This window comes from Onychomys torridus, chromosome 4 (assembly GCF_903995425.1).
Source record: "Onychomys torridus chromosome 4, mOncTor1.1, whole genome shotgun sequence".
In the NCBI taxonomy this organism is placed as follows: domain Eukaryota; kingdom Metazoa; phylum Chordata; class Mammalia; order Rodentia; family Cricetidae; genus Onychomys; species Onychomys torridus.
Window position 1 is genome coordinate 112,956,762 of NC_050446.1, and position 72,089 is coordinate 113,028,850.

Consider the following 72,089-nt stretch of genomic DNA (forward strand, 5'->3'; position numbering starts at 1 on the left):
TTTTGGTAAATTCATACAAGTTTAAAGTTATTTTTTTTGTTTTACTAAATGCATGTTTCTAGTCTTGTTTGGAGTGTTGTGCTTATGCAGCTCATTTAAAAATGCAATGTATAATTAAGAATTGAGATTAGTAGTTAATCTATAATAATCAAACTTGTCATATTATATATGTTTTCAAGGTTAAACAGGTATATTTTAGACAGGTGATTTTCAAACATTTCAAAGAATAAGACATTTAAGATGATTAATAACCTAAGGTTTTTCATGACAGAGAGACTTGTCTGCTCATGGCAGCACTGATTGATTTTATAAAAGGATGATGAGCATTGAAGAAATTCCATATGAAGTTTGCTTTCAATGTGTCAAGGCTAGCCATTTGAGCAGGAAACTGCTCTTGCCTTGACTGCTGATAGTATGCTGTATAGACTGGACAAGTGAGACAGAGGAAAAAGACTGTTGAACTTTGCCAAGACAAGGCAGGACAGTCCTTTGAGATTTCTGTTTCACAGAAGAGGAATATTCTGCAGGACACAGAGGAAAGTGACTGATGAACATTGCCAATAAAAGACAGGAAAGTCCTTCAACTTTTTTACTTCACTGAAAAGTCTGCTATTTATTCTAGACCTGTAGGCTGAAGATGGATGCCCCAACATGTCAGAGGAACTTTGGGTGACTGTCCAGACAGCCGGATGTCTCTGTTGTTACATAATATTACATCCTTCTGGGGTCTTCTGAGGTCTTTCATGGAGTTAAAGACTAAATAGAGTTATAGTTTTGCTTAGTTATGAAAGTAACTTAGGTATAAAACTTTAGAATCACCAAGGTAAGATAGATAATGGAGCAGTTTTCTCTGAATTTTTTATATAAATTGGACTGAATATTGTAAATATAACTTTGTTGTATATAATTTTACTATATTAAGTTAAAACCTTTTACTTTTATTTTGTAAAAAAGGGGTAAACCTTTAAATGTAGTTTGTTTTTTTTTTTTCTTTTCCACTTTGCTCTTTGGTGGCCCACCACCCAGCTCCCAAATAAATACATAGAGAATTAGTCTTACTTATAAATGCATGGCCTTAGCTTCATTTGTTTCTAGCCAGCTTTTCTAATTTAACTTAAATTATCCCATTTCTCTTTTTTCTAAATTTTGCCTCTGGGATTTTTCATCTTTAGTCTATATATCTTATTTTTCTTCTTACTCTGTGGCTGGCCATGTGGCTGAGTGGCTGGCCCCTGGCATTCTCTTCTCTTTCTCTTTTGTATGTTCCTCGTTCCTCTCTTCTTCTGAGCCTAGATTTCTCCTCCTATTTATTTTCTCTCCCTGCCAGCTCTCCCTTCTTGATAGCTATTGGCCATTCAGCTCTTTATTAGACCAGTCAGGTATTTGAGACAGGCAAAGTAACACAGCTGTACAGAGTTAAACAAATGCAGCACATCTTTGCATCATTAAACAAATATTCCACAGCATAAGTGAATGTAGTACATCTTAAACTAATATTCCATAACAGAACTGGAAGAAAGAGGGTATCAAGAGAAGGAATATAGAGAGAGACAGCTAAAATTAAGGGGCATTTGAGGGGTAGTATGAAAACCTAATAGAGTAGAAGCTTCCTTGTAGCTGAATGTTTTTCTGTGTCTGCCTGGTCCGCAGCCTCTCAGACCCAAGTAAACACACAAAGGCTTATATTAATTAAAACGAATTGGCCCTTAGCTCACGCTAAGTATTGACTAGCTCTTACACTTAAACTCAGCCTGTTTCTGTTCATCTATATTCACCTTGTGTTCTGTGGCTTTACCTGTGTGCTACTACATGCTGCTTCCTGGAAAGCTGGTATCTCCTCACTTAGCTTTTCTCTTCCCAGCATTCTCCTTGTCTGCTTATCCCAGCTATACTTCTTGCCTGGCTACTGGCCAATCAGCATTTTACTAAACCAGTGTACAAAAGTATTATCCCACAACACTTCCTAAAATATGTACATCAAGGGGATCTAAATGAATTTGCAGAATAATGGGGGAGATGGTGACCCAACTGGCTATCTCTTATTGCCAAATGAAGCTTATAGTACTGGGGTGAGTTACATATAATTGAGTTGTTAGCCAAAGGGGTCCCACTGAAATCCCCAAACAACCCAGTATGTTGAAAAGATAATAGGTTGCTCTCTACAAACTGATAGCAAGGCCCCATTGTCACAGACAACACATACACAACTCATTGAAGATGGGGAAGTAAACCTGGTACCTACATAGAGCCTTCACCCCTACATTCTATTGTGTTTAGTATAGGAAGGTATTCTGTGTGCTACCAAAGGAAAAATGTAAACACCAACCTGGGCACAAAACCTTTGATCTACAATGGTGTCTTGCCTGCAAGATGTATTATTGCAATGGTGTCACAAAGCTTATGTAAATAACCAATCAAGATCTGATTTGACTTAAGGCCCATTCCACAAGATGAAACTCATATACAACACTACTTGGGTGACCAAAAACCTGAGACTAGATAGCTCAGATACCTAGGATAAAACCAAATATGACTGTTCTACTAAAAGAACATAGCAATAAAATGACTCCTAATGACATTCTACTGTACTCATAAATCAGTGTCTTGTTCAGCCATCATCAAAAAATCCTCCCTTTTGAAGCAGATAGGAATAAATATGGAGACTTAGAACCAGACAATATGCAGAGAGTGAGAGCCTTTGGAACACTCAATCCTAAATTAGTTGCCTCCATCAAATCTCTCCTCTCAGGGCTTGGGGACCCCTGAGAAAAGGAGGTGAAAAAAGAGCTTGAGGGGATGGAGTTCACCAAGGAAACTAGGTCCTCTAAATCAACATTATTGACAGGCATATGAACATAAAGAAAGAGGCAGCATGTACAGGGTCTGCATGGGTCTGTATCTGATGGCATCCTAGACCTGAAAGGAGAAGTAGAACATGCCCCTCTCTCTAATCCAGGAGCTATAGCCAATAGCTAACCATTTGCAAATGAAAATTCATTTTTTCCAAGGGAGCATCACTGAGGAAACAAACTACTTTAGACCCCATGGCTGGTATCTCCTTGTTTCCTAATGTCAGATTAGGGCTTTTTTTTAAAACTTATTTTAAATTTTCATTATATACATATATCCTTTTACCCTACAAGGTTTGCAGGTTATTACAGCTCCCAGTTTCCAGGTTAGTGCTTTTATGGGACTCCTGAATGTGCAAATCAGTGAGTCTCTGCATCTATATCTCTTTATTGTGCCTTTTCTTTGGCTTTTTTTCTTTCTCTTTGTTTTCTTCTATTCCAATATCCTAGTTTTTGTTTTAATATATTATATTAGGTATATTACATTATTATCGCTTAGAAGCCCATTTGTTTCCTAATGAGAGACAGAAAGAGGGAGGACTGGATGAGAAGGGAGGTCGGGAGGAACTGGGAGGAGTAGAGGAAGATGAAACAATAATCAGAATATATTATGTGAAAAAAATCTGTTTTCAATAAAATATATTTTAAAGAAAGAAATATCCCCTGAGTTGCACAAGCAAGCTGTAGTTTGGGTTTGATGGACTACTTGGGGCATGAATACCAGGAGCCAAAAAATCCAAAATGCACCAGGGACAAATCTTGATCCCATTGCCAAGGGGCCCCTTAAGCATGTCAAGCTAAATAACTGTCTTGCCTATGCAGAGGGCCTAGTCCAGTCCTATGGAGGCTCCACAACCATTGGTCCACAGTTCATGAGTTCCCACTAGTTTGGTTTGGTTGTCTCTATACATTTCCCCATTATGATCTTGATTCCTCTTGTTCATAGAATCCCTCTTCCCTTTCTTTGACTGGACTCCTGTAGCTCAACCTGGTGCTTGGCTGTGGATCTCTGCATCTGCTTCTATCAGTTACTGGATGCTCTATGATGACAGTTAGGGTATTCACCAATCTGATTACTGGAATAGGCCAGTTGAGGCACCTTCTCATCTATTGCTAGTAGTCTAAGGTGGGGTCTTCCTTGTGAGTTCCTGAGAACTTCCCTAGCACCCTGCTTCTTCCTATTACTATGATGTCTCCCTCTATTCCCTTGCTCTCCCACTCTGTCACTGTTCCAGTGCCTATGGTGGGACACCTTGCACAGCCTTGGTGCAGGGGGAGGGGCTTGCACCTACCTCAACTGGGTGTACCAGGCTCTGCAGACTCCCTATGGGAAGCCTTGCCTTGGATGAGGTAGGAATGGGGGCTGATTTGTACGGAAGGGCTGGGAGTGGGTGGGAGAGGGGAGGGGCAGAAGGGGAATCTATGGTTGGTATGTAAAATGAATAGAAAATTCCTTAATAATAATAAAAAAAATCCAAAATGCCCCAGTTATTCCCAGTTAGTCTGACTTATTATCATCCATAGTTTACCTAATACCAGGTGAGGGAGCAAGCCCTAGAGACCAACAGTTGCCCAAGTTACCTTCACAGCTTATTCCTGGTACTTCAGTTTGAATTATTAGGAGTATAGACTATCTCAATTTTGTAGAATTTGAGAAGATAGAGTTTGAGATTACAGGCAACTGTCTTCCTTATAAGGCCATACCCTAGAATGAATGGAAACTGTGTTTGTTATGTTTAAGGACTGTAGTTTCTCCATTCTTCTGAGTTGTGCTGGGAGAAAATGAGCTTCTCTCCCTTGGTTGTGTCCATTTGTGTAAATGGGAACCCAATTTCTACAACTGTTCGACACTGTGAAGGCCAGAGAAGGTGACTGTGCCTCCGTTTAGGAGCATTTGTTGTTTGTCTGGCAGCATTTTTTCTGAGTCACAATAATATGCTGATACAGCATGTTAGAGTGATACCAGAAGAAATTTAGAGGGTTATACATTAAAATTGTCCCAAGAATTCTTAACTTAACTTTCTCAATCAGCTAATACTAACATTGATGTAGACATAGAATGCCTTTGGGACTTGGTTGCAATAATCTATACTTATTTAAGTACGTGAGCTATAGAGATTGACATTTTTCAAGGATATTGGCACTAGTGTGCTGCAAATACAAGGATGACTCCATTGTCCTGGGTTTTACTGCTAAACACTATGCTGTGAAGTTATTTCTTGCTGTTGCATGTAGTTGGAGTTGGTGGTTTTCCTTGTTGCGTCATAGTCCATTCTACAAGTGAACACACTGTAATTTATTCTATCCTTGATGACCATTTGGTGGCTTTATAATAAGTGGCTTACAATTAGGGATTATTATGAGTAGATTATGCTTCTTTTAATGGCTTTTGGAGTTTTAGAAGACAGTAGACATAAAAAGGAATAAAAAATGTGCATTCATCTTGGTCCAACTTGCTATTTTCATCACTTGCCAAAACCCAAAATCTGTTTCAGAGCTTTTCCCTAATAGAAGGCTAGGCACCAGGTTTGTATTTGCTCTGTTATGCGAAAGAGGAAAAAATACAGAGAAAAAAATTGAAATTTGTGAGGCAGGTTAATAATAAAATATTCACACTGTTCTTTAGATCTTGGGATTCCTATTCAAGTCTACCTTCTCTCTCTTCCTTTTCCTTTTTCTGCCTTCCTTCCAATCATTTAGAGATAGATGTGAATTTCTACAGTTAAGCAGGGCTCAGATGGGGATATTTTTCATGAAAGTAAAGATAAAGTCAAGTGATTTTCAATTTTCTCCAAATGACTTCTTTTCTGGGAAATAGTTTCAGACTTTCATAAATACGGACACATTTGTTTGTTCTTATTACAGCCTGCTCCATAAGTCTCTCTAAGCCATAATGAAGGCCACCAAGACTGCCAGAAGCCATATCTTCCCTATCCTTAAGATTCTGTGGCCTTCCCATTAGAGGCAACATAACATTTCATCTGCCAATGGTGATGGGAAAGTTTCAATTTGTGCTGGCCAGGTACACAAAATGATCTACAAATGGCAGGTTGTGTGCTGTTATTTTATAGACTATAGGCTATTGAAATCATTTTTGTACAAGGACTAGTAGAGGACAATCTCCCTATACCCTGCAGGCCATAGGTATTTTCAAGAAAAAACAAAACAAACAAATAAACAACAACAAAAAAACCACCTGAAAGCTAACTGCTTCAAATTATTTTCTTGGATAAGCAACCAGTCAATCTAGTTTTGAAAGGACATGACTAAAGTCACTTCCTCAGTGACTACTCCTCAGTGCCTTCCAAAGGCCCATTCTCAGTCCCTTAATGTCTCAGGGAGGTAGATTCCACCTACTGCTTCCAAGAGAGTCCTAGCTGATTAAGTCAACTGAAGCTTTAGCCTCTGAGATCGGGTCATCATTGTCTACACACAATAAATCATATTAGCACAGCTTATTCCTGGTACTTCAGTTTGAATTATTAGGAATATAGACTATCTCAATTTTGTAGAATTTGAGAAGATAGAGTTTGAGATTACAGGCAACTGTCTTCCTTATAAGGCCATACCCTAGAATGAATGGAAACTGTGTTTGTTATGTTTAAGGACTATAGTTTCTCCATTCTTCTGAGTTGTGCTGGGAGAAAATGAGCTTCTCTCCCTTGGTTGTGTCCATTTGTGTAAATGGGAACCCAATTTCTACAACTGTTCGACACTGGGAAGGCCAGAGGTGACTGTGCCTCCATTTAGGATGACTTGCAAAAGAAATCAATTATTAGCCCTGAGTTGGGGGTTTGTGTTTTTCCCTCTCAAGGCAAGTTAGACTCTGAGACACACACAGAGCTTGGTGTTTTAGTCTCATTCTCTTTGAGGCAGAAAACTCACTCAATAGGAGTCCTTTGCATTTCTATTTGAGCAGCCTGGAGACAAATATAGGGAAATGAATAGCTTTTTAATTTAATTGGCTTCCCAGTGTGAATCCAAAAATAGAAAGCACAATCCATCTTGGAATTACTGTAGGACTCACTGGAGTCCAAATCGCAGCAAAGGCATCCCACCTCCCTCAGAGTCCAAACATCTTCCTCCCCAGTGCCAGACCTCCTACTGGAACTTGGGCAATTTAGTTCCAAATGGACATTAGAGAACAGTCATTCATTCATTATTCATTATGATTGGCCTGTCTTCTTAAACTATTAACTGCATAACATTTATAAGAAGGAAATAGTATTTGTATATTTGTGTGTAGTATGTTTCAAAATCAAAATATAAGCACTGAAGAAAAGAAACTAATTAAGCATGTTTTTTGCTTTGTTTTACTTTTAATTTTATGTGTATGAGTATTTTGCCTGCATGTATGTCTATGTTCCCTGTGTAGGCCTGGTGCTAGTTAGTGGAGGCCAGAAGAGGGCATAATGTTCCTTAGAACTGGAGTTACAGCTGTTGTGAATGTGGGTGTTGAGAATTGAACCCAGTCCTGTGGAAGAATAGCCAGTGCTCCTAACTGCTGAGCCACCTCTCATGGTGGATTTTTAAAGTGAAAATGGAAGAGGGTGTTATAGTATAGCTATATAGCCAAGCTGTCAGAATGATCTTTCATCTGTATCTTCTACCTGTGAAGGCTAAGATTCTGTTGGGAAGCCTTTGACTGAGAAGTGAAGAAAAGAAGGATGGGGAGAGAGAGAGAGAGAGAGAGAGAGAGAGAGAGAGAGAGAGAGAGAGAGAGAATGCTGTCTTCATCTTCACTCTTGGCCAGTGTTGAGATTCCTTGTACAAAGAACAGCCTCTTCTATGGACCCTAGAACAAGACTGCAGTGGAAAGACTCCATGTGGATTTGCCTGGTGTTGCTGTGATTGGAGATGGACAGTCACCCAGGGAAGGCAGATGTTTCCCCCAGAGGACTTTCCCTTGTTTGCTGACTGAAAGAGCCATGCCATCGGTTTCTCTGTAATTTCTATTTTTTCCCTCTCTCAAATAAAGACAAATCCTGACATTGAATATATTTCTCTCTAGAGCTCTGGTGGAATTCCAATGCTGAGGAGGAAAAAAAAAAAAACAAAACAGCATACTGAAAAAAAGTCCTTGTGTTTAAAATAAGAGAGTACAGTGCATAAGTTTGTCTGAGCTGGAAAGTTCCAGAGAAGAGAACAGCTAGTGCTTTCCTCACAGCTGGGAACTTCTTGTTTGGTTTTACTTGTGTCTTTCCAGCTATGCAGGCCATCTCAGACCTTCCTGCCCTGTGTGTGTATGCGTGTGTGTGTGTGTGTGTGTGTGTGTGTGTGTGTGTGTGTTAGTTCTTTTTATGAAAGGATTGTCTTTGAAGTAGATTCTCTCTATTTTTATTAATTTCCTGAGATCATGAGCCTAGACAAAATTATTTAGAAGGCTATAGCAAGTTTGGGCTGATAATTCACTTTTCCTACCTCATTTAAGTTCCTTGCTAGTCTTTCCTCTAGTTCTGATCCTCCCCAATTAATTTCTGCCTGTGTGCATCACCTCGGTTCTCAGAACAAGCCATTTGTCCTGACCGAGCCTCAGAGAAGAGTCCCTAGTATTCTAGTTGGAGATTTCTGAAAGTTGGCATTACCTTCTGCTTTCTTTTCTTTTTATTTCTTTTTATTTTATTTTCTGGTGCCCATGGAGGCCAGAAAAGGGCATTGGATACACTGAAATTGGAGTTACTGATGGTTGTGCGCCACTGTCTGAGTGCTGGGAATCAAATCCGGGCCTTCTGCAAGAGCAACAAAGCTCTACACTACTGAACTGAAGGCTCTCTCCAGCCCTTTTCTGTATCATCATCAGTATGTCCTTCCAAGTCATTTTCATTGCATTTAATTTTATTTTTTGCTTGTTAGTTTGTTTTAACTTTACTTAGTTTGTTTTTGTTTTTTACTTTAGTCCAGAGTTATCTCAACTTTGCTCTGTAGCCCAGGCTGGCCTTGAACCCCTCATCCTCCTGCCTTCGTCTCCCAAGTAGTTTCAGCTCCTTATATATTTTGAGTATCAATTCACATGTATCATTTTAAAATATTTTCTCCTAATCTATGGATTATAACATCTTAGTTTATTGTTGTTTTGTGTGGGGTTTGTTGGCTTTTTTTGTTCGTTTGCTTGTTTGGTTTTTTTTTTTTTTTTTTTTTTTTTGGCTTTGACTTTACAAAAGCCTTTCATTTTGGGATCATATCCAAGACATTACTTCTAGTCCATTGTCATGGAGCTGTCCCTGACATTTTCTTCTAGCAGTTTTATAGTTTTAGGTTTAAAGACAGGCAAATGCACACTTCTCTATCAGACTATTTTAAAAATAATGTCAAAGAATTAAAACATTTCCCTAGGAATATCATACTAGAGGAAGGGAAAGGCTGAAGCTCAGATGCCAGCCAGAAGAGGAACTGTCTCTCAGGAAAAAAATTCACAAAGCTCTGACAATTTAGGGGACTTCCTTGAAGGACAGACATGAACCAAGACAATAAAGGCCAGTGATGTTCAGGACTACACACTGACCAAGATGGTTTAATTATACATACCACTTGTCTTCTGTTTAAATGCAAATCCCATGTCAATACCTGGAGATGAACTTATGGGCCACTGGAGCCCTTTGTTTCTCTTCTTAATGTGGCTTCACTGATTAAGTCTCCTTTCTTTATTCTTCACAATTGCTTATTTCTTTGTATTGGATGTTGGGGGTAGGCAGCTAAGTTGTGCTTGTTGGAATTGCTAGAGTCCAGGCTTTGAACCTACATTAATACAAACTCATGGGCTCTTCTGGAATCTAAATATGGTGGGCCTTTGATTAGGGATATAGTTCATTGGTGAGCACTTGCCTGCAAAATCCTGGACTTACAGAAATTGTCAATAAAGCATTCATTACTAGAAAGAGACCAGAGGCTCAGAAACAGATTGGACAAGGAAAGGGGAGAGATTGGGCAATACATTTACAGTATCAGTTAGTGGGGCAAACTCCAGCTCTCTATGGTGTAGCACTGGAGATAATAATTAGTGATAATAATTTATAATATATTTCAAAATCACCCAAAGAAAAGATTTTCAGTGTTCTCTCTACAACAAAATGATACATACTTGAGGTCATGGGTACACTAAGTAGCCTGACTTGGTCATTATATGACATTTACATTTAAAGAAATATCAAACCTCACCTGTAAGCATTATGACTATCATCTATCAACTAAAAACAAACTTAGGAAGAGAAGTTCTGCTTTTTAGAAGACAGGACTGACTCTATGCCTATCTGTCTGTGGACCCAGAGCAGCCCTCCTTGCCTTGGACTTCAGCTTTCTCATCTGTGGCAAGAAGGTCTTTCATGATGAGGTGACTGTAGACATAGTTTTAGCTAGATTACTGTTTCTTTAGGAGAGGAATACAATTCTGCTTAACATGAGTGATAACTGGAAACTTTTTGTACAAAGGATTTCAATCAATTCTCTCTCTCTCTCTCTCTCTCTCTCCCCCCCCCCCCCCTCTCTCATGTGTGTGTGTGTGAGTGTGTGTGTGTGTGTGCACATTTGCTCATGCCCATGCATATGTGTCCACTGGCTTTTTATCTCTCACCTTTGGGATTGCTTCTGCCTTCCTTTAGGAGTTGTTAATAATTAATAGTAGCGCCAGCATTTGTAAGCCAGTAGTAATATGTTTTGATTTTATCATTTCTTTTCATGAATTATGGATAGCATTAAAATGTGATTTTTTTTTAAGTCCAAGAAGGAAAGAGAAGTTGATGAGAGGTCAGAGAAGATGAGAGTGCAGGCGACCTTGCTCTGCCATCATCTGCCAGGTTTAATAAACAGCGTTCAGCTTGAAAGAATTTAAGACTGCCATCCTGTTCCTCACCACATCTTCCTTCGTGGGTGGGAAGAGGAAGCTGCAGCTGGAATACAGATTTATAAGTAGAGCCTTGAAACCTTCCATCTGCCAGAGCATGTATCACCACACAAAGCAGGTCTTTTCTAGATGTCACTCAAAAGAGTAAACCCCCAAATCATGCCTGAATTGGTAACTCAGGTTCTAAACAGACCTAGACTCATAAAAACGAATTTTTATGCTGACATTGTCACTGGCTATGGCTTCGAATGAGACAGGGAAATGATAGTCTCCTGATCTCTAAAATGCTGGAACAATACCAGATTCTTCTAGCAAATACAACTGTCCTGAGAGTAAAATTAAATCGGGACTATTAAGAAACAAAATCAAAACATGTATCCTTTGAAAGAAGCCTTCAAGAGAAGGAACACACAAGCCACAAACAGGGACAGAACACTTGCCTAATATATTTCATGTTGGACATCTTGCTTAAGTGTAGAAAGAATACATAGAGCTGAATGGAAGAAAAAAAAACATGTTGAATTTAAAGATATTCACATAGAGACTCTATAGAAAGTATTCATGAATGGCCAATAGCTACAGACAAGGATTCTCAATGTTATCCGTCATGAGGGAAATGCAAAGTGAACCCACACTGAGGGACTACTGTATATTGATGTGGAGTAATTGTGCTGGTTTATGAGAATGTGAAAAGGAATATTTTATAAATGTTTGGCAGGGTTTTTTATGGTAAATATAGACTTACCATATGACCCATACTTTCATTCTGAGGTACTTAGCCAAGATAAATGAAAATTTGTCCTCACAAATATGTGTATATGAATATTCCAAACATCTTTACTCATAACCACTGCAATTTTCTCATACTGGTAAATAAATGAATAATGAACACTACTCCACCATAAAAAAGGAGTACACACTAGTAATCATTGATTCATGTATTTTATACAGTTTGTTTTTAGGCAATTCAGGTGAGAGAGAAAATTTCATCCTTGTTACTCTGCAAGGGTTGGAAGCAGAAGTTTCAAATACACACAGTTTATTGCACATGAATAACTGTCACAGTACATCCTCACCCTGGAGTATGAACAATAAACTGGACACAGGGCTTTATAAAACTCTCCTTCTAGTTTCAGGGATGAAAGATAACTGAAGGAGACTAGCTAGACGGTACAGGGCCCTATGTAACTAATCCACTTTGCTCCATTTTAGTCTGTCACAGCTTACTGCAGCTCTCCCTCCCATACTATTTCAGAGTGTGCTGGCTCGGCATCACTTTGCAGTGCTCTGCCCACAGCAGGCAGGAAGTGCTTGAGATTCAATTCCTCTCAGAGCATCCCCTAAACAATGACTGATGGGGTTAATTATTAAAAAGTAGGAAGTAACTGAGGAGTTATCTATCTGTCCTCATGCTCACCAGCAAAATCAACCAGGAGTACACACAGTGATTACTCAGTGACATGTCTTCTTTTCACTGCCTTCCAAAGCTATAACTCATATTCCCTACTCCATGTCATAATTACTATTTCCTAAGATCATCATAACCCCTTACCCTGTAAGCCACTTATAGTTGAATATTTGTCGTATAGTGTGACTGGGAAAGTTTTAACTATAATAGTAACTGATAGTACATTTACAATAATCTGGCTGCTTAGTAGTCATATACTTCTTTCTGACGAAGAAGAGACCAGTCGTCACATGCCCAGTGTATTACCATGGCCCTACCTATTTCTATCTGTGATATCAGATGCGTGAGTGATTAGAGCTATGACAGCAAAGCAGCTACCAATTCTGGCTCAGAACTGCATTTCCAGAAATATGAAAAAGAAATGAGTGTTGGTATGAGATCTGGCTGAGACTTTGCATTGCAATTCTGTATCTGTACAGAGGAGATATGGAAATGATAGTTGAGCATTCCTAATTTGGAAATCTGAAATCCCAAATGCTCCAAAATGCAGAACAGAAAATTCCACATCTAATCTCATGGGACAGGTCACCATCAAATCATAAGCATACTAAAAATATTATATAAAAGTATTATCTAACTTTATGACTAGTATGTGAAACATGACATCTTATATTTTTTTACATTGGGTTCCATCCTCATTCTGTCTCATTATGCATATTCAAATATTCCAAAATAAATTTTTTCTGGTTCCAAGGAATTCACATAAGGGATTTTCAACTTGCACTTTACAGCTATTAAAAAATAATATTAAAGGTTGAAGGGATTATAGGAGCAAGGGTTGTCAAGATCATGATGGGAAAAACCACAGAGACAGCTGACCCGAGCTAGTAGGAGCTCACAGACTCTAGACTGACAGCTAGGGAGCCAGCATGGGACTGAGCTAGGCCCTCTGAATGTGGATGACAGTTGTATGGCTTGATCTGTTTGTTGGGCCCCTGGCAATGGGACAGTACCTATCCTAGGTACATGAACTGATGTTTTAGAGTCCATTCCATATGGTGGGATGCCTTACTCAACCTTGATGCAGTGGGGAGGGGCTTCATCTTGCCTCAACTTTGTATGCCAGCCTGTGTTGACTACCCAAGGGAGGCCTTAACCACTATGAGGAATGAATTGGGGGTGGGATGGGAGCAGATGGGGAGGAAGGGAGAAGGAGAGAGAGGAGAACAGTGGTTGGTATGTAAAATGAAAAAAAAAGTTTAAATAAAATATAAAGTAAAAAATGTTAAAGGTAATTTTGATAGAAGAAAATATTTCATTTGATTGTTGGGCACAAAAAGCACATTATAAGACAATAAATTTAACATCTTATTTATTTGGGTTTTGTAGTAGATAAGTTTCCCATGTACCAAATGCCTTTCCCCAAACACATCACTCTACACCTACCCAGCTTTCCACACAGCACAGGACCAGTTGAGAACTACACTCCAGCTTCAGGCCTATTCAGACCCATTTAACAGCACTGATCAGTCCTAACAGGGACTTTGCAGTTTCCTGTAATTGCTCACAAAGTACTTTCTTCTGGAGAAAAACTCTTCCATCTTTCCTTTGTGTCCAGTTCTCCCACTGCCTCATAAAGAGAGGCTTGCTGAGTCACTCATGAGCCTGACATAACTTTTGTCTCAACAGAGCTAGATTTTGAATTTTGGTTACCCTTTTCCATCAATACAGTAGCTGTAGTCAGACAAAGATGGTCTACAAATCTTCCTGAATGCGTTCTGTGGTCCTCATGTCTGTGTGGGATTAAACACATATTTTTGTGTTGTTACCCCATGAAGAAGGAAGACTTTAAGGAAATAATTTGAACAAGAGGGAAAAGTTCCCCTTCCAAAAGTTCCTCCTTTTCACGCTAACGATGTTTCTGGCTGCAGTAGAGATGTTCATCACAGAGGTGGATGATCCATCTTAGATGAGAGTATTTGAAAAGTGTCAGGTTTGTGGCAAGAGTTGGAAGATAAATGAAAATAATAATGCAGAGATTATTCAGGGATGAAAGCATGGAAAAAACAGAATCAGAAACATGCTGAGCCATTAAGGTAAACTTGTCAATCAACAGTCTAAAGTCCCTAGATTAAATTGTTTTCTTAAACTTAATAGCTAACAAGTAACATAGGAAAACAACTGAGTATTTTACTTTAAGCAGCACTTCAATTATTTTCCATTTATTAATTGAAGGGCGAAGCAGGCTTTCTTTGCTCCGCACTTTTTATTTAAAGGAGACCCAAAGTAGGCAGATTTACATTAAAGTTACTCATGGACCTTGGGAAGATCATTTTAGAGGAGTTATTCTCAAACCAGGCAAGAGGCTATATTTAACTGAAGGTTGAAAATGATTGCAAGTCTGAGGTGGGACACTGGGAACAAATTTTTAAATGTAGTCACTGCTCCAAGTCTTTCTTTGTCCTGCCAGCCAGCTCCCAAATAATGACATGGAGACTTATTATTAATTATGAAAGCTTGACCTTAGCTTAGGTTTTCCCACTAGCTCTTATAACTTAAATTAACCTGCTTTTATTAATCTATGTTTTACCATGTGGCTTTTACCACTCCCATGCTGTGCCTGACTCATTCTCCTTTTTCATGGCATCTCTCTTGTGTTTAGATTCATCTCCTACTTCCTCTCTCTCTCTGCTTAGAAGTCCTATCTATACCTCCTGCCTAGTTTTTGGCCATTCAGCTCTTTATTAAACCATTCACAGCAATATATCTTCACACAGTGTACACATATTCCATAACACTCCACATATATACCACAAGTACACTGGATATTAGAGTTTGTATTTGACACATTAGTCTTGGTCTCAAATGCTTTCATCTGAAGAACCCCATTGGCTTTGCTGTACACCATTAAATGTTTAAGTGGAGTTGATATTGTCATAGGAATTTGACAGTTTCATGGAGTTGGCTTTGGGAATCAGTAAAATGTCTTGTAGCTTCTCTAACACGAGTAAAAGCAGAGCTGTAAGGTCAGGCATGGTTCTGCTGGGAGGTAAGCAGTACATAGGACCTTGCTTTGTATTATACTAGTGTACAGATTTCACACATTTCAACACTTTGAATAAAAGCTCCTTTCCTTCTCTTCTCTACAGTATAAACTCAAATCACACTATTTTCTTTTCCTTTCCAACAATAAATGACTGTAGACATCTTTTGGTAAGACTGACAGATTTTCCTTATCGTTTGTTTGATTAAAGACCCAGAAACTTTCAGGCATCCTGCTGATGGCTTCTTCCCACGTTTGAATGAAAAGCAAAACAAAAGACTGTAAGTGCCAAAGAGTAGGCAGGTGTGTTTATATTGGTTCTATCTATAGCTGCTGTTTACTCTGCTCTTAGAGGATGGGCTTCTTCATGCTGTGAACTTCAAGATTTCAGAACTTTTAGACGATATTTTCTCAAAATGTTCTTTTCCTGCCTCAAGTCTTCCCAAGTTTGCCTTCTTGAAACCTGAAACAATCATGTTTCTAAGTCTGTACTGGCCTTGAATTATGTGTCCTAGGTGAAAACAAACTACAGACTTGCTCCCTCTTGTAGACTTTGTGGTTCCTACAGAAGAAAAAAGCCATGCTCAACAACAACCTCATTCTTCTGAGTATGACAGTTGATATTCTGATATGGGCTGAGTCTAGCTGACCTTCCTAGGTTTTGCATGTGTTTGTTGACAGTTGATGATCAGCTAGGGAATGGCTTACCTCACTGGGCCCCTGCTGGGATAACTGCTCTCCCAGCACATTTCTCACAAGCTTCCAGTTGAAATATCACAGGAAAAGAACAGGTAACTGGCTTTTCAGGCTTTGCTTGCTTCAAAGGTGCTTTTTTCTCATTGGCCAAAACAAGCACAGCCAAGTCTAGGGTCTTAGGAGGTCATTACCAAAGCCATGGGAACAGTGGGGAACTGGGACTATTAATATGATAAGTGTATTACAAATATTAGAGTGAAAAGTGATGGTTTATGTGAGGGTAATAGAGGCACCATTATTCTCTTTGTCATTGATGAAAAATGTGATAGCATTCTAAAAACAAAGAATGGGCACACACTCAGACTGTATTAGTGAGGGCAGCTAAAATATGTGACTGTGTGCACTGGGAGGAGGTGACGTTTTTCATTCTTTTGGAGACCTTTGAAATCTCTTCTCTTAGATCTCATGGGAAGTGTAAGATGATAATCTTAAAGACACTGCCAACTGGGAGAGCTTTCTGCAAATAAACACTGCTCTCATTTTCGACATTTCGATTCTGACATAAGAGATGCCTGTATTCTGAGGCTGGAATTCATCTTTGGAAAGTTGATCATTTTTTTTCCCCTTTGACAGAAGCCAAGAAAAAGTATTTGTTTTCAAGATATGAGTTACATTCTTTCTCATTCCCCCTATCCACATGGATTTTTCTTTTTTATAAATTAAGAATTGTAATTTTTCCATAGACCCATGTTCAAATGAAAATAACAAATTATATCATGAAGCAATACTGGCTTCGTATACATTCATTTTGCATACAATTACTGCAAGTAACTTCCTATTAAAATATTAACAGGGACACTAATGGAGACAAGGACTCTCATTCTCTCATCTGTAGAGCCTGTGGCCCTTGGGAGTGTTCTTTTCCAGTGTTGACAATGTGTGGAATGTGTCTGCCCCTCATTCCCTTATCCTATCCAAGGAAATCCCTCAGGTACAGGATAATGTCAGGATGTCTCTGGGAACAACCTGACCACTGATATGTGTTTGTATTTTTACCTGAAAGTCTCTTTAAACCATGAATGAGACAATTTTAAAAATTCTCATGATTGACACCCTTGGACCCTGACAGGAATCTAACAAAATGCTGGGTTTCCTCTCTGATACTGGACAGTCTGAAGTCCTTGGAATTCTGCTTTTTCCTCAAGCTCTGTTCTTCAAATTAAAACTTTTGCATGGCAATTTATACATGTTTCCAGTTTTTATTTCTATAACACAGGACCAAAGCCTCTTACATCCCATATTAATATAGAAAACATGTTTCCTTTATTTATTTTTTTTTAAATAGGGTTTCACTCTATAGTCCTGGCTGGCCTCAAATTCCCAGAGATCCGCCTGCCTCTGCCTCCCCAGTGCTGGAATTAAAGGTGAGTGCCACCACACTTGGCAGGCATCTGAAAAATAAAAATGATGAAGGTAGAAATAGTGAGGCTACATGTAACTTTTTTAAAGAAAGTAGCTTAAAATATAATGATCAAAAAGCACATTTTTCTAAGGAATGTTTCCAAAGATTTAATGAACACAGTGCCGTGGAAGAATTCTCAGTCCATTCTTTTAGCTCTTCATTATGTGCCTAATAAAACAACAGAATACTTAGAATGGCACAGCTAAGAAAGCTAAAGCCACCAAATGTCAGAGCTAAGTACAGCTGAACTTACTGAAGGAAGCAGCGCTGAGTTCCTTGATGCTTACAATGGGTGTATCCCTTGGCTGGGTACCACCAGTGTGATCTGAGGGTCAGCCTTGGCTCCCCCATACCTACTACATCCAAGCCTTCATTTTAGCAAAGCCTGGGATACTGGGATACACATTCATTTGTGAGAAGTACTGACATAATAATATTATAAATTAGCTAGTATTTCTAAATATAATAGAAACATTGATGTGACTGCACTTATTTGTAGAATACTTGCAATAGCCCTGGGTCTATAATCATCTCTGAGTTTAAGTGTAGACATCTACTAGCTGGGGACATATAGCTTTCAAGTATAGAGATTAAAAATTGGGGAGACAAGAGCATCCCTATGTTAGAGTTCTTTGAAACAGAGATTGTAAGTATTCGGTCTTGTTATTTTATCAGAGAAGTGCTTGGATCTTAGTATCTTAGCTAGTACAAGTTTTAAATAGTAAGAAAGCTATGAAATCTCCAAACAATCTTCTACCCTCATGCACTTACACACATCCAACTATCTGCCCTCTGTGAAGACATTCAAGTGCACTGTGGTACCTATTGTGCATTCTCTATGTTGTAGGTTATACTGCTCACAAACTGCTCCTTCCTATGAACTATGACCATCCATCACTGGAAAGACTCTTAATAACTGGTACTCAATTTTCCTTAAGATTTTTGTCCAAAATTGTGTTCCTCTCTCCAGCAGCAGTGTCATCTTGCCTGGGAACCTGCTGTAAATGCAGGACCTCCAGCCTGCCTAGAAGCCTGCTCTACACAAGGGCTTCCCAATCTACGAGGCTGTCCTGGTTAGTCTTCTGTCCACGTGGCACAAACTAGAGTTTTCTGAGAAGAGGAACCTCATTTCAGAAAATGCCTGTATCAAATGACTTCTAGGCAACTCTGTAGGGACATTTTCTTGATTAGTGCTTGAGGTGGGAGATCCCAGACCACTGTGTGTGTGTGTGTGTGTGTGTGTGTGTGTGTGTGTGTGTGTAATTGAGTGAGCCAGGAGGTACAAGCCAGTAGGCAGCACTCTTCTGCTTCAGTTCCTGTGTCCAGAGTCCTACCTTGAGTTCCTGCTTTGACTTCCCTTTATGATCTAGTGTAATTAGAATGCGTAACCAAATAACCCCTTTCCTCCTCAAGTTGCTTGTGGTCACGGTGTTTTATCACAACAATAGAAAGCACCCAAAGACAGCTGTACAACTGACTCCCCTGAGGAGCTTTGGAAGATGTTATTAGCAAGGGTCACTAAACCAATTCAGTTGGTCTTTGGATGTGGCTTCAGGACTCTGCTTAAAGCTCTAGATGATACTCTGATTGGAGGTGCAAAATGAGAGAGAGGGAATCAAAAGGTTTATAAGCATTTGTCATTTGAAGTTGTCATCTGAATGTGACAGAAATCATTTTAGAAGTGGTGAAAGAGCCAAGTGGACTCAGTGTGGTTATAGCAGGCGGGCTTTAGAAAGTGCGATGCCTGAAACTCAGTGTTGTCACGTGTGCTTCTGTGATAAAAAGCCAAACAACTCCTGTCCTCCCTGATAGTTACTCTGGTAAATATTACAGGTGGTTGGTCGTATTCTGAAAATGGTTACAGGTATTCTGAAAAGTAAGTAATAAAAGCTAGTGACTTCAACCAGGCAAGGCACCTTAGGAGTGGGGCAATGATTGGTACAGGTACCCAGATAAAATTCTAGACACCTTGTTAAATTCAAAGTTCAGATACAGAGTGTGAACCCTGTGTTTTGATCATTTTTATTTGCTTATTTGGCAACCTTGGAGTGAGCTTTATGAGGCTCAGGAGCCGACCGAGGACATTATGAGATGTTAGTTCTGAGTTGGCATGGCTCTTGGAAAGGGTGTTCCTAGACTGCGGAAAGACGCCTGTGTACAGTGGGGCTCACTCTGGAGCTTCTCTTTATGAATATCTTCTAGTTTTCCTAGGTCTCTCCACCTTTCTTCCCCTGTGAGTCTTTGCCTTTTCTTTGCCATCTGAAGTGAACTTGACTTTGTGTTTGTGCTTTGCTCCATGTCCTCCAGTTCCAGGAAAAAGCCCTTGCTTTGAAAGTAAGTTCCCATTCCCTGGTGTTTATGAAAAGGTTCTTGTTTATTCACCGTCTTCTTGTACACCATAGCATTGAGGATACGTCCATAAATTTACATCTCTAAAATGCTCTTATTTTTCTTTATAACATGATAGATGGTTTCCTGGGGCAAGAAATGGAGCGAGCCCAGGGTGTGGCGAGAAAATATGGGGGTGGAGATGAAAAACAACAGCAAAATGAAAACAAGAATTTTGTGTGAGATCAGCCCCCACCACCTCTCTCTCCCTTTGCCTGCTACAAAGAGCCCTTTGCAGATGGTGGTGAACAGGCAGGGAGCTCCCTCCAAACCACCAAGTCTGTTTATGCATGTAATTTTCCTTTGAATAGTGCCTGAATGCCTTCTGAAGCATTTTTTACGCTCTGCCTCAATCCATGCCCAAGCTTGGGTGGTCATGGAGGTATAGAAAGAGCTAAAGGCAGGTCCAGAATGCTCTTTTCTTGACTGGGTGATGAACAAGAAAGGAAAAGAGAGGAATTGGACAGCCCTGGAGTCTCTAGGACAGGGGCATCAATAATAGCCAAGAATTAGTTGGAGTCTCAGGTCTCATCCCAGGTGAGTAAATGGGCATCGCTGAGAAGGAGAATCTAGCAAGGCAGCCAGGTAAAAGCTGTACACACACAAGTCTGAGAACCAGTAGAACATTCTCCCTTCCATCTTCCTCCCAGTGCTGCTGTCTGGCGGGCATGGACATGTGAGTGTATAAGCTGGATTGTCAACCCGACATGGGAAATGTAAGGAATTGACAGTCCTCTCTGCCTTGAAATCTTTTACTTACATTGGATAATAAAGTTGAGAATGGCACTGGTGATAAAAACTGAAGTGCCACCCCACCCCACTTAAGTGATGCTGTATTGAATAGTCTCCACTTCTGACTGGCTGACTGGAACTTTGTGATTGTGGACAGTTGGATTGATGCAGACCCAGAGCCATGTTATCTTGGGCTGTCTAGTTCCTTTAGTAAACCACTTCTGTATCCAACGTAATGTTTTCTCAACTATCAGGTAAAATCTTGGGAATATTAACTGACCATTAGCTTCTACCAACCAAATGGCGAAGACTGCCATCAGCCAGCATGAAAAATCTCTATAGCTTTTCCCTCATTTCCTGAAAGATGTTTACCAGATGTTCCCACAAATGCCTTAACTAATGACTTTCTTTTGGTTTGTGACTATAAAAGTTCATGTAACCATTTCTATGTTGGACACACATTATTTGAGCAACCAGAATCCATATTTTTCATCCCTGATGAAGGGGATAAAAGCCATAAAGGACAATGAAGGGTTTAGATAACATGGTACTAAAATGGATATCTAGAATGAATTGACTAAGATGACAGCTACACATATAGGGGAACAATGAGTAAATAATGTGAGCACTATGTAACTTGCTATGGAACTATTTCTGGCATGATGTCACTTTTGTATGATTTTGTATAAATGTCCTTGAGACTAGGGGAGCACACTTTCAAACAGGGTATGTACAGTATATCATGCCTTCCTGAGGCTTCGCATATTTTTTCTAATTTCCTAGCCATTTGCAGCTCTCTGTCCCTGGCCCCAGAGCTCAGACTTGTCACACGGGTCACTCATCTTTGGCTAAGAAGAAAGTCTTTCATATTTCCTCTGAGCTGAGAACTATGATCTGAGTTGATGGTAAAGGCACAACAATGTAACTAAGACCGATAAACTATGACCACATGGCAACTTATAGATTAATAGAAATAGTTAAGTTATAGGAGCTAGCTAGTAAGAAGCCTGAGCCATAGGCTATATAACTAACAATTAATATTAAGCCTCTGGGTTATATTTTTATATATTTTTCTTTTATACTTTATAAGCAGCTGAGTGACCACAGGGCCAGGAACAACTGGAGGAACACAAACCATGGGGCCAGGTGAGACCTGAGAAAACTCCTATCTATACACATGTAACTTATAGGGTTATAGTCTGTACTCATGAGTCCTCCTGCTATTAAAGGCCTATTATTAACCTACTGGTTCTGGTTGGAACCTAGAGCTGCACAGAGAGCTTTAACAACTGCCAAGTGCTTGGCTTCCAGTCCTGTGCCCTTAGAGATCCTCATATGTTAGAGCCTGGAGTAGCCTATATTCATCAAACCATTAAAAAGAACCCTGGATTCTAAGGTGGAGCCAGGGCCACGAGCTCCTGTCTTACCTAGTCCACCACTACCATCCTTATACTTTTAACCTAGTGGATCTTAGCCTTGGAGCAAATTAGAATCACCTGCTTTCTCTTCAAATCATGCCAATGCTCAGATTCTGGGATAGCTTTTGGTTACTGTGGCAAAATAACCAAACAATAAACTCGAGAAGAGGAAAGTTTGAAAAGTCTGATTCAGGGAGAGTTTTGGATGTTTTCACTTATGATTAGTTATATTCACTAGCTGTGGTGAGACCATACACCATGGAGTGATTATGGAGTGGTATTGGGTTACTCAATTCACAGTGTCCAGGAAATGAGAAATCAGAGGAAGAAATGGGGATCCTGCAATGACCTAATATAGTCTACTAGGCTCTACCTCCTAAAGGTTCCAACAACTCCTAATGGCACTAAACCTTCAATATATGGATCTGTGGAGAACATTCCAGGCCCAGACTTTAACATGCTCCATCTCCTGAGATTTGGACTATCTGGAGTAGCCCAAGCATCCTGTTGTTCTGATTGTGGGTGTCTTCACCCCAACTCTAACTGCTAAGAGCTGAGGGGGTAGAAAAGTTGTGTTTTACATAGGCAGAGACTCTGACATTGTCACAACTGGGAAAATGCTAATTCAAGAATGGGGTGGGAGTTCATTATGAAAGGTCTTAGCCTATTTAATTCAAAATGTTGATAATTCAAGTAAGCACTATGTGTGTGCATCCCTGTGTGTGTGTGTGTGTGTGTGTGTGTGTGTGTGCTGTGTAACAACTCAAAATGAGAGGCCTGATTCCTCCTGCTGCAAACAAAGTATTATCCTTTTCCCCCTTTTTTGTCGACCATTTGCCTTATAAAACTTTAAATGTGTGTTTTAATCTCTCCCCTTGAAAACTATCTTGCAGAAACCAAATAAAGCCCATTGCTTCCTTTGTACTGTCTTTCTCATAGACCATTTCTTTGAACATTTGAACTGACTGACCATGAAACTCTCCCTGCTGGCTAGCTTCTGCAGTTATTTTGATGTTGTTGTTGTTGTTGTTTTTTGTTTTTTGGGTTTTTTTTTTTTTTTTTTTTTTTTTTTTTTGCTTTTGGAAATTACTATTGCAGCCTGCAGGGGGGAAAAAGACAATCCATGCTCTCATCCAGCACTGGAGGACTCATGCTGAAATCTCAACCTGTTAGGCAGGATGCACCCACTGCTACAATAGTGGCACACCTGTTTATGGGATGACCAACTGCTCTGTTGATGGGATCTGAGGTCTGCTCCAGGGCAGAAAATTCACGTCTAGTAGTGCGAACAACATTAACAACAACAACAACAAAACATAGCTAAAGTTGTAGGCCACAGGGAAGAACTCACTGGTGTTTCTCTAAATGCTGTATTGTCAAACTGTCTTTTTAATAGTTATGTGCATATCCACATACTTGTGCAGCTCTCAACCTTGGTCAGAAAAGCTTCTTATTTTAGTGTTTAGTGGTTAATGCTGAAGACATATTCCTGTTCAAAGTGTTGAGAACAAACAGCTGTGAGTGCTCATCCGTACATGGCTCATCTACATGGACCCTCTAGCCGCAAGGCTTAGGAAGCACTGCAGAAGAGGGAGCGGAAAGAATGTCAGAACCAGAGAGTCAGGAGATGTGATGTTAAATGCTGTCCCCTGGACATGACAGGGCTGTTAAACATGTGAACTAATAACAAGAGCAGATCTCTACACAAGACCTAAGCAGGATAAAGCCAGTTAAACATTTGAATGTTGACTGTGGAGGGATTTCCAAGGCTTCCCCCTCCACCAGCAGAGGATCTCTTGGTAGTTGGTGGCTGCTGGGAGAGGAAGAAGCGTTTTTCTTTAGGGATATGGCCACTGGTAGGCTCTCCATGCCTCAGAGGATGTCCTCACATTCCTGCACACATGGGCAACACTAACTGAACTCAGAGTTAAAATAAATAAATGAATTAATTAATTAAGAAGTAGGACGGGAAGTTAAGAGGGAGATAATAAAGGGTTTTTCGGGGGGAATTGGAAGTGGAGGGAGGGACCAATATGTTCAACATACTGTGAACATTTCAAAGGAAAAATCAGGTTAGGAGTTCATATTTACCCTGTCTAGATAGTGGATACTAGATGACATGGATAGTAATGCCAATTCCCAAGTAAGGTACGAGGAACTAACTATGCAGAGCCAATGTTGCAGTCACATCATCTAACCTGAGAACTAGTTATTTTTTATTTAGAAAAATGGTGGAAGACTTTGTACAAGTATGATTTCTGTCTTTGCAGTCCCTGATTGTGTTTCCTTTGATGCAAAGAAAACATTCTAGTCTACCTGTTTTCTCTTAAACTAGAAACTCTTAGCTAAAGGTTCTGGGTCTCTCTCCACTTTCATCCTGGTAGCATCATGAGAAGAATGTTAATGAGGGAGGGAGGGAGGAAGGGAGAGAGAAAGAGAGAGTGGGGGAGGGAGGGAGAGAATAAACATATGCTTGCTTGTCCAGCATAATGATACTTTTGCTCTACTACCTATATGAAGATGATTATATCCGATAATGTATCACACATAGATATTCAATGTACACATGTGAGTATTTGTTTATAACCTTGTGAAGAGAATAAAGAACTGAGCTTAAGATTCATTATAAAGAATGAAATTCTGTCATTTGATACAACATGGACAAACAGGGGTACATTATGAAATAAGCTAGATACAGAAAGACAATATGGTACATCGCTACTCACATGTATAAGCTAAAAGTCTAATCATATCGAAGAGGAAAATGGAATGATGGTCCCTAGAGGTTAAGAATATCAAGGAATAGGGCCAATAGGGAAAGTGGGGTTTAGGGTTCCAAAGTTCAATTAGAAAGGAAGAATTAATTCTAGCAAGCAGGGCAAATTTATTCTACAACATTTCATTATATGTTCAGAATAAGCTGAAAAGAAGTTTTGAAAGATTGTTATTTTCTGGTACTGGCCATCATACCCAGGTCCTTGCACTTGCTAGGCGTGTACTCTTCTGTTGATTCTCTATGTTTTGTATTTTGAGACAGAGTTTTGCTAAGTTGCTCAGGCTGGTCTCAAAAATGTTGATCCTCTTACCTCAGCTTCTGCTGTAGTTATGATTATAGGCATGTGCGACCATAGCCAGCTGGAGCTTGTAAATTATTAACACACTGAAAGCGTGGATGTTTGAGAGGTTAGAAATGTTTACTTTGAGAACATTCTATATTCTACAATGTATCATTTTATCATACTGTACACATGAATATGTATAAATATTATGTCTATTTAAAATAAATACACAAGAAGAGAATAAGTCATTTCTACCATCTCTACTGTATATATTTTGCCCTGGTTCCATAACTTTTAGATCGGCTCTCCATTTCAGTTTTTCTTACAAGTTTTATTTGAGAAGTGTTGCTGGTTTGGACTTTCGTTGTTTGTTTGTTTTTGAAGATATTTGAGTATCAGTGAACCTAGTTCTCCAGGGCCCTTTTTATCTAAGATAGCCTGGCAATATTGGCTCATCACGGGAACCTGACCCTCTTGTGGTGTCATTTATCTCAGAGTTTTCATTTCTGCACTAAATGAGCTGAGAAAAGTGCCGGATCACTACCTATAAGGTCAAAAATTGTCCAGGGCTGGTGGTAGATCTGTAGGGCAGAGGCAGTCACAAATTGGAGATGAAGTGGAGGAGTAAGGAGGTAGTGATTCAGTGTAAAAGTAGAGAATTACTTCTTTAAAACATCTCAGTGTTCCCAGGTGCCCGGGACACACCAACTTGGTTGGTCTCAATTATGCTAACTTCTGCAGTCCCAGGGAAACTGATTAGAACTCCAGTTGAGCTGATGTGAACAGATGGGGCTGAAATGACCTTTTACCAAAGACAGATGGGAACCAGACACAGTGACCTCTGCACCTTCTTCTAGTGGCCTGGGAGAGGTGCGGGGTTATTGGTAGAGCCAATGGCAGTTCACTTTCTTTTTACATTCACCATTGCTACAATAACTTCAAGAGTTCATTTGGGACTCTGTGTACATGAATAGCAGACCTCCTAGATTCCTGCTCCACCCTCCACCCACCACCTCAACAAAAAGCTCCTTTGTGCTCGCTGAACCTTGGTATGGTGAATGCAGCCTTTATGTGAGCCCCACTTCAGAGTGTGCTGCAAGCTTCCTTAAGTGCAATGTTTTTGACGTCAACTTCTAAAACCACAAAGTAAAAGAGCTAGAAAGAATTTCTGAAATGGCCTGACCTGACTTCATTCCTTCACTATTCCATGTGTGTGTGTGTGTGTGTGTGTGTGTGTGTGTGTGTGTGTGTGACAAGAAAGAAAACAGGACCAGAAAGTTCAAGGGACTTGTCCAAGAGGTTGGTTGACTATTGAACCATTCTGCTGCCTCTGAACCTAGAAACATTTGCCTATAATCTCTGACCATTATTTTTCAACTTCATTCTGCTAAAATTCCCACGGGAAAACTAATGGCCTATAATCCTATTAAATGTTAAGTCATTTTCTCCTGCTTACATGTCAGGGGAAGTTTGAAAACTTGTCTTCAGTCCCTCCTTTCATCTTCCCAAACCCTAGTTCCAGGGAGAGGCTTAATATAGAATGTGTTCTAGTTCAGCTGATGGGTTTCCTGCTTGAAAGGATTCTGCCTCATTACTAGTGATGTAAATTTAAGGCTGTTGATGTAGATGCATTTGGTAGCTGGAAGCATGCATTAATTTTATTTGGGCCCAGGGTTATTGGATTTTAGGAGCATACATACAGTTTGGACTTGAATCCTAAGAATATTAGGTTTACCTTTGGTCTCTAGACCAAAATACAAGATGCTCTGCAACTTAGTAGCTCTCTTTGGGACAGGAAGATTATTCTTTTTACTGTCTACCTAGGCACTGACTTCTCGACCTGGAAGGCTCTTCTTTTCATAATTTGACTCCCATTTTGATCCCAGTGAAGTATTTCCTCCTCTGAGAAGACTTCCAAGACCTGTCAGTAATATCAGCTACTAGCTCCTCTTTTGCCTTCTGGGCAAGCCTTGTTACAGTGCATGCAGCAGTACCCAGTAACTGTAACAAGTGGTACCCTAATATTGTTCTATGAACAAGTGAAACAGGACATTCTTAGATATAGTATTGTAAGTGGAAGACATCAAAGGATCAAAGATATCCACCTGGTCTTTGATCCCATCCCAGGGAATTCTGGAAGAGGCAGAACCAGGACTCAAAGCAGATCATGTTGTCTTTGAAACAGAGAAAATAATGACTGCAATGGTACATGAGGGAATCTTTTGTTATGATTCTAACTGCATCTTCATAGAGGTTATCACTGTATTTTGTGTGTCAATATTCATAAAAGTAACTGTGTGACCAAGAGGGTAAATTTTAGTTTATGTAATTAATGTTTTTGAAAATCTGATTAAACAGAAATAAACAAAGACACAAAGAAGTCAACTCTTCAAAAGTAAACAAATAAGTAAGTAGATAAATACATAGAAAAATCTCAAACCAACCAAAATAGAAGATATTATCTAAAAGCCATGACAAAATGAATGTAGCCAACTTGGTTCTGAGAGCCCAAATATTATGGTTTATAGAAATTAAAGAAAATTAGACTCAAATAATTTCTAAGTTCTTTTGAATGTTAATGTGGAAACCTATCAAAAACAAACATGAAGATTCTTTCAGTGTTCAAGAGTTTTATAGCATAGTAGCACAGTTGGGTAATTAAATTGTACACTAATTCGTTATCAATTTTAAAAATGTTAGAAGGATTTAAAGAAATAAGCATTGAATAGGGATAGAAATGCTAATTGGTTGTTACAGATTGTATACATGTACTGGAGCCTTATATTGTTTTCCATACATATAGAATAAATTTCAAAAGTTAAAAATAGATTTAGAAGAGATTTATTCACAGGATCCAACTCTATCATCAGCCACAAAGGACGCCCCAAGGGGCTGTCTCTTTTTTGGAAGGATGACCCAAGGTCCAATTTCACTCATGCAAATGGGCATAGTTGACACTAGCTGAGTGGCCTCATGATCATAGGAGTTTGTGGCTGGTAAGTGGGTCATGCTATTGTAATTCTCCAGGTACTCTGTTCTCTTTAATAGAAAAGCCTCCTAGAAGCTAGAGGTGATATATTATCATGACTCTAAAGAACAGAGAGCTGCTCAAAACTACAGACTCAGCAGACGTTAAGATAGTGTAAAGATCACAGAGCCTATAACAGTACTAGCCCCATAGTCAGGGACCAGAGGGAGAATGTGACTCAGGAAGAACATGGTACACAGAAGATGACGAGTTGCTGGATATTATGTCTCTGACTAGTCAGGATGGACTCAAAATCTGGACTAGACCACACTGATAATATGATAAAATTAATACCAAGAACTTAGAAAAATAAGTCTATCCTTATGGGCTTTCTTCCCTAGCTCAGAGGGACCACTTCCTGGGGCATTGACTAAAGTGGTGTTATTAAGTAAATGAGACTGGCCTTAAAAAAACAAACAAAACAGAAATGTACTCTTTAGAGGATTCTACAGATCTGACTATACTTTAATAAGCCAGCTAAACCATGGAACCATACTTAGTTATTATCCTAATTCTAAGATATGAGCCACTCCACCTTGATTGAATGCTATGCATTTACTAAACATGGATTTGTCCAATAGGATAGCTATTGGCCACATAAAGTCATATAAGTTTAAGTCTATTATATTAAAGCAAAGTATAATCCAAAGTTTAATAACTAGGCTGCATTAGCCTCAAGGGCTCAATAGTCAGACAATGTACCCTCAGGTTTTGACAGCATATATATGGGGAGTATGCTACAGATAAGACAGGGTGTTTTCTATCCTTGTAGAAAGACCTGTTGGAGAACATTGAATTAAAGATGGCTTCTTCAAAACCCAATTTTAAAGTCTATCTAAATGTCAACTGAATGGAAGTACTGAATTAAAAAACGTGAAATCCACCTCATGTGTCTCACTTTCCAGGTATTTTTCTTGGCTCTCAGTGGGAGTCTGTCCTCCTTGAGTGGTGGAGACTTTGCTCTCATGGTGTCTGGCTATGAACCATTTCTTGTTCAATGACAACTTCATTTTGTCCTGCCCTATAATCAGTACTTATCCACTTCAGGAGCTTCTGAGGGGCTCCTGGAAGACTTCTCTGGGTAGTACATCTGAAAATCTAGAAAAACTTTGAATAAATCTTTTCCCCTAAGTTTCCAGTCAACAGTTAGCCAGTTAGGTAGCATGGCTGAGAAGCTTGCCTGTTGTGACATCCTTTGCAATGTCATCATCAGTCTCTAGTTGCCTAGTCTTCATCTGTCTCCTCTGCAGGCTTTTACACAGCTGTGTCTGGGCCTGTATTTGCTCCGGACCCTTAATTAAAGATATGCTGGTTGCATTATTTTTATGGAATAGAAAGCTTTTCTTTAGTACTGTGCTGGCAATATATAACAACTGGCTCTCTAGGGGAGAAAAGGCTTTGATTTTTAGTGTTAACTGAATATCTTAGCATAAATACATGAAGACTGATTTCAAATTTCCAGTATGACATCTTAGAATACAGTTCTGGGAAGTTTTCCCAAAACATGGGCCCACAAAGTATCTGAAAAATAACCTAAAGACCATGGAAGGTAGCAAAACAAAATAATTAGCACGATGAAATCCATGTCTTTGCTACCTTTGCATATATATTCAAGTGGTGGCTTATGTTTCATAACTGACTGATAGGACTTCTAGAGACTGAGCAATTAACTCTCTTTGAGCTGCTGTGAGCAGATTCTAGCACACCATTTTTCATAGAAGAAATAATATTAGTCTACATAAGAGTAGTCTATTTCTGACTGCAGCCTTGTTGTATGAATTGGAACCATTGGGGGCATACTCTTGAAGATTCATAGGCTATAGGAGTCTACTCTCTGTGATTACTAGAGCTAATTCAATGAAAGAGATCTTCTATCAGATATGATTAAACATATTCAGAGATTTAGGCAACCAAAATGCAGGAATATCTGCTTCCATAAAACAGTTTGCCTGGCTTGCACAAGCTTTGTAGAAATGAGTCAGTATGTTACTGTTTGGGAATGTTGGTGAGGAGGGTCACTCTGGGCTCCTCCACAGCTCCATGACCTTCTGTTACCACCATTGCTTAAGAAACACGAGATTTGGACTAGAGCATTTCCTGTGTTGCTTTTGGAAGCCCAGTTGTAAAACCTGGACTCCTTTGCATTATACAGTACTATACCTGAAAACTTCCATCTGTGCTTACATGTTGCCTAAGAAGATTTATTTTGTTTTGTTTTATTCCTGTGATGAGAAACTCCTGAAAACTAGGAATAAGTGTTTGTTCATTGGAGTGTTTTTTTTTTTCAATGCCTAGCTTAGTGTCTAAGTTAGGGGACAAGGGTTTTATCAATGTGCAGTGAATATTGGCTGCAGGATGAGAAGGATGAGCAGTTCAGGGCAGGGAAAGGCAACTTAGTCTGTGTTTTTGGCTTGTTATTGAAAAATCTCAGGTGAGATTAAAATTTATCACTACCAAAAAGAGACCTCCAAATGTTTTCCCTCTGAGTGTCCTTTCACCCACTATGGAATAGGACAGAAAGACAGATAATAGATAGTAGGACCTTGGAAGCTGAGATTTCAGCAGATAATGTTTTTCTAGATCTTTTATTTCCTACCTGCATCATCCTGAGAAGACAATACTTTCTAGCCTGTTTCTACATCTGTGATGATATTTGGTATTGATCATTTCCACTTCACCAAATAGTCAAAAGTAAATATTGAATGCATTTCCAGGTACTCAGTGCTGAGTAAATGAAAGTGCCTTCAATATCACTCCAGTCACTTGCTTCAAGCATACTGTGTGGCTACTGAGGCAGCCACGCAGAGCTAGGGATTAAAGGACTTATTTCACTCCTGTGTCCAGCCAACGTGTATTCATAGAAGCTGGGAAAAAAGAGGTTTGTAACTTCCCCCCCATGGCCTTGGAGGAATTCCAAAATCAGTGAGTGAGTGACATATTTAGCCATGTTATGAAATCGTGTAAGCTTGGAGTTTTGTCCATAGAATAGGATTCAAAAGATATACTGACCAAAATAAATCTTTTAACTAGGAGCTTTGAACAGCCAGGAATCTTCCAGAACTCTCTGTCCTATAACTTTGCTTGAGTGCTCTTGGCTTATAAACATCAAGTTCAGGTCTATCCCCAATGTAAGTGGACAGGTGGAAGTAAACGATGGAGCAGAATGGCAAAGCTTTAAAACCTACCACTTGAAATCTTTTCCAGCCAAATTGTATAGACAAGCTCTGGATGCTCAATGTTGTTTTGAGTTTTATTGTTTGGGGATAAGGCCACACTGTACCTATCAGACAGAGGCTCTTCATCACAACCTGGCTTCAAACACTCCAATACCTTCATCTGTTGGGACAGAAGGATCCTTCTGCTGAGGTCTCCACTTGTCTCTGTGGTGTCTGTGGATTTGGGCTTTTTGCAGACAATGGACTGAGTTCTTTCAGGTGTTTGTACTTTGCTCATTCCCTCTCCAAGCCTTTCCAGCCAAGAGGTCTATTTTTTGCTTTTATGAAATGTACATTATATATTCTATAGATGACAGCATAGGAGACAAGACATTCAAGGGGGGGGGGTACAGCTTTAAGAGAGATGAATTAAGCTTTTCCCATTCCTTCTTGTCGCCAGTGTGTGCTGAGTTCTCAGAATCAGATGAGCACAGCTGCCATTGCGCACAAGGTTGTCAGTTACTTCACTGAACAGGTTGGCTAGAGCAGAGTGGGTAGGAACTCCATTTGTAAAGTCTACCAATTCCTGGTCGTTCATATTGCTTTAGTTTTTGTGGGTTATTCTCAAGTATATTCCATTATAATGAATGTACCCTAGGAATAATGGTACCTCAGCAGCTGTCTCTTACTAGGGCTCATTATCTCAATGACTATGAAGACTTCAGACTTAGAGAAGGAACTATAAAATAAATAGTTAATCTGTTAATTGCTGTCATTGTCTGAGGGAACCTATCTACTTCCTACAGGAGATTACTTCTGTTTCAGGGTGCAGACTCACTCTTGTGGATTGTTGCTTTCTTGTGGGTGGGGATGTCTGTCCTCCAAGGTTTGGCTCTTCCTGGAATCCAAGGTGATTACATATGTAAGGCACTAGCTTATTCCTGTACCATCACCCTTTACCAGGGATGAGATATGACTGGTGGGCAGAGTCAAGAAGGAGTCTGAGCCAAAGTAAAGGAGATGCAAAATGAAGGCAGAGTTGCCTAGCTTTCACCCTGTTTTCAATTACCAAGGATGCAAGGATATGAGTAACTGTAGCTCAAAGTTTTCCTGTGTCCTGCCTGTGCTACGGTCAGGACAAATCTCACACAAGCTAATATTATTTTTAAACTATGGCCATGTTAAGTTTTCTAGATATACATAGATATAATTTAATTAGGTAGGTAATCTTCAAATACTTCAAAGACCTTTAAAAATGGCTTTAAAAATTTTTAAAAAACTTATAGTTTCTAGACAATGAAACATATTTGTTCCTTGGCAACACCAATTTACTTCAAATGGGTTAATTTAAGGTATAAGAACTAGATAACAAGAAGCCTGCTATGGCCATAGTTTAAAAATAATATTAGCCTGTGTGTATTTATTTGGGTCAAAACTGCTATGGGACTGGCAAGTGAGAGAGATTTGTCCTGAATGCAGCTCAGGCGGGACACAGGAAAACTTTCAGCTACAAGTAACTACTCCTTTGTAAAAGCAATTTGTAAGTGCCTGATTCAAAATAATGTCTGTCTTCTTCTGGTGTGTGCCCATTCCTGGAAATTCTTACAAAAGAGCAATGTTGTGAGGGAAATCTTAGTGATAACCATATGATTTTCTTCATTCTTCTCCTCAGTCCAGACCATGACACTCATGACTCAGAGTCATGAGCAATCTCAAGCCTCTCCTAAGTTTGTTAGTAGAATCAGCACCTGGATGAGTAGGGATCCAAGATATAATGAAAAAATGAAGTCAATGGTGAGTCTTCAGAAAAGGACAAGCTATCAAATATCTGAAAATTCCATTGGCTTTTTTGCTATTAAGATAATCAGAGAAGAGATTTATTTTTTTCAATTTCTGTGGAAATAGTTCATTATTTGCTTTTCTCTGAAAGTGAGTAAAGAAAATTGCACTTTTGAAAAATCCATAGTGTTAGGCAGCTAGTTGGATATTAGCAGATTTGGCAAATAATTTGGATGAACCTCTCCTTCATAATCAGCAGGTTGTCAAACCAATATTCAGACTGCTGGACTCTGCTGATCTAAAGAATAGGATCAGAGTGATATTACTCTATGTGGAGATATGACATAACAAATAGCCTAGAAAGTCATTAATAGATAACTATCTAAATCTTATATGATGGCCACCTAGCCAGAGGCTTTTTGGTAAATACTAAGGACATACCACCACCACCACCACCACCACCACCACCACCACCACCACCACCACCACCCATCTGAATGAGCCTGCCAATACTGGGCAGAACAATACCCTTTGAAAAAGGTGTACTAGAGACCTTAGAAGTAGTATAAATGTAGGTTGTCATAATGTCTCTGGCCATTTTCTGCCTCATTCTTTGAGAGTGCCCTACTTTGCTCTGTAATGAACAACTTGTTTTCTACACTGAGCTGTGTCTCATATGAATTCTTTTAACAGAAGTCATAAGGAGAATGGAGTGGAATTCAGAGCAGATCCTGGTGACAATAGGCTAGTGATATTAGACATGGGTAATTTAAAATTACTGTGGTAGATGTCAAAACACTTGAACCCTACTCCTGTCCTCATGACTCACTAACTGTAGGGTGTTGGGTAAGCTGCCTTGCTTGAGCCTCAGTGGCCTCCACTATAAAATGAGATTTGAGTCTATTTCTCCATATATGTGTGTGTGTGTGTGTGTGTGTGTGTGTGTGTGTGTGTGTGTTTGTGAATATATCATATACACATATTATATATAATTATATTATATATTAAATATTTAGTATTTAATATATAATATATATAAAGAAAATGTGCACAAGAGTCATTGTAACAATACCATATAGTTAAGAAATGTCACCAGAAAGTTGGTCCCTGAGATGATGCAACCATGTATATTATTATATCTCTACCCTTTTTTTTTTTTGCTTTCAGTGGAAACAAAATAGTAAGAATTATACATGGATGTTGAGCATACACATGTTTCATAGCTGTCCAGCAGAGCTAGCAGAGAGAATGGTGTTGAAGAGCCCAGAGCCCAGGGACCATGACAGTGATATTGGGTTTCTTTTGAAGATGCAGAATGTTATTTCTAGGGTAGTTGTTGCTTAAGAAGTTCACCCAACAGAGGCTTGCAAAAGGGATACACTTATGTGTTATGGGATATTTGAACACTTTGTGAAATGTATTACTCTTGTTGGTGTAATAAAAAGCTGAATGTCCAATAGCTAGGCAGGACTTCTGTGCAGAGAAAGGAAGTAGGAAAAGATAATAGAGGCACAGGGAGATGCCAATGAGACCCGGAGGGAGTTGGACACATGGAATTAAACAAAGGTAAAAAGCCAGGGGGCAAAACATAGATTAAAATAAATGGATTAGTTTAAGTTATAAGAGCTAGTGGGACAAGCCTAAGCTAAGGCCAAGCTTTCATAATTAATAAGAAGTCTTTATGTCCTTATTTGTGAACTGGCAGCCCAAAGAATAATTTGTCTATATCTACATATGATAAGCACATCTTGTCTGGGAAACAGATAAGCATTTATACCTGGAAAAACTAGTACTTGACTTGCTTTTAATAATCAAGTTAGAAAAAAAAAAAATATCTAGTGTTCACTAATACTATACCTACCAAAGGTATTATGCACTAGTAACAGCAAAATATATTGATGATATTATGGCATATGCACTTTGATTGTTACTTATAGCTCTTGGCTCATAACTCCTACCTGAAAGCAGAAGAGTGAAAACTTCAGTTTTCCCTTTTCACTCTGTCCTGTGGCTACTCAGAAAAAATTCTGCCATATCTTGATCACAAGACCTTATTGTAGAAAGGGTCCTGGAAGAAGAAGTGCTGTACATAGAGAAAAAGAAGAATCTGGAACAAGAAGTCATGTACCTCACTCAACCTTGTAGCATTAGGTCATAAACTTTGTAAAAAGTTTTCATAAAATTTTAAAATAACATAGTTGAGAGAGTTCTAGATAACTGATTACATGGAAGCTCCATAGGGTATAATGCCTACAGGGGACAGTTATACACACACCCCCCCCCCCCAGCTTCCCATGTTCTTGGCCCTTGAATATCTTTATTTTTTATTTACATTGCAATTTCAGTGCAAACAGTGGAATGGAACTGCAATCATTAAGAAATGAATTCTAGCTGGGCAGTGGTGGTATACGCCTTTAATCCCAGCACTTGGGAGGCAGAGGCAGGCAGATCTCTGTGAGCTCAAGGCCAGCCTGGTCTCCAAAGCAAGTTCCAGGAAAGGCACAAAGCTACACAGAGAAACCCTGTCTCGAAAAAATGAAACAAAACAAAACAAAACAAACAACAACAACAACAACAAAATAATTCTAACTACCCCCCAAAGCAACTGAATATTTTAAACATCTTTATACATCCAGCCAACAAGTTAACAAAGTGGTTAACAAGAAAAAAATACAAATTCAGAGGTCTGGTGTTGATGTTTTAAAAAGGCAACTGCTTAAGTATTTCTGTTGATTCAAACATCAATCTCTGTGCCACTCAGCTTCATGCCATTTATCATCTGGTAGGCTCTCTCAGCCACCTTGGGAGACCCCAACTTAACCAAACTGCACCCCTTGGACTTTTTGTTCTCCATCTTGAGTGGAGTACAGCACTGCCCACATTCGTTAAATTGTCCTTTAGCAATTTTCCTGTAAAATCAAATGGGAGATTTCTCACAAGTATCTGGCAGGACTTCCTGGCCACTGCAGGTGCATGACCTTCAGGCACCTAAAGTGGCCAGTAAGTCTACCCTGCAAAGCTTCCTCCAAAGTTTCTCTGCTCTATCTCAATGGCTTGGTCAAAGCTAGCACCTCCTGGCACCACACATGGCCAGGACCATTAGCTCAATGCCAACACCCAATGCCATGCCCATGGTAGGGCCTATATACTTCAAACTATTGACACCCATTTGCTCCCAGACCATGTGCTCGAGACTGTTGGCTCCCATGCTCTCAGGACCCATACGCTCCAGGTTGTTGGTGCCTATGTACTCCAGGCCAGGTGCCATAGGATCCATCACAGGGCTTATGTACTCTAGGCCAACCCATACCTGTGAACACCATGCAATCCATATTCAGGCCCATAAGCTCAATGGCACAGCCCATACACTCAAAGGTTTGGCCTACATGGTCAGTGAGCTCAGCCATGAGCTCCAGGAAAGCCCATGCCATCACCCATGTGCTCCATACCAGAGCCAATGTGCTCCATGGTCTGGCCCATGTGCTCAGTACTGGAGGCCATGTGGTTAAGACCTAGTGGGTCCATGTGTTCAATGCCTGAGCCCATGTGCTCAACTGACCCCATGTGGTCCAAGACTAGGCTCATATGCTCAATATCACCTGATCCATGACATGGCCTAGGCCTGTGCCCAATTGTTCCATGCCAGCACTGCCAATGCAAACAATGCCCAAGGTCCATCCTCTTCATCCCAGGAACACTGCCTTCAATTCCATGACCTCCCTGGTTTGCAATGAATGATCTCTCCTCTCTTTGGTGCATTACTTAGGGTTTTTCGTTTGTTCTGCGTGTATTCATCCCAGATCCAAATTGCCCCATGTTTTCAATCCATCACCAAAGAGTCCTTCCATACCTCCAATTTTATTTATTCCAAGTCCTATGCCTTCCATTCCCATTCCTGCAGGCCCTAGGTTTCACATTCCAATCCCTTTGTTCAAGTGATGGTCATCACTATGCTTCCCTCCAGGTCCTAGCATCATTTCCAGCAGTACCAAGTCCATAGGGAAGTTACTATGGGCATTCAAGAGGTAAAAATTCTCCCTTTGTTACGGCATTATCATTAGTTTTGACGTGCCTTGGTCTATCAAACAGCAGCTGTATATTAAATATTGATGTAGCTTGTAGTGGGTAGCTATTCCAGCTTTGACCTGGAAGTTCTAACCCCCTATTGAGGCTTCAGTAATGGTCACGCCTACAAGGCGTTCTGATGCCCAGGTGCTCTTGGTTCCAGGAACCTGGTTGCTGGAGGTAGACCGAGCAGAGTTCTCCAGAGAACACTGCCGGACTGTGCCATGCCTTTCCCAGACTCTGTAAACTATCTATACATTTGTAAGTTACGCCCCTAAATAAACCTCCCTTTTAACTACATGGAGTGGGCTTAATAATTTCACCAATAGTAGTTTATACAGCTTCAGTAGATTATTCAAAAGTTATAGTGCCTACTCCACAACTTTGGCCATCTTTATATTCCAGAATGTCTACTTGGACCACCCCACCAACCATACCAAATGCTTCCATCAGTTTCTTCAAGCCAGTTTTATAATTTGTTACAAGTATTCTGATTCCAAGTATTCCAGCCTCGAATGCATGGATAATCTCATTTAAGATGTTAGGATTATTAGTATACTAGTGGGATATTAATCATTCCTGGGCCAACTGGTCCCATATCCACCCCACCAGTTGTAGTTATTACCTTTGCTTACTCTGCTTGCGTGTTCACCAACAGGATTGCCTTTGACTTTCAGTGGTCTTCCTCTCAGACTATGCTTGTTTAGAACTTCAGCAGCTCTTTTCATACTCTTGTCCATCTAGAATTCAACAACTGCACATCCCCCTTGACTTTCCTTCCGTGTCCACAAAGAGCTCCATGTATGTTACCTCACCAAGTTTTCCTTTAACTAGGTCTTTAAGGGACTGCCACTTCACCCCAAAAGCTATGTTGGTGATGAAGGCTCTGTATCTTTTAGTTGGATTGGCATATGACTCAAAGTGGTTGCCTCCTCTTTTTGTTTTTCTCCTTCCTGGTTTCATTCTGAGTAGGTCTTGGAGCAGGAGCCTTTGGGCCTGGCACTCCATTGCTACTCAGCAAAGAGAGTGCATTGCTCTCTTCCTCTATTTTGGGCTCAGTTGCTGCCACTTTGGACTTTGCTTTGACCCCTGCCAAATTTGCTCTGGGTTGTCTGTGAGGGAGGAGGCTGTGTGGCGCTGCTCCTGTGTGCTCATGTGACCCCTGTACCTCATTTCTTTATTTCTGTCTAATATCCTTTATAGTAAGATAAGAATAACCCCAAAGAAGACTATGAGAATCTGATCTGTACCTTACTAGAATCACAGGTGAAGTAACCTAGGGTTTACGACAGGAGTCTGAAGTGGAGGTGTCTCATGTCCCAAACAGAACAGCTCTATGGGGCCTGATGTTGCAAAGAGGTGGTTTCAGAACTGAGCTATATTAGAGGACAGTGGATAACCCCGAAAAACTCATTACCTACTTTATGGTGGCAGGAAAGCTAAAGACTTTATAGGTTCACAAAAGTAATCTGCACTGTAAATGTACAATAGGATCAACTGAGTTTGGGTTTGTATTTTCTATTTGTGATCTATGCTCAGATTGCAAACTCTCAGCCAATAGGATGAAATGTGACTTAAAAATGAAACTTCATGAGGACAATAGTTAGGGATACAATCTAACTAATAATTGATTCATAACACGGATCTCTAAATAAGGCAATGTGCAAAGTATGGATATACAAGAGTAAAATAGCCCTAGATTTGTATGCTTATAATTACAAAGGAAAAGAACATGATGCAACAGAGAGCAAATAAAATAATTTGTATAATTATAGCAATTATTCAAATAAACATCAATTATTCAGATAAATATCAATAATCTAAATTCTGTCAAAATAGAAATATTATAGATTCCTGTAACATTACATTACTGTGAAAATAAAAAATAAAATTTCTCATGCATTGCCATACATAAAATACAATGAAGATAAAACAGGGATAATCAAAACTATAATTAAAAATGTACCAAGAAATCAAATTAAAATGAAATTAAGGTGAAAATATTCAGGTCAAATAAATGAATGAGGTATAGGAACAAAACCTTAAACAGGGAAAAGGAAAATAGATGATGGGCAAGGCTTTGTTCAATAAGGGGAACACAGAAGTTGTGTAAATTTATGCATTAAAAATCTCATCTGCAAAACATAAACCAAACTAAGCAAACAGACTATAAATACAAGGATGCTGACAAAGCTCAATGGTAATTAGCTGATGATAAACAGCTGTATGAATTCCAAATGTCAAATAAGTCAAAAATTGGGAGCAATATGCAGTAATGAAAACATAATCGAGAAACCCAATTTAGTACAAGATGGTAAGATGAAGCTCCTGGAGTGAATGTATTTCTTTTACTTTGTAAACTATTGAGAGGAAATGCACACTCCCCCTATGTTGCTGGAATATCTATGAATACTGATTACATATTTAGCCACAGAAGAAATCTTAATAAGTATATCCCAAATAGAGATATTACCTGCTATATTCTCTGATTATATATAATTAAACAAAAAATGAGGAGTACAGGGGCCAGAAGGAACATGACATGGAATTGAACTTTCTCCTTTAACCCTGGAACAATAGAGTAATTAAGTTGAAGCTATACAGTATATTAAGTATTTGGGAAAAAAATGAGGAAATGAACATTTGGTATACCGGCCTATGAACTGATTAAAAACAAAACTATGAGGGCTGGAAAGAAGCTCAGTGATACAATGCTTTCCTGGAATGATGCATGAGGTCCTCGCACTGCAAGCAGCAAACAAGTAAATATAAATAAGTGAATAAACAAAAAGGGAATGAACTTCATTTTTAAATTGAGAAATTTGGAGAAAAATGATGTGAACAAACAGAAAAATAAAAACTGGAAAAATGCAATTAAGAAATATAATTATCTTCAATTTCTTTTTCAGGGACTTAACATTCTTGTCACATAGGTGCTTCACTTGCTTAGTTAGAATTACCTCAAGGTATTTTATATCATTTGTGGCTATTGTAATTGGTGATGTATCTCTGATTTCCTTCTCAGCTTGTTTGTTAATTGTATATAGGAGGGCTACTGATTCTTTGAGTTGATCTTGTATCCTGCTATGTTGCTGAATGTGTTTATAAGTTGTATCAGTTCACTGGTTGAATTTTTGGGGTCACTCATGTATACTATCATGTCATCTACAAATAGCGAAAGTTTGACTTTTTCCTTTCCAATTTGTATCCCCTTAATCTCATGTTGTCCTAGTGCTCTGAAAATGGAAAGATCTCTCATGCTTATGGATAGGCAGGATTAACAGAGTAAAAAGGGCAATCTTACCAAAAGGAATCTACAGATTCAATGCAATCCCCATCAAAATACCAACAAAATTCTTCACAGACCTGGAAAGAGTAATAATAAACTTCATATGGAAAAACAAAATACCCAGGATAGCCAAAGAATCCTCTACAATAAAATAACCTCTGGAGGCATCACGATCCCTAACCTCAAGCTCTACTATAGAGCTACAGTAATAAAAACAGCTTGGTACTGGCATAAAAACTGACATGTGGACCAATGGAATCCAACTGAAGACCCTGACATTAATCCACACACCTATGAACATACAATTTTTGACAAAGAAGCCAAAACTGTACAATGAAAAAAAGAAAGCATCTTCAACAAATGGTGCTGGCATAACTAGATGTCAATGTGTAGAAGGCTACAAATAGATCCATATCTGTCACCATGCACAAAACTTAAGTCCAAATGGATCAAAGACCTCAACATAAATCCAGTTACTCTGAACCTGATATAAGAGAAAGTAGGAAGTAGTCTTGAATGCATTGGCATAGGCGATCACTTCCTAAATATAACACTGGTAGCACAGACACTGAGAGAAACAATCAATCAATGGGACCTCTAGAAACTGAGAAGCTTTTGTAGAGCAAAGAACACGGACAACAAGACAAAGTGACAGTCTACAGAATGGGAAAAGACACCAACACCATATCAGACAGAGGGCTGATATCTAGAAATATAAAGAACTCAAGAAATTAGACATCAAAATGCTCAACAGTCCAATTAAGAAATGGGCTATAGAGCTAAACAGGAAATTCTCAACAGAGGAAGCTCAGAATCACTAAGGTCAAAAACACTGAGGCCTGCTTATGCTGGAGAGGATATGGAGCAAGGGGAACTCTCATCCACTGTTGGTGGGAATGCACGCTTGTACAGCCACTTTGGAAATCAATATGGCGCTTCCTTAGAAAATTGGGAATCCATCTCCCCCAAGACCCAGCCATAGCACTCTTGGGCATATACCCAGGGAATGCTCAATCATACCACAAGGGCACATGCTCAACTATGTCCATAGCAGCATTGTTTGTAATAGCCAGAACCTGGAAACAACCTAGATGCCCTTCAACTGAAGAATGGATAAAGAAAATGTGGTACATGTACACAAGGAAGTACTACTCAGCAGAGAAAAACAATGACATCATGAGGTTTGCAGGCAAATGGATGGATCTAGAAAAAAATCATCCTGAGTGGGGTAACCCAGACTCAGAAAGACAAACATGGTATGTACTTACTCATAGGAGAATACTAGATGTAAAACAAAGGATGACTAGACTTCTACTCACAACTCCAGGGAGGCTACCTAGAAAATAGTACCCTAAGAAAGACACAGGGATCGCCCAATGACAGAGAAATAGATGAGATCTACATCAGCAAACTGGACATGAGGAGGGTATTGAAGGGCAAGGGTCGAGGGAAAGAGAGCTTAGGGGAACGGGAGATCCCAACTGGAACAAGAACAGAGGGAGAACAAGGAAAAAGAGACCATGATAAATGAAGACCCCATGGGAATAGGAAGAAGCAAAGTGCTAGAGAGGTCCCCAGAAATCCACAAAGATACCTCCATAATAGACTACTGGCAATGGTCGAGAGAAACCCCAAACTGACCTAATCTGGTGATTGTATGGCCAAAAACCCTAACTGTCATGCTAGAAATCTCATCCAATGACTGAGGGAAGCAGATGCAAAGAGCCACAGCCAGGCCTCAGGTGGAGCTCCAGTTATCTAATCAGTGAGAAAGAGGAGGAATTGTATGAGCAAGAATTGTTGAGACCAAGATTGGAAAAAGCACAGGGACAGATAGCCAAACTAGTAAAAACACATGAACTATGAACCAATAGCTGAGGAGCCCCTAACAGGATCAGACCCTCTGGATAAGTGAGACAGTTGATTAGCTTGAACTGTTTGTGAGGAATCCAGGCAGTGGGACTGGGACCTGTCCTTAGTGAATAAGCTAGCTGTTTGGAACCTGGGGCCTATGCAGGGACATTTTGCTTAGCCTGGGAGGAGGGCTTGAACCTGCCTTGACTGAATCTTCCAGGTTGAGCTGAATCCTCAGTGGAGTCCTTGCCCTGGAGGAGATGGGAATGGGGGGTGGGTTGTGGGGAGGGCAGGGGTGGGCGGGAGGAGGGAGGATAGGGGAATCCATGGCTGATATGTAAAATTAAATCAAATTATAAACTAATAAAATAAAAAAATTTAAGTTAGTTAAAAGAAAAACATCATATTCCCGGAAGGAACGACTAATATTTTTAAAGTACCAATTTATCCCAATATAATATATAGATGTACTACAATATTAGTATGAATTAGACCTGGCCCAAATTCCAATTACACTGGAGTACTAAGTGAGTTTAAAAGCCAAGAAAGTTTTGAAGGAGAATAATGACTAGGAATAGGATATGAAACTTTCTTTCCTATCACATTCTCCCTATTCCTTTAAGGGAAGGTCTCTTCGTGAATCTAGTTATCCCTGGCTAGGCTGGAAGTTGAGAAGCCTAGTGATCCTCTTGTATCCAAGCTCTACACAACTTGTATCACAGGCATGCATGAAATGCCTGGCTTGTTACATGGGTGCTGGCATCTGAACTTTGGTCCTCATGGTGTATAGCATGTGTTCGTAACTACTGAGCTATTTCTTCTGCACATAACAGCATTAAAAAATTTTTTTTAAAGACCTACAGCATTAGTTTTCTATTACTGTTGCAAGAAATTCCTGCATGATCTGGTGGCTAGAGATACTAGCAATGTATTTCCTCAGCCTCCGGAAGCCAGCAGTCAAAAGTGCAGGTGTGCCTAGGTGCTCCTGGGGCCTCTCTCTTCCTTGTTTCTTCCAGCCTCTGGCATCAGTCATCTGGGCCGGAGGCTGCATCACTGCAGTTTCTGCCTACAGAGTCATGCTGGCTATCCCCCTTTGCGTCTTAATTGAACTCTCTCTACTCTCATAAGGACACAGGTAATGGTACAGATACCATTTCCTCCTGTACACTTCCTCAACTGAATCATATTTGCAAAGGCTCTTTGACCAATTGAGATCAATTATATAGGGTCCAACATTAATGCTCACATATCTCTAGTGAGGGGGCTCTTTTCAGCCTGCTATTGTCATTATGATCAGAATCTTTTGCTTGAATGGCAGACAAATAGATCCACAGAGTAAAGAGCCCTGAAATAGACACAAACACAAATGGGAACTAGATTTAAGCAATGTTTGGATTTCAATTCATTACCAAAAGATACTTCATTTGATAATTATTTGTAGAAGAAAATAGAGATTCCTGTAGCTTTACCAAATGAAAGTAAGTCCAAGGTGTATCAACATGCAAATGTAGAAGAAAAATGAACATACATTCTGAGATAATAGTAATAGCCAGAAGAAGAAAACAAATGTGGTTATATGAACATATAAATATAGGAAACTAACATTCCACAAATACCTCTTAAAACATCAAGAGTCTAATGTTCAGTAGCAATTATTATCTTTTATTTTTTGAATTTAATATAATATTTTTATTAATTTCTTGAAAATTTCCTACAATGTATTTTGAAAATATTTCTCCCACTTCTCCCAACTCCTCCCAGATCCAGCACTCACAACCCTTTCCAACTTCATGTCCTCTTTTTCTTTTTAAATAATGCACAGAGTTCAATTTGTGCTGTCCATTTACTCCTGGGTGGGTGCTGTCCAATTGAGTGTGGTTGACTTAGCAAGGGCTACATCCTTCAGAAAACTGACTCTCATATTTCCCGAAACCCTTATCATTACCTGTCAATAGTTCCTTAGCTAGAGTTGGGGCTTGTAAGCCTCTCCAGGAACTTTACCTTTCTCTTTACAGATCTTTCTGTTTCGTGTTACAGTGAACATTATTGTAAAATAAAAAGTAAAATGAGTAATGTTTGAAGGGGGAAATTTTACTTGTATTTTAGGGTTCCATAAATATAGGTTGAAAGCCTGGTTATCACATTATTGAATATTTATGAAGCTTACCTTCTCATCTCTGAATAGGAAACAGCATTTTCTTCTGTAGGCTGAGGTATTATATGTCTTCAATTGTTTTGTAGTGTAGAGTTCTAAGTATAACACACTGTGGAGGATGGGGGGCATGACTGAGATCACAGGTCTTATGGTTGACCTGTGAAGGAAGAGTAATCCATCTCTATTGTTTGGATGTGGATTGTTCACCAAGGCTTTGTGTATTGGAATCTTGTTTCTTGGTATGGTGTATTAAGTGGCGGTTGCCTTTAACAGGTGGGCCTTATTGAGAAGTTATTAAGTTATTAGGTCATTGGAGTTAATGTCTATGAAAGAAATTATTGTGATTCTTGTGAGACTCTTTAGTTCTTGAGAGTGAGTAATTATATAAAAAGGACGGCTTTCTCTTCTCACTCCCTGTCTTGCTGTCTTGCTACATGGTCTCCTCCCTTTCATACACAGGCATCTCCCATTGTGATGCTATCTTTTCAGGAGTGCTCACTAGAGTCAGTGCTCACCCATATCCTTGAGGGAGATGAATGCAAAATACCAAATATGCAAAGAAAGCTAAGTGTAGTTATTCTTTTACATTATCCAGCTTCATGTATTTGGTTATAGCAATGGAAAATGGACCAAAATACACTTACAAATAAAACCCTGAGAATGTCTATATCCACATTGGAGAATAGAAACACAGAGTTAGAGATGGGCTTGAAGTCCCACTTCTACCCCACATATGGATTACTGAGATCACTGTATCAGTTATATCTACTTCCAGCTGGCATGGTGATAGTATACAGCCCTTTAAAATGAGTGCTTCCAAGTTATTGTCTAGCCATCGATGCTTTGTGGGGTTTTATACATATCTCCCCTTTTCATTTTAAATTCCTAGGTTCTGGACTTATTTTTGCTGAAAATAAGATATATTTTCTGAATTCTACTAGTAAGGGATTATGGAAATTACTTAAAGGACTTAGGTTAAGAGGGCTTTGAATTACAGAAAGCATAATTTCTCAAACCAGTATCCATCATTTAGGACATATTCAAATCCCAGGAGATTATCACAGCCCTTACTTTGACAATTCCCATCACTGACTTGAATAGTAAATTAGTTTTACTGTTAGAGGCCAGAATTAAAGAGGGAGGAATTTTCTAATTTCAGAAAGAAACCAAGCCAAGAAGAAGATTGTATTGTTCTTTTGGTGTCACACAGCTCACCAATGCCTACTAGTGACAGCACTTACGCTTTTAACTCCTGATTCAAGTTTGTTCCCATGTTCATGCTCCCACTGCTTGGTTGGAAGACTTTAATAAGGGAGACTACTCTTGGCTGTCTCAAATGGACTTTTGTCCCAGTCACACACCAACTTGAATGGCTATTTTTCTTCTTTGAAGGTGAATCAGAAACACTGGACTTGCATTATCTACATCAACACATAACCTCAGTTTGTCCAGATAGGTATAATGAAGCCAAGAGTCACTAAAGAATTCTTAGAGAACCTACTGAAGACACTACTAGATTAAATGTCCAATTCTTCCTAATATGCTGGCTTGAAGGGTCTGGGGGTAAGAAAAGAATACCCCAAAAAGGTTTTATATTTAAAATTTACTCTAAGTCTGCTTAGGAACAATCAAATTGTTGTTGGACACATCATACACTTCCTAAAGGAAGGTTAACACTGTAAGGACTTATTTTTCACATATTGTGGTGGTTTGCAAGAAATTGGCCCCCAAAGGGAGTGGCACTATTGGGAGGTGGGGCTTTATTGGAGTAGGTATGGCCTTGTTGGAGGAAGTGTATCACTGTGGAGGTTGGCTTTGAGGTCTCATATATGCTCAACCTTCACTTAGTGCGACATGGAGACAATTTCCTGTTGCCTGGAAGATGTAGGACTCTCAGCTACTTCTCCAGCACCAAGTCTGCCTGCATGCTACTATGTCCCACCATGATGATAATATAATGAACCTCTGAATTGTAAGGGAACCACCCCCACTAAATGTTTTCCTTTATAAGTGTTGCTGTGGTCATGTTGTCTCTTCACAGCACTAGAAACCCTAACTGAGACACATATCATTGTTAAAAAAAATATGAACTTTATAAGCATACTGTCAAACAACCAGACAATTGCTATCCACAAAACCTCTCCATTAAAATGTCAGTCTTGTCTGGTGGTTCTTAACTTATGAGTTGCAACTCCTTTGGAGGTCACATATCAGATATCCTTCATATCAGATATTTTCATTATGATTCATAACAGTAGCAAAATTACAGTTACAAAGTAGCAACAGAAATAATTTTATGATTGGGGGTCACTACAACACGAGGAACTGTACTAGAGGGTTGCAACATTAGAAGGTTGAGAACCACTGATCTAGACTCTTCCATTTTATAGTAGTTTTTACTTTCTACATTTCAGCAGGCAAACCTTCATCTCTGTTAACTATTTATTTATATATTTAGAGATAGATTCTCAGTACATTATTTTTCTTCAAACACAGAATTTTCAATCAAGATCAGGGCTTGGATCTAAGCAAACTTATGTTATGGGAACCTATCCTTGAGTCTAGGTTTGAGGTGCAAATAAATTACATGTGTTCAGATTGCAGAAACATCAAGCCAAGAGTGAAGTGTCAACAGGGAAGGCAGAGAAGCTAACTTCAGTGTGTGGAGATAGCAAGATACACTGTAGACCTCCAGGGCTTGCTACCACTGGAAAGCACTAGGAGGCAGCGGAGAACACACCTCTAGAGTTGTCCCTACTAAGAGAGGACAGTCTGGGTAATCACCCCCCAATTCTTTCTCCTCATTGGCTGGAATATGCTTCTGAAGGTATGAACTTTCACAGCTTCAGGCCTGCTGGCCAAGAGCAGAGAGTAAGCCCCAAGGGAACAAATTGTCTGCTGATTGTAGAAGGTCACCATTACTGGGGCACCAACACCATCTGCTGAATCAACCTTGTGGGAAACAAGCTCACATCTTAATTTCAGTAACTTTATTTTATAAATATTTTAGGCCTTCTACTGTGACCTCACAAAAATAATTTAGGCATACATTCTTAAGAAGAGTAAAAAAGTAAATTCCTTTATTGATTGGATTTTAATTCTGAGGAGAAATACTAGTTTTCATTATGATTCTAATTTTTATTTTATTTTATTTTAAGATTTAATACATTTATTAGTGTTTGAGAAAAAGTAGGGAACAATATGAGATTAAAAACAATCTTTAATATACCCCCTTCAAAAAGTTAAAATACTAGCAATATAATAGCTATATATATATATAGTGATATATAATAATTATATAACACAAGAGCCAATATCTTGTTCTACCAAATTTTACACAATAATTATTCAGTTGTTCAAATTTTTGTATGCTGGTAAATATTCGTCTCCTGGTATGAATCCTTATGTCTCAAATTGATGTTGTTTTAGAGATTTCTAAAATGGAATTCTATACCACTAATGAGAATAGACATATTAATAATCTTATCTGAAACATTGCTGCGTGTATAGCTTGGTTTTTATATACCATTTAGTGAGCACAGTGTTTAATCTGAATAAAATACTTCCAAACTTATATCAATTGTAGAACTTCCTAAAGTGATATTTGTGATATTGATTAAAATTGTGTATATTCCTCACATTTTGAAACACATTATATTTGCATAATCATTACAGAATCCATACCTGAGACAAATCTTATAAATGTGAAAAATATAAAAAGTTATTTGTATAGTTTTTCCATTTTCATGATCATCACAGAATCCATAGTAGAAAGAAGCATTAGAAATGTCAAGAATGTGGAATACCCTTTACAAAAATCCTCAACACTTCAAGTTCATTAATACACATATACTAGAAAAAAACTTTATAAGTGTAAAGAATATGGAAAACACTTCTTGTGAGCTCTCATGCTAGAAGACATCAGAAAATTGGTGCAGAAACTTTAAGAAATCCTCTGATAATAATAACTTTTATTTTTGCTATTATTTGCAAATATCGAGATTGGTTGGATCCCGAATCAGAAGTTAAAGAAAGGCCCATGAAGTTCCCTCCAATTCTGACCCTGCAGCCGGCATTATCTTGTTGGTAGGAAATGAGACTCCTACCCACATTTGCTTCTCAAACAGACAAGTAATTAGAGCTGGCAAAGAAATAAAAATGAAAATATTCAGTAAATTTGAATTGAGAGTAAAACAGAAAATGCCATAGTTATACAGACCCTAAGAATCTATGCCATGGAGCAGACATGGGCCCTTTCTCCAGTGCTCCAAGGACTGTCCACCATTCTTGTTCTCCTATTATGTCTTGGGTGAGAACTTTGGCTGTCACTGTTTTTTAAGACAGTCCCATTTTATTTCTTTTTTAAAGTTAACTTTTTTTTGAGAGTTTCATGTGTTTACTTACCCTTCCCCAACTCCTCCCATATCCTTCTATTTCCTCTAAAATTATTGACCTAGCTAGTGCAGTTCTTAGTTAGGCAACCATATTGTCAATATTTCTTGGGTTCAGCTTCCATGTCATAAATAGAAGACACTGTCTTGCAGCAGGTGTCCATGTCCTCTGGCTCTTATAATCTCCCCTACACATAATGTTCCATGAGTCATAGGTTTATGGTGGTATTGTAGGTGTATCAGTTGGGTCTGGGAATCATGTCCTTAGTAGTTCTCTACATTTTGACAGGTGTGTCTTTTTGTAATTGTCTCCATCTGCTGCAAAGGAAACTTCTTAGTTGAAGGGAGAGTTTATTTATCTGTGGATATAAGGACAAATATTTAGAATGAAGTCAGAAGTTATACAGGTTTAGAAAAGTGGCTTAGTAGTAGGCTCTCTTCTAGGGTCCGTGACCTCACTAGGTATGGGTGGTTGACTAGGTTTATAGGAATAAACATTAATTCCTTCCTCTTGAGCAGACCTTAAGTCCAATTAAACAGCTTCTGTTTACCTCATGATATAAGTGCTACTACTGTACCCTGCATCTTGCCAAGCCGGTATTATTGTGGATAGTCTTTATAGCTGGGTATGATTGTGGGTTGCCTTTCTCCTTTGTCAGCTTACATAGCATCTTTAGATACTATGAGAGCTAGTCCTCAGGGAAGGAAGCTTCCAGAACAGTGGAAGCATTGCCTGCATGTGCTCAACAAGAGGAAAATCATGCCTAACACTGGAAACCTAACCAACTAACCAGGGCTAGTGAAGTCATGGATCTTGGAGGAGAACCTATAACTGTCACTTTACCAAAGTAGCACAATCCCTAACTCCATTCTAAATGTTTGTCCTTGTGCCCACAGATAAGTGTAATTCTTACACCTCATCACGAAAACTTCTGTTTGCAACAGATGGAAATCACTACTAAAGACCATAATGAAGAGTAGTAGACAGTCCCAGTGAACATCTACAATACAACTCCCATATTCAAGTCTCAGGGATCATTGTGGAAGAGGAGGCAAGAAGATTGTAAGAGACAGAGGAGAATGGACATTGCTACGATATTGTGTCTCTTTGTACCATTAAAAGCTACATCCATAAAAATCTCACCAATATTACTGACTAAACATGAGCTGAACAAGGAAAACAGTAACAGACATGTTAGCCTGGAAGGCATAATGCTCAGGAGGTCTCAAGCATACAAAAAGAACTACAGACAACTAAGGAATGGTGAGAATGGAAGAATCAGTCTTCCTCAGGGAAGAACACTCCAATTGGTTATCCACTTCCAAATGCTCAGCTCTGAAAATATACACAAATGAACATTATACAGTCTGAGTAAGTTGTACTCAATGTATTTAGGAGTATACACAGACACATAATAATAATTAGTATAAAAAGACATGGATTGGAAAGAGAGCAAAGAGGAATATGTGGGAGGGTTTAGAGAGAGAAATGGAGAAAGTGGATGGTATAACTATATTATAATCTCAAAAACTAAAATAAATAATTTAAAAAATCACGATGACATTCTTATGTCTGGACTTGCTCTTACATTATTAAAGTTGTCACCATGTGTGTTTTGTGGCTCTCTGAGGCCTATCTCTTTGCCCAAAGGTTTCATATCCTAGTTTCTGCTGAAGGTATGGAGGCAGCAATGTTATTTATGGGGTATTACAAAATCACCTTGCTACATTTAATTTAATGGAGAAATTTCAATCAAGGTGTAGAGCTCATCCCAGGAAGCCAGTTAGCTATGCTGATAATATTGAATGATTTATTGACTCAGTTCTTCCTATTTTTTGAGTTGAAGTTGGTGGATGTGGGAATGTTTTCATGTTTCAAATGGAATGAAGGCAATGCTGATGTGTGGTAGATGCTCTAACTTCGCCATGAAATCCTGTCCTGGTATTTTCCACTAGTGTATGTGGATCAGAAAAGATTCTGGGTTCTCCAGTGGATCTTTAGTGGAGAATCTACAGGAGATAGTGGTGCTGTAACTGGAAGTGTAACCGGGACCCTTGGAATGACTGAGTGATGGACTTATTATATAACTTGACAATGTGAACTTTTCAATATTGCCTGAGTATAGAGTCAGTTAGAATGTGAAATTTATTCTTCAGATAAGCCAATAGTACACTTTTTAAAAAGTCCTTGCTATAATTGAGATATACTTGCATAGAGTCAACTTTATTAGAATTGCATTCATAGATGTGTAAGTATATATATTTACACAACAGACACCCTTCCCAAGACAAAAGAACACTTTCTTCACCCTAGAAACTCCCTCCCTAGGATTTCTAGCCAGCTCCTCCCACAGTCAGCCAGTTATTTTATGTGCTCTGTTACTGTCAAACTATGTTCCTGATTCTTTCATGTCATACGAGTAGAATTATGAAATACACACTTTTTGTTGAACTTTTCTCACCAATATTATGTTTCATTCTTTGAAATTCAACTGTGTATAGTTGTGCACATCAAGTTTATTTCTTCACATTGCTGAATAGTATTCTGTTGTGTAAATATAGCACACTGTATTTCTCAACCCTCCTGTTGATGGATATTTGGTTTGTTTCCACTTCTTAGGCTACGTGAACAGAGTTGCTCTAAATAGACTTCTATAGCTATTTTGTGGTCATGTATTTTCATTTCTTTTGGATAAACCCTAGTGGTATGGAAAGTCTATGTGTAAATTTACATTATTTTTATGGCTTGAGTGGCTTAGGGATAAATATTAAAAGATTAAATATAACAGCACTCATAGACTACTCTTAAAATTAAGGATTTTTGCATATATATGTGCATGTACAGGGAGGAAGAAGGGCTATTTTGATTACATGCAACATTTTGCTTAGTAATGAAAATGTACATTATTTGCTTTATTGGCATGTGGAGGTATGTTAAAAATACCATTTCAAGTGTATATTCATCATCCTGCAATGTCATTCAAATTCATCACCAGTAGCATCAATGAACAAACACTTGCTGAGCTATCCTGATTGCATGTCCTGTTTCTTATCTGGGAGGCATTCACTCTGGGACCAATGATGATGACTGTTGATGGCTACTCACAGATTATGTGTCTGAAAACAATTTAAAGACTCCTAAATGACCAAAGACAATACAAACAAGAAAACATTGGAGGAAGAACTAAAAACAACTTCAGAGCTGCAGAATAGATAATGATGATAAGATTTGATGAACTATATTAATTAATTAGTTTATGTAAGTGGCCTTTCCATTGTTATAACTAGTACCTGTGATACCCATGTTTTAAATGGAGAAGACATATTTTGGCTAACAGTTTTGGAGGTTTCAGTGCATTAGCCCCACTGCTTTGGGCCTATGATGAAGCACTGCATATCAGCAGGTGGACAGCAGAACACAGGTATCATAGCCTGGAAGGAAGAAGAAGAGGAAGAGGAAGGTCTGGGATCATACCATTTCCTTCAAGACCATGCTCCACAAGACTCAAAACCCCTAGTAGCCCTACTTCTGAAAGGTTCTGCCACTTCCCAGTAATGCCACATTGGACCCAAGCCTTTAATATACAGGCTTTGGGTGTCATCTAAGAAGCCATCTATGGCAGGCTTCCACCTTGTTTTCCTTACAGTGATTAGTAAAGTACTAAATAAACAAGGGTCACAGTGGAACAAGGGGGGTGGGGTCTACTGGAAAAACACATTTCATTCTGGGTCCTGCATAGAAGGAAACGAGGCAGAAAAGATTTCAAAAGACCTTAAGAATTCATGATTAGTAGGCTTATGGTGATAGGTTCTTTTTTTTAATTAATTGTATTTATTATTTATTTATTTTATTTTATTTTTATTATGTGTTTTAATTTTATACATCAGCCATGGGTTCCTCTATCCTCCCCCGCACACACTTCCACCTTCCCCCCAACCCCTCCCCTCCATTCCCATGTCCTCGAGGACAAAGACACCCCAGGGGATTCATTTAAACCTGGTGGATTCAGTACAAGCAGGTCCTGTCCCCTCTTTCCAAACTGAGCATGTGTCCCTGTGTAAACCCAAGGTTCCAAACAGCCAGCTCATTCACTAAGGACAGGTCCTGGTCCCACAGACTGGGTGCCTCACAAACAGATCAAGCTATTCAATTGTCTCACTTATCCAGAGGGCCTGATCTAGCTGGGGGCTCCTCAGCCATTGGTTCATAATTCATGTGCTTCCATTTGATTGGCTATTTGTCCCTGTGCTTTTTGCAATCTTGGATTTAACAATTCAGCTCTTGCAGTCCCTCCTCTTTCTCGACAGTTGGACACCTGGAGCTCCACCTGGGGCCTGGCTGAGGATCTCTGCATCCACTTCCATCAGTTACTGGATGAGAGTTCCAAGATGACTGTTAGGGTGTTTAGTCATCTGAACACCAGTCTAGGTCAGATCAGGCTTTCTCTTGACCATTGCTAGCAGTCAACAGAGGATATATCATTGTGGATTTCTGGGGACCTCTCAAGCACTGTGCCTTTTTCTGTTCTCATGTGGTCTTCATTTATCATGGTCTGTTATTCCTCATTCTCCCTTTCTGTTCTTGATCCAGCTGGGATCTCCTGCTCCCCTAAGCTTTCCTTCTGTCAAACCTTGCCCTTCATTACTCCCACTGTCATTCAGGTTGTTCATGTAGATCTCATCCATTTCTCTGTCATTGGGTGATCCCTGTGTCTTTCCTAGGATCCTGTTCTCTATGTAGCCTCCCTGGAGTTGTGTAGCAGTATAGTCATCTTTGTTTTACATCTAGTATCCTCCTGTGAGTGAGTACATACCATGTTTGTTCTCTGAGTCTGGGTTACCTCACTCAGGATGATTTTTTCTAGATCCATCCATTTGCCTGCAAACCTCATGATGTCATTGTTTTTCTCTGCTGAGTAGTACTCCATTGTGTATATGTACCGTATTTTCTTTATCCATTCTTCAGTTGAAGGGCATCTAGGTTGTTTCCAGGTTCTGGCTATTACAATCAAAGCTGATATGACCATAGCTGAGCAAATGCCCTTGTGGTATGATTGAGCATTCCTTGCGTATATGCCCAAGAGTGCTACGGCTGGGTCTTGGGGGGGATTGGGTTCCCAATTTTCTAAGGAAGCACCATATTGATTTCCAAAGTGGCTGTACAAGCTTGCATTCTCACCAGCAGTGGAGGAGAGTTCCCCTTGCTCCACATCCTCTCCAGCATAAGCTGTGTTTTTGATCTTAGCCACTCTGACAGGTTTAAGGTGGTATCTCAGAGTCATTTTGATTTGCATTTCCCAGATAATTAGGAATGTTGAGCAATTCCTTAAATGTCTTTCAGCCATTTGAACTTCCTCTGTGGAGAATTCTCTGTTTAGTTCTATAGCCCATAGCTTAATTGGACTGTTGGGCATTTTGATGTCTAATTTCTTGAGTTCTTTATATATTCTGGATATCAGCCCTTTGTCAGATGTTGGGTTGGTGAAGACCTTTTCCCATTCTGTAGGCTGTTGCTTTGTCTTGTTGACCATGTCCTTTGCTCTACAAAAGCTTCTCAGTTTCAACAGGTCCCATTGATTGATTGTTTCTCTCAGGGTCTGTGCTACTGGTGTTATATTTAGAAAGAGATCTCTAGTGCCAATGTGTTCAAGACTACTTCCTACTTTCTCTTCTATCAGGTTCTGAGTAACTGGATTTATGTTGAGGTCTTTGATCCACTTGGACTTAAGTTTTGTGCATGGTGACAGATATGGATCTGTTTGCAGCCTTCTACACATTGACATCCAGTTATGCCAGCACATTTGTTGAAGATGCTTTCTTTTTTCCATTGTACATTTTTGGCTTCTTTGTCAAAAATTATATGTTCATAGGTGTGTGGGTTAATGTCAGGGTCTTCAATTTGATTCCATTGGTCCACATGTTGGTTTCTATGCTTTTTCCATATGAAGTTGAGTATTATTCTTTCCAGATCTGTGAAGAATTGTGTTGGTAATTTGATAGAGATTGTGTTGAATCTGTAGATTGCTTTTGGTAAGATCTCCATTTTTACTATGTTAATTCTGCCTATCCATGAGCATGGGAGCTCTTTCCATTTTCTAACATCTTCTTCAATTTCTTTTTTCAGGGACTTAAAGTTCTTGTCATATAGGTCCTTCATATGCTTAGTTAGAGTAACCACAATGTATTTTATATCATTTGTGGCTATTGTAAAGGGTGATGTATCTCTGATTTCCTTCTCAGCCTGTTTGTCTATTGTATATAGTAGGGCTACTGATTTTTTTTTTTTTTTTTTTTTAGTTAATCTTGTATCCTCCTATGTTGCTGAAGGTTTTTATTAGCTGTATCAGTTCCTTGGTTGGATTTTTGGGGTCACTCATGTATACTATCTTGTCATCTGCAAATAGGGAGAGCTTGAATTCTTCCTTTCCAATTTGTATCCCCTTAATCTCTTTTTGTTGTCTTATAGCTCTGGCTAGAACTTCAAGTACTATATTGAATAAGTATGGGGAGAGGGGACAGCCTTGCCTTGTTCCTGACTTTAGTGGTATTGCTTTGAGTTTCTCTCCATTTAATTTGATGTTGGCTCTTGGCTTGCTATAGATTGCCTTTATTATGTTTAGGTATGTTCCCTGTATTCCTGATCGTTCCAAGACCTTTATCAGGAAGGGGTGTTGGATTTTGTCAAATGCCTTTTCTGCATCTAGTGAGATGATCATGTGGTTTTTTTCTTTGAGTTTGTTTATATGGTGTATTACATTGACAGACTTTTGTATGTTGAACCACCCTTGCATCCCTGGGATGAAGATTACTTGATCATGGTGGATAATTGTTTTGATGTTTTCTTGGAGTCTGTTCACCAGAGTTTTATTGAGTATTTTTGCATCAATGTTCATGAGGGAGATCGGTCTGTAGTTCTCTTTCTTTGTTGCACCTTTGTTTGGTTTAGGAATCAGGGTAATTGTAGGCTCATAGAAGGAGTTTGGTAATATACCTTCTGCTTCTATTGTGTGGAACAATTTAAAGAGTATTGGTATTAAGTCTTCTTTGAAGATCTGGTAGAATTCTGCAGTGAAACCATCAGGTCCAGGGCTTTTTTTGGTTGGGAGACTTTTAATGACTGATTCTATTTCCTTAGGGGTTATTGGACTATTTAAATGGTTTATCTGGTCTTGATTTAACTTAGGTATGTGGTACCTATCCAGAAAATTATCCATTTCTTTTAGATTTTCCACTTTTGTGGAGTAGAGGTTTTTGAAGTATGACCTGATGATTCTCTGGATTTCCTCATTGTCTGTTGTTATGTCCCCTTTTCATTTCTGATTTTGTTAATTTGGATGTTCTCTCTGTCTTTTGGTTAGTTTGGTTAAGGGCTTGTCTATCTTGTTGATCTTCTCAAAGAACCAACTCTGTTTCATTAATCCTTTGTATTCTTCTCTTTATTTCTATTTTATTGATTTCAGCTCTCAATTTGGTAATTTCCTGGCATATGTTCCTCCTTGAAGACTTTGCTTCTTCCTGTTCAAGGGCTTTCAGGTGTGCTGTCAAGTCACTAGTGTGAGATTTCTCCAGCTTCTTTATGTGGGCATTCAGTGCTATGAATTTCCCTCTTAGCACTGCTTTCATAGTAGCCCATAAATTTGGGTGTGTGGTGTATTCATTTTCATTGATCTCTAGGAAGTCTTTAATTTCTTTCTTTATCTCTTCCTTAACTCATTGGTGATTCAGTTGAGCATTATTCAGTTTCCATGAGACTGTAGGATTTCTGTAGTTTTTTCTGTTGTTGAAATCTAACTTTAAACCATGATGGTCTGATAGAACACAGGAGGTTATTCCAATTGTTTTGTATCTGTTGAGATTTGCTTTGTGGCCAAGTATGTGGTCGATTTTACAGAAGGTTCCATGGGGTGCTGAGAAGAAGGTATATTCTTTTTTGTTTGGGTGGAATGTTCTGTAGATATTGATTAAGTCCATTTGAGCCTAACATCAGTTAAGTACATTATGTCTCTGTTAAGTTTCAATTTGGCTGATCTGTCCAGAGGTGAAAGTGGGGTTTTGAAGTCTCCCACTATTAATGTTTGGGGTTTTATATGTGATTTAAGCTTTAGTAATGTTTCTTTTACATATGTGGGTGCCCTTGTGTTTGGGGCATAAATGTTCAGAATTGAGACTTCATCTTGGTGGATCTTTCCTGCAATGAGTATATAATGTCCTTCATCATCTCTTTTGATTGATTTTAGTTTGAAGTCTATTTTGCTGGATATTAGGATGGCTACACCAGCTTGCTTCTTAAGACCATTTGATTGGAAAGTCTTTTCCCAGCCTTTTATTCTTAGGAGGTTTCTGTCTTTGAATTTGAGGTGTCTTTCTTGTATGTAGCAGAAAGATGGGTCCTGTTTTCGTATCCATTCTGTTAGTCCATGTCTTTTTATAGGTGAAGTAAGTCCATTGATATTAGGTGATATTAATGACCAGTGTTTGTTCATTCCTGTTGTTATTTTATTTTTTGGTGGTAGTGTGTGTGTACTTCTCTTCTTTGGGGTTTACTGCTGTGGTGTTATCTATTGCCTGTGTTTTCATGGGTGTATCTGCCTTCCTTAGGTTGGAATTTTCCTTCTAGTGGGCTGGGTTTGTGGATAAGTATTGTTTAAATCTGGTTTTGTCTTGGAAGGTCTTGTTCACTCCATCTATGATGATTGAAAGTTTTGCTGGGTATATTAGTCTAGGCTGGCATCCATGGTCTCTTAGTGTCTGCATTATATCTGTCCAGGTCCTTCTGGCTTTCAAAGTCTCCATTGAGAATTTGAGTGTTATTCTGATGGGTTTGCCTTTATAAGTCACTTGGCCTTTTTCCTTTGCTACCCTTAATGTTCTTTCTTTATTCTGTATGTTTAGTTGTTTAATTATTATGTGGCAAGGGGAATTTTTTGGAGGGTCTAGTCTGTTTGGTGTTCTATAGGCTTCTTGTATCTTCATAGGCATTTCCTTCTTTAAGTTGGGAAAGTTTTCTTCTATGATCTTTTTAAATATATTTTCTGTGCCTTTGAGGTGGTATTCTTCTCCTTCCTCTCTCCCTATTATTCGTAGGTTTGGTCTTTTCATGGTGTCCCAAATTTCTTGGACATTTTGGGTCATGACTTTGTTGGTTTTAGTGTTTTCTTTGACTGATGAATCTGTTTCTTCTACTGTATCTTCAACACCAGAGATCCTCTCTTCCATCTCTTGCATTCTGTTGGTTAAACTTGCCTCTGAAGTTTCTGTTTGTTTACTCAGATTTTCTATTTCCAGCATTCCTTCTGCTAGTGTCTTCTTCATTTTTTCTATTTCCCTCTTCAGGTCTTGGACTATATGCCTTGCTTTTTCATGGTTTTCTTTCAAGGACTTATTGTTTTCTTCTGCTTTAATTGTCCTTTCCTCTAGTTTTTTATAGTGTTCTTCCCATTTTTTGTTTGTCTGTTCCTCTACTTTATTTTTGATTTCTTCTATATAAGGCCTCTTCATGATGTTACTTATAAGGTTGTTTTCTCCTTCTTCCATTCAGTGATGTTCAGGTCTAGCTGTTGGAGAAGGGCTAGGTTCTGGTGATGCTGTATTGCTCTTTATTTTCTTGTATGTACTTTTGCCTTGGCATCTGCCCATCTCCTCTTGGGTTCGTTCTTGGTCTTATCAGTGTACTTGGTCCAGAGAGAGCTGACAGATTTAGGGAACCTTCTCTGGTCCAGATGGAAGCTCTGGGCCAGATGCTAGTGCTGGTCCAGATGAGAGTGCTGACTGGATAGGAGCTGGGTGGCTGGACTCTGAGTCCCTGGGGTTTCCTTATTTTGTCCAGATGGGAGCCCCTCTTGTCCAGATGGGAGTTCCAGGGCAGGATGGAAGCTAGGGGCTGGTCTCTGATTCTCAGGAAGTGGCTGGTGTCTCGGGCAGATGGGTGTGGGGGCAGGGTGTGGAGACTGCAGGGTCTGCCTGCAGTCTTGGAAAAGGGGAGCCTTCCCGTAGGGCCAGCTGATTGGCCGGAAACTGGGGCCAAGTTGGTCAGGTCATCCCTGGATGGCCTGTGTCCAGCGTTGGGACCCAAGGGCAGTTGCCTCTCTGGCTATAACCCCAGGCACTCACCTCTGGTCCAGATGGGAGTCGATAGGTTCTTTTTAGCTTCCAGAGGTTGGGAGCTGTTGTGCACATCTTGTGTTCATTACTAGGAACTTGCCAACTTCTTCCCAGAATTGGTCCGTTTGACCCTACATCTCTCTCTCTCTCTCTCTCTCTCTCTCTCTCTCTCTCTCTCTCTCATTTCTTTTCATTGTTGTATTATTTTTGTGACCTTAGTAAGTTTATATTTCGGAAGTTTGGCAAGTTCCCTTGAACGATTTTTTTTTTTTTTTTGATGAGTGCAATACTAGAGATTTTTGTTGTTAACAAGTAAAGATGTTAAAAAATTAACTTCTTAATTAAATGTTGGAATTTCAACATAAGCTCTCTATTAGCCTATGGATCTCCTACATGAAGATTGCCTAATTTCATTATATGGGAATTTTGTTGTTGGGTCCTAGCTCCTATTGGAAATTCTGTGTGTTTAAAAGCCTAGAGTGATCTTTGTTGGCCCACTGTCATCAAATGCTTGAAAGGACATCTATTTACTCCTCATCCTCTCTTTTGATTTGTATCAGGTATGAAACACCACCAGACTGACATCTCAGCCTCATCAGGAAGATTTGTTAAGATTAATTTATGCCTTAAATTGTTTGGAAGCCAGAGGGATGTCACTCTCCACCCGCGGGAATGTCAGATTTTGGATTCACTGAACATAGATTACTCAAAAACCATGTCCCCTTATTCCAAGAAAGTGTTAGTACAAAGACTTTCTCTCTTCTTTTTGTAGGAATTATCATTTGTAAAATTCAATGTTAGATTTCAAGTTTTGGCAGCACTGGTTTTTTGTTTTGTTTTGTTTTATTTTTTAAGGCAGAAATCCAATTCCACGTATTGGATTGTTTTTATCACTGTATGTCTCCCCTCACCTGGTGAGAATGGAAGCAGCAGGCAATTTCATTTGCTCACAGTATAATCTCAGGTCCCTTTGAGTAAGAGCTTTTAGCAGCTCTGTGCTCTAATTGTTGATTTACTACCTGCTTCTAGTTGGAGTGCCCTGCTTGCCTCTACTTAAACTCAAGCTTTCAGTGTTAGCTGAAGTATTCAAGGCACTCATGGGAGTGCAAGGGGTCCAGGAAAGGTGGGGGGCAGTGCTTATTGATCAAGCTCCCACTTTTCCTGATACATGTTCTTCTTTGTGCTATTCATGTTGTTGTTTTCAGGAGTTGGAGTAAGAAAATAAAGGCAGTGATAATAAAATCAAGGAAAACCTTCAAGGAGAGGCAGAGAGGGGGAGAGGAGGGGAGGAAGGTAAGCATAGAGGTCAGAAGAGCCCGTGTGGGTCAGAATGAATGCCCCTGTTCTCCCAGGCCTTCCCTCCCACTTCTCTGTAACTACTATGAATTTAGTGGCTTTCTTACTTTGATGGCATTTGCATGTATCATGGAGAGTTCTTTCTGCTGAAGTACTTATTTGTTTCAAGTTGAGCTAGATGAAACCTTAACCATAGTTTTAGTAACCAACATGCACTGAAACACCTTGATCTTGCTGGGAGTCTGCTCTGGGAAGGGACATAAACCCCTTACAATTCCCATCCTACCCTTGATACTTAGCTAAAATCTGGAAGTTGCAAGAACATGACATCTGTCTAGAGTAGTGTCAGCCTTAAGTCTCTGGGACATGCATTGGGATCCAGCACTTTTCCTATGTTATTGATTCATTCAATGTATTGCCTGCACAACACAGAGCAATCACATTTACAAAAATTCTGGTAAAAACAAAGCAGTGGGAAAAGTAAACAGATTTACAAACATGACTTTATTGTAAGTTTCCCAAGGGAGCTAGAAATCCATCCCCACTGCTATACAATGGGGTTCTCTAAAGACACACTAGTAATGGATGTCACAGTACTGGGTGGGAAATGTTTGTGAATATCTGTTTTAAGGACATAAAGTGTTATGATGAATAAAAACATCTTCCAAGGAGTGGAAAGAAATGGCCAATGGCATTTACAAACACACCCACTCACACCCACACACCCCTTGACATCAGTAAGTTAACAGCTGTGTAATTTCACAGTGAGAAGATGCAGATGGCCAAGCAAGAACCTAGGGTTCCAAGAGACTCCACTCAGCTCATTTACAAGGCAATGGAAAATTTAAGGTCAGGAAAATATCTACTCACAGCCAAACCTGAAGACCTCTTGTCCCTGGGAAGATGTATGAAGACAACGTAATCTAGAGCTCATCAGTTTACACAGAGAGGATTCATACATCTGTGGTGTAGTTTCCTCTTTTGCAATTATATTCAGGAGGTGTGTAAGTAGTATATTCTCTGGCTATCACTATTAAGTCTGGAGAGTGAACTTAGGTTGTAGTTTTAATAATCAGAAATGCTACCATATCCTAAGTCTTACATACTCTTCTCTAGGAATGAATATGAGTGGTACTCTTTAGAGATGTGGGGTGTCAGCAAGTGAGAGGTCTACCTTAAAATTGTTCTTAAAGTAAATTGTTTGAAGAAATTGCCAGAAATCTTCCAGTGGAGAACTTTGAAGTTGTCATGACTATGTGGCTTTAATTCAGGGAGATATAAAAGAATAAAGGGCTGATAGCATAACTGGATTAAGTATCTTTCTTTGAGAAAGGGCTATTTTCAGAAAATTTGAACCCAAATGACCTAGATGGACAAGAATTGAAATGAAAGGAATTGAAATCCCTTAAATAAAATTTTAAATTAATTTTGAGATAATAATATAACAACATTTCTCCTTTCCCATTCCTCCCTTCAAACACTACAATATACCCCTCCCCAATCTCCTCCAAGTTCATGGCCTCCTTTTTTACTAATTTTTATTCCATGCACACAAACAAATGCATACACACACACACACACACACACACACACACACACACACACACTCCTAAATTAAACCCGTTCAGTCCACATAATGTTACTTGTATGTGTGTTTTCAGAGATGACTGTTTTTTTTCTAAGAAGGGAGTAATTCCACCCTGGAGATTTCATCCATCCTTACAGTGTTTCACCTTACCATGACACCTTCTCTGAAGGTGAGAAAGGACAAGCTAGGTGCAGAAGGTCTAAGAACTGGATATATTTGGAGGATCAGACTGTCATAGGAACATGAGGAAGTTGGAATAGTCAGCATTAGAAGAATCACAGCATTGAACCACTGTCATATAGACCAGAGATTCTGGGAGGAGCAGTCAAAGGTATGGGCTAGAGGAGTACTTTTCAACTTTCTTAATACTCTGAACCTTTAATACACCTCATGCTATGGTGACTACCAACAACCATAAGATTATTTTCATTGCTACTTCATGACTGTAATTTTGCTACTGCTATGAATTATAATGTAAATACCTGATATGCAGGGTATCTGATATGTTATCCCTGTGAAAGGGTCACTGGACCCCAAAGGGAAGGCACCCAACAGATTGAGAACCACTGGACTAGAGGCAGATCCTGAATTCCTCAACTGGATGTCAATTTAAATAGTGTGCTGGATAGTTTTATGCCAATTCACACAAGCTAGAGTTATCTGAAAGGAGGGAATCTCTATTAAGAAAATGCCTCCATAAGATCAGGCTGTAGGCAAGCCTGTGTGGCATTTTCTTAATTAGAGATCAATGAGGGAGAGTCTAGCTTATTCTGGGTTGTGCCATCCCTGGTCTGGTGGTCCTGGGCTCTATAAGAAAGTAGGCTTAGCAAGTCATGGAGACCGAGCCAGTAAGCAGCAACCCTTCATGGCCTTTGCATCAGCTTCTGCCTCCAGGTTCCTCCCCTGTTTGAATTCCTCTTCTGACTTCCTTTGATGATGAACAGTAATATGGAAATGTAAGCCAAATAAACCCTTTCCACTCCAAGTTACCTTGGTCATGACATTTCATCACAGCAATAGAAATCCCAAATAAGACAAACAGAGTGAATGGCATTTCCATTTTCCATCTTGATACTTGCACTAAGATTAGTTAAGAGGTCAGCCAATAGCTCATCCTCTAATATGTTTTAAGTGGATGAGTAACGCTTGAATATCTTTCTGTTGGACCTTTGTGGGAGAAAATTGAGATTCAAAGAGCTAAGTGTTTTGGTACTTGGGAAGCAAAGGCAAAAGAATCACAGGTTCAAGGCCATCTCAAGCTGCATAGTTCCAAGTGAAGAAAACAAAGGAGAGGAGGAGAAGAAGGAAGAGAAACAGGAGAAGAAGGAGGAGAGACAGCATGAGGAGGAGGAGGAGAAGATTCTCAAAACAGAGAAGGAACTTCCTTAAAATTCAGTTCTCTTGTCATAAAACGCTTCACACAGAATGTGAACTGAGATGGATGCCAGGCTCCCAGGATGTGAATTACATATGTCTAGGAGATAAAGCCTTCCAGGCCATTGTGCTAGGGCTGGCTAGGTTACAAGCTGAAGATATTCTCCTATATATCTATATCCATGTAGATGCCTGACACTGTGGTGACTGAAAAAATATTTATGGATCTAGTTCTTAAGCATGTACCTTTTTCATTACTCTTACTCATCTGCAGATGCGGGCTAGCCCAGTTTTTTTCCTAGCTCCTTTGCCCCGCGTTGCCCATAAACAGAAATAATTATAAATTATACCACAGGCTAGTCAATAGGAAGGCTTCTGAACCCTGGCTTTAATTCATCATGGGTGATAGTTCATTTCACAATGCCCCACAAGACAGGAATAACTTATTTTAATTGGCCATCATTTGTAGTCCACAGCATGGTCTACTTTAGAAATGACACTGCCACTTTATTGTAACTGTATTTCTCTGACTCATGGCTTTCTAACCGAGGGGAATAGATCAATTTTTCATAAATCATGAAAAGCACATAGAAAAATAAAATAGATTTCTGTCCCTGGCTCTTTCTAGCTCTCTTATACAATTCCTACAAATAAAATTCTGTCCAGTTTGGTGACAGTCCAGCTGTATTTGGAATTCTCCCAAGGAAGATGGCTGAGGAGGTGACAGCTGAGAGAAAAGGGCACAGTTTGGGCTGTGAAAAGGGAACAACATGAACCATTCTCCAGTCTTCTCTGACTCTTTGTTAGTGTGGCTGACAGTCTAGACTCCTGTAGCTTTAGTGAATGTGATGGCTTTGTCCTAATGGGTCTTTGTTCTTCATTAGAAACAGTCATGGGCTAGTCCTAAGGTTTTGGCACATCTGTGTGATGTCATTAGGATTACTATAACTTTCAAAGGCCAAGGAAGTAGCAAAGCTATGCCTCTAAGGTATGAACAAAAGAGGCAAGATCTGGCCTCCCATGTAAGGGTTCTCTAACCAAATTTCCTGTGTGAAAAGAAGCTAGCTAGCAGGAAATTAGTGGTACCCCCCCTACCAACCCTCCTCCCTCTCTCTCATCCATTTCTTTCCCTCCCCCTCTCCCTCTCTTAACAAGGGATCTTTTGGGAGGAATTGGAAAATAGAAGGAAGACAAATTCTGTTGTCAAAAACTGCCATTGTAACAAAGATAAGATGGCAAGAGGAGATTGGTCCAAACAGAAGCAGAGGTCTCCATCAACCATGTTAATTGCACCAAGGGTTATTCTGGTGTTCCCATGGTGAATGGAACCTGTCTTCTGCTGTATCCCATACTGCCCTTGCTTTCCTTGCAGCCAGTCATGTCTCCATTCAAATCACTGCAGTCCTTACTTAGCAACTCATATGCTCTCCCCATGAAGACCGAAGCATTGATAACTTTAAAAGCATTAACTTATATTAATTATATAAAAGAATGGATGATGTTGAAGGCAGACACTTTTGAATGACACTAATACATTTGAATCATAAGCTTCCAGATCATAGAAGTAGACCCATGAGGAGTTAGGAAGACATGTTTCCTGTTAGGCATTACACTTTTCAAGAAAGAGAAAATGGAAAATTAAAGGTTATGTAGGTATGCTATGTGTACAAATGCTTTGCATCCTATCCAGAATGTAAACTACTATTTAAACAAAAAGTGTTTCAACAATGACCAAGAATTAAACCTACATGTCTCTCAAATGTGTGTGTGTGTGTGTGTGTGTGTGTGTGTGTGTGTGTGTGTGTTTGTGTGTGTGTGTGTGTGTGTGTGTGTGTGTCTATGTCTGTGTATCTATGTGTCCAGGATAGTTTCTCACTACATAAACAGAAACATTTTTTAAGTCAAATGGTCAAATGTGGAACATGATTTCTCATAAAAGAAGTTAAAAAAGGAAGATTTCTTAGCTTTCTCTTTTCAAAAGTTAGAAAGGCCATGAGACAGTTGAACTGTTCTGAATCTTCAAAAATATTTATTAACAGTAACAATGTGGGTTTTATTTGTCTGTTAAACTTCATAAGGTGAACTTGCAAGTATTGAATTGTTGGGGACCCTTAGTGTCACTTTTTTCTTTTTAATTTTTTAAAACATTTCCAGCGTTTCCAATCAATTGAGCACCCCAACTTCTTAGAAAATGCAAGATTCTCACTATCTTAGTTCCCATTCCCCACACAACTGTTAGGAAAATAATGGAAGCCATCATTTAAATGCAAGGATGTGGTTAAGTTAGTTTGGGGTGGCTCTTCAGGCATTCGTGTAAAACATTTTCACTTTTTATACATTATGGTCTATGTATGGGCACATAATTACACAGATGTACAGTGTGGTGGTTTGAATAGTAATGGTCCCCATAGACTCATGTGTTTGAATGATTGGCCCATAGAGAGTGGCACTATTAAAAGGTATGACCTTATTGGAGGAGGTGCGACCTTGTTGGAGGAAATGTGTCACTGTGGGGGTAAGTTTTGAGGTCTCATATGTTCAAGCTATTGCCAGTGACACAGTCTTCTGTCACCTGTGGATCGAGATGTGGAACTCTCAACTTCTTCTCCATCACCGTGTCTGCTTGCGTGCCGCCATGTCCCTGCATGATAGGCTAGACTTCTAAACTGTAAGTCAGCCCCAATTATGTTTTCCTTTAGAATAGCTGCTATGGTCATGGTATCTCTTCCTACTAACCCTAACTAAGACATACAGTTTGCCTGTCATTGGCAAATACTCGAGTCATCATAAAACTGATGTATTGACTTAAAATGTTTAAATTGTCAAACCTTCCTTCAGAATTATTGACTTGGAAATATTTTAACTGATCCACTCAGTCTCTATGTTCTCTCCTCTCAATAACTGGTACAGTTTAGTAATGAATTAGTAGGGTCCTGGAAATATACATTATATATACCTTCTGATTTCTGGCTTATTTGGGGAGCTTTGTTTGTTTGTCTGTTTATTTTGTTATTTTGTTTGTTTTGATTTTCTTTCTTTTCTTGTTAGTTAGATTGCTTGTTTGGGGACAAGGCCTGGTTATGTAGTCAGACTAGCCTTGAACACAGAATCCTCCTGCCTCTGCATTCCAAGTGCTAGACTGACAGCAGTGTGCCCCCATGCCTAGTTTATGTTTGAATTTTAACTGAGTAAGTGTTATTTGGATATTTGCTGGCATCCCTTGTTCAAGAACAATAATTCTAGAATGTCACTTTAGTATTCTGAATGTATTTGTTTTGTTAGACATCCCCATTAAAGCACCCAGGGCTACATACACTGTGTAAATAAAGTGAGTTTGTATTGGTGAAATTATTAAGGCCACTCCATGTAGTTAAAAGGGAGGTTTATTTTGTGGGGTAACTTACAAATAAAGGGATAGGTTGTAGGGTCTGGCAAAGGTATGGTGCAGTCCGGCAGTGTTCTCTGGAGAACCCTGCTCGGTCTACCTCCAGTGTCCAGTGTCCCATAACCAAGAGAGAGACCTCCTCCTCTGAATCCTGGGTCTTCTGCTTCCTCCCAAGCCCCGCCTTGTGGGCATGACCATTACCGAAGCCTCAATGGGAGTTGGAACTTCCAGGCCAATGCTGGGATGGCTACCCACTACAAGTTTGGATCAGTTTTACTAGGTATAACTTCTAGCACTACAATTTCATTTTCAAATGTGCTGTAAGCATCCCATTAAAAAAGTGGATTGCCAAAACATAGATAGAAAGAAAAGGTGCAATTCCCTAGCCAGGAGTTTTAGGAGACGTCTCTTAGCAGAGATGAAGGTGTCTGAAAAGCTTACTGCCTCTAATTTGTACAGCATTTTCTCCCAACCCCCATCTGTAGGTGTAAGCAGATCTTTAAGGGAGTTTGACATTTAGCTTTAGAAGGAAAACACTTTGGGGGCTCTTCTTAACAACCACAGCAAGTTTTCGTAGGTGATTTAGCAAATGTCAAAACTTTTCTTCTAACGACAGGCATGGTTTATACAGCCAAGCTGGTGTTTGCATCATCCAGATGACTCAGAACTCAGGTGGCTTTCCCAGCATGATAGCCCCCATTACTACTCACCTTCAAATTTCCTCTGCCCCAGGAGGATGACCTGTAACTGCTCCTTTTCCTCTTAGCATCTCTACAATACTTGATCTCTAACCTGCTCCAAAGTCTTTCTTCCTCCCAGTCACGATGCCGGTGGATATGTACAGTAGCACTTTCTTGTCCTTCCTCATTTCTTCATCCCATGAAAACAAAGCTCACTTATTTTCATAATTACATTCATTGTTGTCTTTCAATGATAAAAATGCACAACCAACTCAGTGGTTAAACCTAGAAAGACCCATCCTCAAAACAAGGTAAGGAGAGAACCAACTCCCCAAATAGTTTTCCTTTGGCTAACACATTCCCACCATAATCTGGTACCTTCTTGTTTCAAATAAATAAATACATACACAATCTAGCTGTATATAATTCTTCTTTACCCACTTAGTATTGGCTTCCATATTTTCAATAAGAACTCCCACATTTTATGATGACCCTTTCTTTTGCTTAGTGCTGGTCATTTGGCCTTTGTCAAATGCCTAACAGGGTAAAAATGTGTCATGTATCTAGCCTAGCCAATTAGATCCCAATATTCCTCTGGCCTTGCTGATAACAATGAGGATGTTAACTTCATGATGACCAGTCAGAACTGAGGTTGATGGTGAATAAATACCTTATTTTTCTCATTGGGAATGAGGAAAACACAACCTGAATGTTATACCCATATGTACAGTTGCTCTGCTTAACACTGAAACCACTCCTTACAAAACTAAAGGCAATAATAGGTGGACAAGAAGGCAGCTCTCAGACATGGAATCACCAGAACAGACACAGTCTGCCTTTGAATTTTCTTTCCTTTTTCCTTACACCAATTTCAGTTTTCTTTCATTTGTAATGATGTGTGGTACATTCCTCTCCTCTGAGAACAAGTGTGGTGAGATAAAGCCTCCTGGTTGTGTTTGATAGATGGGCTGATGTAGTGCTTCTCACTCCATTGGTCCAGTTTATGCCTTTTCCTCAGGATTCTGTCCTTGGATGACTTCCAGTACTGCTCTCTACCTCTTGGTTCAATTTAGCAGCTATGGTTTAGAACAGCACCTCTGCAGGCCAGTGCTTCCTAAGCTCCTTCCTCCTACCAAGCCATCAGTTATGCATTCTAGACTTTTTTCAACTGCCAAAACTTCAAACTTTTAAGTCTAAGAACACTTACTTTTGGAATAGTAAACTGAATTCATCACCTTCTTCACTGTCACCTGTAATCTCTCACAAGCTTTAGCTATTAATGCACAATGGTGCTACACTGTCTTCTTTAAGGAATATAACCTAGAGTCATTCTAGGTCCCTTTCCCTGTAAATGTGAAAACAATACATTTATTGTATTTTACTATCTAAATATCATAGAGACAACAACCCCCAATTTTATAATTTATTAAGATTTTTTAAAGATCTTTTTAACTGCTTTGCTTTATGAAATTTTTTTTTTACTATGAAAGTTTTTTGTGTGTATGTGTATGTGTGTGTGCATATTTCTCTGTGTGTATGCTTACACATTCATACATGTATATGCATGTGTGTGCTGTGGCTATGGCTTGAATACTCAAGCTATGGCTTACATGTGGCTCTCCTTTAAAAAGTCTCATATGGCAATTTATTTCCCAAAGACATGATGAATGATATAAAGAGAGTATAAACTGGATCCCACTGTGGCCTTTATAGTTAAAGCCACTGGAAAGTGATTGAGTTTAAATAAAGTCACTAGAGTTGAGTACCCATTATTGTATCTTGATGGTTTTATAGGAGAATAAAGAGGCTCACACAGGCATGCATTTGTACTCTCTGTTCATTGCCATATGCCATGGTTGATCTTGGTTGGCAACTTGACTAAATACGTTATCAACTAAAACCAACACAAAGTAGACATGCTTGAGAGAGACTTCCTTGTGTGGGCCATTTGTCATGGGAGAACCACTCTAAAGCTGTGACATGCTTTCTGGTGGCATACCGCAAAACAACATGGCAGAAGGGAAAGAAAGCTTTTGCGTTTTGCCTGCTTGCTCTTACTCTTGCTGACAAGTTCATCTACTTTGTTGCTGAGGCACTCCTTTGCTGGTATTAGAACCTACATCTTTAGGATTCCAATGCAGACTGAAGACCAACAGCTCTCTAGGAATTATCTAGAACCTTAATACCACAGTGGTGCTATTGAGACATCCAGTGTCATGGACTGAACAACTACCATTCTTCATCTTCCCATTGGAAAACAGCCATTATTGGATTACCCAGACCACAGCCTGGAAACTACTCTAACAAATTCCCTTTTGATGCTATGTACCACACTGCAACTCTAAGGTCATCACCAAGTGTGTCCCCTAAACCTTGCACCTCTATAACTATAGCCCTAAATAAACATCTTTTCTTTATAAAAGTGTCTTCTTAGAGTATTTCCTTATACTAGCAAAAGCTGTGAAAATATATCCATATGTATTTATGTTTTCAAGTATACTTTTATTGCATTACAACATGTCTTAATTTCCTTTTTTGCCTAAATGAGAATAGATCTAAATTACTAACAGCACTTCTCTGGATCTGGCCGTTGAATTTCTTTTTTATTATCATCTTTTATAAATCATCAACTTTATCAAGCTAATTACACTTACTAAAAATATTGTGCTCCAAACTAGAAGGATAACTGATATTGTACACTTAAAGGAGCAGATAGACCAAGCATCAGTCCTCCTGGATAAGCAAAAGATTAAAAAATAAACAACAGTCTTGTATAGTCAGCGTTCAAAGGCAGAAAGATTGACTATTTGTTCTAACATGGATGGAAACAGAATCCTCTGGGCCACAATGTCATCCAAGGAGGATCACAGCAGAGAACAACAATGTGTGAATAATGGAGAGTACATACCAGAAGCTCATGATGTCTAAACACCCTCAGGAAGCCAAGCTACCCTGGCAGAAATTAGCTTACATGCATAAAACTAGGACAATTCTCTCTGTTAGATGGCAAAGATCCTTTCAGCTGAGCCAAGTGCCCTACATGAACCTTGGAATCAAAATGTAAAGTGCAGAATGGTCAGACCTAAACAAAACCTCACAAGTCACTCTTTTGCTCTCCAGGTTAACAATACATATAGCTGAAAATCAGTCCTGACCCAGAGGTGATTATTCACTCATCATTGGGTCCATGGTATTGAGGTCCTTAGCCTGTAAGATAGACGTTCCAGCAAGATACAAGGGTCCCTTTGCCATATTCACATCGTCTGTTTTAATCTTTCTTCCTCTACTTGGTGAAGGGCCACTCACCTCTTAAAGTCTAGAGTGGTTGTCCCACCTTTGTAAAAATACCTCTGTCTTTCCACTGTTCTGTCCTTTGCTTTATTTTTCACACCTCCACTTCTAGAACACACTAGGAAGGGCTTTCTCCTGACTGCATTTGCTCTACTTGCTTTGACATCTCAAGGATATAGGTCTGTCTGGCACATAGTAGGAACTCATAAATTTTTAAAAGTAACTTAATGAGACTAGATAGAATAAGAAAAGGTAATGGGTCCAGAGAGTAAAATATACACAGATTGTTTGTTAGATCCTATTGGGTATTTGATGCAAAGTATGTTGTTGAACCAGATTAGGGACATCAGTTTTATGTGAGTAATGAAACCTTATTCTAAATATATAGTACAGAGACTCTGGTTGAGAAAAATGTGAAATGTTTAAACAAATTCATTAATGAGTTACTATTAAGAGAATATGGTAAAAATATATTTCTTGGTAAATATATATTTCTTGGTAGTAACTGTGCAGTTTAAATGTTAGTTTAAAGTGTTGACATTTGACAGTATCACATAGTATTGATTCTGGGAATGAGCTCTGTCTGTTAGTGAAGATTTAGCTACTACAATAAACTCTCAAATCCAATGTCTTTCCACAATAGAGATTTGATTCTTGCTCAAGCAATGGGAGTAGTTTTTGCTTGACTGTTCTGCTCTGTGTTGCAACTTAGAAACACAAGTAACTTTTGCTTCCTAAGTATTCAGCATCAGACCTTCAAGGTGGCTTTGCAACTTTCAGTTTGCCACAGGAGTTGGCAAGGGGTCATTAAAGTTGAGGGTGGGACTGATGAGAATTACTGCCCAAATTCAGCTATGTGGCCACACTAAGTTCACAAGAGTAAAAAAAAAAATCATTAGAAGACATAAAATGTTTTAATGATTACAGGCCTCAGTCCCTTCTGCACTGTGAAAAGGGAAGGAAGAAATAAGAAAGAAATGAAAGAAAAAGTAGTAAAGGGAAGGGGAAAAAGGAGTCATAGAAAAAAGGAAAATCGTATGGATGTTTATATGAAGGAAATAAAACATCAGTAGAAAATAATGTTCCCAGCCCTATTTTGCCTATCCTAAGAAGTCTGCCTTTAAAAGATGTCTGGAAAAAATTTTAAAAAGCCTGTGCATTTTATTTCAACTCAATAAATGGTTGCTCTCTACTTATTCAAGTTGACAGGATGATTTAAACATAGTGATTCTATTATGACTGCCACCACCACCACCACCACCACCACCATCATCATCATCATCATCATCACTATCAGCAGCAGCAAAATTATAATCACTGTCATTTTCACATCTTCATTGCAAGTCTAACATGATGTATATGTCACTGCATCAGGTAATGGAGTTTCAAGGAGGCATAAAGGCCTTGAGGATCTTACAACCAAGTTTGGAAGTCAGAGTAACTACATTTAGAAGGTAAATAATAAAGGAAGCCTGTGTGTGCTTAGTGCTAAATGAGCAGTGGTGATAGCATAGAGAAATGGGCCTCCACAAGATAGATGTAATGGATTTCAAAGTGTGGTTATTTCCTTCACCGAGAATCATAGCACATAATAGCCATGAAGGCCTTTAAGGGATATAGGTCTCCCTCTCTTTATAAATGTGGCAGCTGCTTTATAAAGATGACCTCTTCCCCAATTATGTGGGACTCTCTCCTTGTGCCTGGGCTGCCCCTACGACTTGCCTTTCACTCAGAAAATATGATAGAAGTGGGATTGTGATAGATCC

The 72,089-nt window shown here is 39.2% G+C and overlaps 1 pseudogene; it reads right to left on the reverse strand.

Annotated features, from left to right (window-relative positions):
* Positions 1-35,570: 35,570 nt before the first annotated feature.
* Positions 35,571-43,113, reverse strand: LOC118581902 (annotated as a pseudogene).
* Positions 43,114-72,089: the final 28,976 nt, after the last annotated feature.